Source organism: Nomascus leucogenys, chromosome 15 (genome assembly GCF_006542625.1).
Source record: "Nomascus leucogenys isolate Asia chromosome 15, Asia_NLE_v1, whole genome shotgun sequence".
In the NCBI taxonomy this organism is placed as follows: domain Eukaryota; kingdom Metazoa; phylum Chordata; class Mammalia; order Primates; family Hylobatidae; genus Nomascus; species Nomascus leucogenys.
In genome coordinates, this window is record NC_044395.1 from 32,215,285 (window position 1) to 32,287,373 (window position 72,089).

General features: G+C 39.2%; 1 protein-coding gene across 1 annotated transcript; it reads left to right on the top strand.

The window, feature by feature from the left end:
* Positions 1-5,335: 5,335 nt before the first annotated feature.
* Positions 5,336-51,133, top strand: MMP20 (matrix metallopeptidase 20). Its single transcript, XM_003253046.3, has 10 exons — positions 5,336-5,468; positions 11,286-11,533; positions 16,413-16,561; positions 18,433-18,558; positions 19,363-19,524; positions 21,798-21,939; positions 33,318-33,454; positions 34,480-34,636; positions 48,846-48,949; positions 50,539-51,133. Exons 1-10 carry the CDS (start codon positions 5,343-5,345, stop codon positions 50,637-50,639), a joined length of 1,452 nt encoding a protein of 483 aa, XP_003253094.1. The 5' UTR covers positions 5,336-5,342; the 3' UTR covers positions 50,640-51,133.
* The last annotated feature ends 20,956 nt before the right edge of the window (positions 51,134-72,089 follow it).

A 72,089-nucleotide genomic window follows, 5' to 3' on the forward strand; every position in this document is an offset into this window, starting at 1 on the left:
ACTGTGGGTGAGAGGCGTCCTCCAACAGACCGGTCTCTGCGTTTCTTTTCTGCCCACCTCCTGTTGGCTGCCCCCAAACTGCCTTGTACATAGAAATATCTTCAGTTTCTTAAGAACAGATGCTCTTCTTTAACATCTCCTTACCTCATCGCCTCGTCTACTTGGAATTTCCCCCTCCCCACTACCTGTCACTCTCCTTCCTTCTCACTGCACCCTTCTTGCAGGTGAGTTCTAATTCCATTAGCAATCAGCCCTCAACTAAAGCCCCATCCCCATGGAAAGTCCACCCTGGCCCCTACTTTCCTCCATTTTACTCTCATTCTCAACTGCCCAGGCAGAGATGGGCTTTCCCTCTTCTGCCCTCATTTGGACTTTTAAATACCTTTCTTTTTTTACTAATTACACTGTAAGATATTTTGAGTTTATATCTGAGTCTCTCCCTGGAGATTCTAAGACTCTGGTTAAGGAGAGGTTTTATTTGCGTTTTGTACCTCCAGGACTCAGCGTAGTGTCAGCAGGTAGAATAAATACAAGAGTTCTAGACTGAATAAATAGAAAGAAGAATCACAACCGAACAAATGAATGAGTTAAATATGCCACTGAGTTCATCATATATGTCTTCTGTTCACTCAAATACAAATGGATATAGTCTTTCACACTCTCACTTACTGTTTTGAAAAAATGCATGGTAGCATTAAAGGAAATTTTATAAGAATTGATAGGTGTAAGGCCCTACCCCCTCACACTACTGTTTTCTTTACCCCAGGTTTCCTTTTTTTTTTTGCGTATATTCTTCTCTTCGGCAGATACAGAATCAAATGTTGTGTAATTTTTATTTGCCTTTTTAGTTAAAATTGTCCTCTTAATATTTTACACATTGCTAAATCATTTATACTTTTTTAAAAGGATTCTATTCAATTTGCAATATAAAGAAACATTTTTTATCACTAAGAGTCAGTCGATCTTTATCTGATTTTACTCCAAGTTCAATTTTATTGCAGCAGTAACTTTTGAGCTCCTAGAATGTTAAAACAGTGTCTCCTATCTCTGTATTCCTGGTGCCTAACAAATAATTGATACTTAATAAATATTTATTGAAAATATGAAGGTATTTTACTTATTGTATATATAAAAATTATATCAATAAGTATTTATAAATTATATGTATTTGTGTGTATATATATATATATATAAAATTTGGCAGAGCAATCTAATCTAAGTTCTTTGCACATACCCAGAGCCTGAGCAGATAGGCACAACCCCACTGAACCAAATCTTTTCTAAAAGCATGATGCTGTATCCTATACTCAAAGACTGCCGAAGGCAACCTCACAATCTTCTTTAATAGCTCATTTTAATGCCAATAACTGCCAAATCAGAAGGCCGTTTGCTTCTTCCTCTCTAACCAAAGTTACCTACAGTACAAAGTAAGTGTATTTTTTTTTCTTCCTTTCCCTCCCCTTTTCTCTTTCTTTTTCTGTTCTTGGTGAAAACAAACCAGTTGGCTTCTGGATATAAACTTGCCAGGTCCTCTCTGAGCTTCTCATTCTCACAAATGAGGTAAGATCTTTCACTCATTTTCTATATGAGATTCTGGGGGTAGTATTTTGTTTTAAATACACTTTTTTCTTTCCTCTATTTTTATTCGTCTGATTCTGGAATATGTGTGCTCTAGAAATTCAGAATATGGTTCATGTTATTCTGTATTCTAATCATAAATTTCTAAACTTAAAAAAATACCATTACAAAATAGAATATGATATGATTTACAAGTTATATAAATAAACTTTTTTGGAGTCGGCCATTCAAAGTAACATATATTTACTGGAGTCATTTGAAAGAAGGGCCATGGTAAGGCTGGGTATGGAATAAAACGTAGCTGGTGACTGATCACTCAGAATCCTGCCTCAATGGGAAGCATCCCTTACTCTGAAAAATTTACCAGGTTGTAACTGAACTCTTTGGAAATCTAGAAATTTAATCATTTATGAAAGTTAAATTCACTGAAGTTTGAAAAACAGAAACCAGAGTAACAAACTAGTCATTTGCAATAAGAAACATCACCACCAGCCAGGGAGCTTGCGCATTCTGGTTGGCCCAACTTCTGCTCAGGCCAGACACACGGGAGTGCCAGGGAGCTGCGGGACAGCTAGAATAAGCCTAGGGATCTCCCTGCCAGCCAACTTGAAATACCATGCTCCCAAGGCACTGCTCCACAAAGGCACCAACGTATGCTTCCTATAACTGTTAAGAACACAGGCTTCGATGTCTAACAGAGGTGGGTGAAAATCTTGGAGCCATCGCCTTAATATCTATGTGAAATTAACAAATCATTTATCCTCCATGAGCCCATTTCTTCACTTGAAAAACAGCATGTCATAAAGTTGTGTGAAAAATGTACATAAGGTACTTGGCTACATGTCTGGCATATAATGTGGGTTTAATAAAGGTTCTGGTTTCTTAGGGTGATGCTACACACCTTCACTTGATCCATTATATGGGTTGACTTAAAATTTATCCCTCTAAGGACAATCTTGTTTTTCTTCTTTCTATCTTTAATCATTAATTAATCACTCATTCATACATTCGTTTATTCAGCAACTGTTTATTTTGTGCTAGGAACTGTTCTATGCACTAGAGATGCTGCTGCGAACAGAACATATAGAGTCCTTACCCTTATGGGACTTACATTCTACTGGTGAAAGACAATAAGCGTGAAACAACATACAGTATGTTGACATATACATTTAATGGTGTAATGATTTATTTTTCCCATAACTTATTTAATCGGTGGTATTTTCCCTTTCATATTTCTCTGATAGGATCTCTCATTTCATTTTCTTTTAGTCATTGACTTGCTTTTATATGATTTTTTAGATTTCAGTGATTTGGGTTTCAATTTAGAGTTGATACAAGAATGACAGAAAGAAAGCAGACCTTTGCTCCATTGTGAAGAAAGAAAAATCAGGAAAAGGAAATCATAGTGAGGAATTACCAGACATTTACTCTATTATTCTCTCTCTAGAAAGGTCAAAGATGTTGCCTAGTGCTGACTCTGAGGTGAAATTTAGTCACACTAATATATAAACTACTTATAAGAACATAAATTGCTATTCCTCTTCAAAATTTTTGCACTTGATGACTAAAATGTTGCACTTAGGAACATTGGGATTGATTGCATCTATGTGTTAGAAAAGTGGATACTGGAACCTTCTAGAAGTATCTAGATCACACCCTATAGGCAGTTATTAACTGCCATGTGCTTCCAAAAAAGGAACTTAGAATACTCTTTAGAGTCCTAGGGGTGAGAATATTTTCTCTCTATTGGTCCCAGAATTTCTTAGCATCATTCCCTCCACTCCAATGTTCACTTCCATGTCTGTCTTTGCACTGGGGCCATCATAAAGAATTGGAACAGTGTTTAAAGGAGGAAAAAAGGGAAGAGGATGACCAGTTGAAGGGAAGTTTCAAAGATTCTCTTTGTTCTTCAATTTTGGCAGCTGTTGAAGTTAGGGCTCTAGAAGACAGAAGACCATATAAATGCAAATTTTGAAAAATTATTGCAATATCCTATTCCTTTCCTGAAACCAAAAAGCAATGATTAGTATATGCTTGTACATTCATTCATTCTTTTTCTTTAACAAACTTGATTAAGTAACATTTTTTAGAATACAATCTTCAAAGAGCTTATAATTTAGTTAAATGAATCTAATCTGTGGTTTTCTTTCTTCTTCTTCTGAGACACATGTTTTGTGTATCTCACAGTACAAGCCAGAAATTCTGTTTGCACGTATGTATTAGTCCATTCTCACATTGCTATAAAGGAATACCCGAGACTGGGTAATTTATAAAGGAAAGAGGCTTAGTTGACTCACAGTTCCACATGGCTGGGGAGGACTCAGGAAACTTACAATCATGGTGGAAGGCAAAGGGGAAGCAGGCACCTTCTTGACAAGGCAGCAGGAAAGAGAAGATCAAAGAAGGAACTTTCAAACACCTATAAAACCACCATATCTTGTGAGAACTCACTCATTGTCACAAGAACAGCATGAGGGAACTACCCCCATGATCCAATCACCTCCCTCCCTCGACACATGGGGATTACAACTCGAGATGAGATTTGGTTAGGGACACAGAGCCAAACCATATCAATGTGTGACAAACTCTTGTTCAGTACCTGGGGTTGTACACTAGATACCACACATTGGCTGTAACTCCACCACTCTCTCTTCCATGCAAGAAAGTATATCAAAATGCAACAGAGTGAGAAAGACTATAGGAATTCACTGTATTCACCATAGGAATAACCTTGAATCTAGTCTAAAATAAAAATTAGGATTTGAATCCACATCTAATGGATGCCAAGTGGTGCTTGCAGATATCATGCTATATGCGTTACTCCATAACACTGAAAAGTTTATACATAGTAGTAGTATTGTCAATCTTTTGTAGATTAAAAAAAAAAACTGATGTTCAGAGATTAAATGACATGCCCAACATCACACAGCTAGGAAGTATCTTTTTAAAAATTTAATCTTGCTTTGTCTGACTCTAAGTGCTTTTCCCACCGTATGACACCATTTCGCCGTATCATCTCTGGATCCAAATCCATCTTAATCAGACCTAGGAAAAACAATATGACTCCAATTAACCAGAGTGCACAGAGATTGGGGAGTTCTGGCTAATGTTTTGGTTAACTGAGACAAGACATAACTCTTGCCTTAATTCATCCAAAAGCTTTCTAACAGTTATCAGTTCACTTTCCACCCTAAGTCAGCATAGTATAATGTAATCCTGCCTTGATGATTCAGGATCTTATGTGTCTCAGAGCCATCATTATGAACAGCAGTTGCTACTGAGAAATTTTTTAGTGAATGCAGGAGATACAGGCGATTGGGTTGAATGCATGGGGAGTTTGGGATTACTTGGAGGACAAATTCAATTATACTGTAATCATCTAACTTTTCTGTAATCAGAATGGAAAAAGGCCCCCAAATTAAGACTAATCAAATGTTTCAGTTGAGTTGGGTTCAAATCAATCAAGTTTACTTCAATTTTTGTAACTAGCTGACAAACTTCATTAAAAGTGACTGTTTTTCTCCTTCTGCCACTTGGCAAATAACAAAAAAAATATGAAGCTTTCCCTGATTCCTGTGTACAGTTGTGTTACCCCATCATCAGGGAGAGAAATGAGCTGTATAATTACTGTTTGAGACATGAATCATCCTTGCTCGGAGGGTCCAGACCTGTTTGACTCTATAAAAGGAGCTCAAGGTCGAAGTGCAAACGTGCACTGTCTGCCATCCCCCAGGCTGATATAATTACCAAGCTACTGTGAGGGGATGAAGGTGCTCCCTGCATCTGGCCTTGCTGTCCTCCTCATCATGGCTTTGAAGTTTTCCACTGCAGCCCCCTCCCTAGTTGCAGCCTCCCCCAGGACCTGGAGGAACAACTACCGCCTCGCACAGGTTTGTGAATTTTTGCCCAATTCCTTCTTGCTCCTCTGCCCTAGAAAACCTAAAAGGGCATAGTGAGAAAATAAGAAAAAAATTCTACTGTTCTTTTAAAATCATTTTATGTAAGTCCATTGAGGTCTAACTGATGCTATCTTCTGTCCATCTAGATTGGTGTCTGGTGCATATTAGGTGTACCATGTTACATGACTGAATAAATACATGAATATATATCTACCTAGCTATCTTGCTTCATAAAGAATTCCAGGTGGCTTGTGAAAACCATACAATATAAAAGGAGCAAACAAGTACTTCCCAGGAATGATGTAGGAGGAAAAATAGAAGCAGAAAAATAAAAACCGAGGCATAATCCGCACGCTAGAGGCAGGTTGTGAATTTAGTGCTAAGCTTTAGCAGTCACAACAAAGAGATTTCCTGTGTTTACACTTTTTAAATGGCTCTTATATTCAAGGTAGCCCTGATCAAAATTTAAAGTGGACTAAGTTCTTCCTGGGTGCCAACCCACTTCTCACTTGAGGGCCTTTTCTCCCTAAAGCATATTCCCCAAAGAAGTAAAAGTTTATGTACAAAGTACATAACAAAGTTATGTAGTAAGTACAAAGTACAATGTTTATGTACTGAAACTTTGTGTATTTTCCTCTTTTAAGATCTCTCCTCTATGACCGCTGGAAAGGGTCTGATAGAAATGATCCATATTCGAATTTCTCGCACAGACTACTTGACTCAAAATGATTTATATATATATATATGCTTCCAAGCATTTTTTGTTTTTAAAAGAAGGGTGGCATCCTTAACCTAAAGAAATGGATGTCTACGGATGGAATTTCCAACATTAGTGAAAGATATGTAGAGGAAATGTTTTTGCACACAAGCCTCTCTTTCAAGAGTCTGCCAACATTACAGCACATCTGTGATCACCAGCTCTGCCTCAGGGCAGCTTTCCTGACTGCCAAGCTGCACCTGTGTACCGCTTAGCTGTCTGCATCGTAGAGCTGATTTGCACCCATGTGCAATGGCATGTCCCTACCGATTGTTTCTGCCACTCATCCTTATTAACTGGTCAGTTCCCCGGCCATACCAGTCATTAAACACTTAAATATCAGCCCCGCAGATGAACAGCACAGCTGATGCCCAGCACAACCATGTTGAACTGAACTTCTTTTGACTTTAGCCCACTTTTAGATGAACTAAATTCGAAATAACTCAGGATACTGGGATCTTTATTCAATTGTATTTTGTCCGTGCCACCTACGTTTAGGTGCCTTCTTCCCAAATGTAATTTTCCCTACCCTGCCTCATGCCACTGTGATTCTGAAACTAAAGAGGTTTTGTGACCTCCAGAAGGAGAGCCATGCTGAGGCCAGAATGGATCTGAGGTGTTGGGAGACGCTCCTTCTAATCCACAGTTCAGGGAAACTATAGTTGGCCCTGCCCCTTAGTTTGCAGATTGTCTATGATTGCTTTTGTGCCACAATGGCAGAGGTTAGCCTAGAAGCAAAGAATATTAATTATTGGTCCTTTGCAGAAAAAAATTAGTCACCCCTGACCAGTCTATTAAGGAATTAGGCTAGACCAGCCAAGCACCAGTTTCATGGAAGACAGTTTTTCATGGACATGGGAAGTTGGGGGGCTGGAGGGATGATGGTTTTGGGAGGAAACTGTTCCACCTCAAATCATCAGGCATAAGATTCTCAAAAGGAGCATGCAACCTAGATCCCTCACATGAGCAGTTCACAATAGGGTTCCAGCTCCTTTGCGAATGTAATGCCTCTGCTGGTCTGACAGGACGCAGAGCTTAGGCAGTAATGCTGGCTCACCACTCACCTCCTGCTGTGGGGCCGGGTTCCTAACAGGCCACAGACTGGTTTCTGGGTACAGCCCAGGAGCAGGGGACCCCTGGGCTAGACACTCTTGGGTGGAGCCATTCGTGCTGTTCTAGCTGGTCAGGAGTCAGCTAGGCACGTTTCGAAACAGTAGCATGGCCTGGGAATATTGGGGACCTTTAATGATTCCTTACTTCTTCCTCTCCAAAATAAATCGACCCTTCTCTGTCTCCCTTACGACATACTCTCAGAAAGACCTTAGACCAAGGAGCAGGAAAACTTGCCCACATCTCCTCACCTGACACACAGCACCTTCTGCCTGCAATGGCCCTGGTCCTCAGCTCTGGGCAGGGAAACTCGTCACTCTTTAGGAGTTTGGAATGATCTGGCCGAATCTCTAACGAGGATCACAGTGACAAGAAAGAATTATTTAATAACATCCCACCTTATAATTTATAGAAACGTTATATAACAACCTCATCAGCCTCATAAAATCACAAACAAAAGCAGTAAAATAGGCAGCATAAGTTCATGTATTGAATGCTTACAGCGTGGCATGTGCTGGAGAAATATGAGGCAATCAAACAAATCAAGCCCCTGTTCTTATGCTCCTTCCATGAGGATGAGGGAGCTGGTGGGAAGGCACTGGGAGAAGATAAACAAGTCAACCAGTGAGTGCATAAGATTGTTTCAGAAAGTGATCAGTGAGACTGTAAACAAGCTAATCAGGATGACAGAGAGTTACTTTTACTTCAGTAAAAGGTACTATTTCAATCCCACCCGTATGACCAGCCAGAAACCTTTTGTGCTCTAAGACTAATATCTTGTGCATATTTTAAAGAAAATAAACAACTGATTATAAAAATTATGCAGGTTCATAGTAAAAAAAAAAAGTAAAAACCCTATCTTTAAAAATATATCATCTTAACTCCATTATAAAGGTTTAACCACTGTTAGTCCCTTAGACTATATCTTTCATAATACTTTTCTATGATTCAGGGCCAGGATTGGTGTGAGACAACCAAAGCAGGAATGCATCCTGTATTTAAAATTTTGAAATTTGGTTTATCATGGATTTTTTTGGCATTTATTTTGGTTTTTTTTAAATTCTGCATTAAATTATGATTTATCTTGATTACAGAGTTTTTGGTAACCCACCACTGGCCTCATCTCAGCCCTGGTGATATGACTGGGATGGTATGACTAGATATCACTTATGTTTATAAACATGGCTCATGCTGTAATGGCAGTGGTAAACACGGCAAACATGTTTTCCACTTTATTTATCATGAGCATCTTCCCTTATATAACCTAGTTTGTGAAACAAAAACTAGAATGTAGAGTGTAACACATAACCTAACAGGAGAACAAAATACTTGAAATCAATGATTTCAGAGACACAGAGGACCTGGTCTTATACATGGAACTTAACCCTGAGGAGTATAATTGAGACATTACCACAAGCATTGCATTATCACAGCGTCAACTTGCACAGACAGGAACAATTCATCCCATCAACCTCATCTTGCAAAAAAAAAGATGAGAAACATAAATACTTAAGATGGTCTAACTAGAGACGGAATGGAACCAAATAGCAGCAGCTTTGTTTCAGAACACCTGGGCTAGGTTTCAGAGCCTGGTCACTCCGTGTTCCCTCTCCCTTTTCCTCCTCTTGGCTTCTCATCTCACCTAAGGTTTTTACAAGGGACGACAATGGGGAAAGTGATCTTCTCTCACGAGGAGGGCAGGGAGTGAAGGATCGGCTGATCCTGCAGTGAAAATAGAGTGTACCCTCTCCAAACATATTAAGTAATACTTACTCCTTTTAATTTTTTCCCCAATAGTAACTGTTCATGATCATTGTAAAAAATTTTGGAATATAGGAAGGAATAAAGCATAAATTAAGTCATCCGTAATTTCATTACCCAGACATAATCAACATTAATATTCAGGCAGACTTCCTTTTATTATTGTATGTGTGTGTGTGTATGTGTATGTGTGTATATGTATGGTTTATTCAGAAAATTATTATTATAACCTTATAAAGATTTCTCTTCTTTTCTCAGTATATTGCCATTACATAAAGAGCATTCTTTCATACCATTAAATATTTATTTTTCAAAACTGATCTTATAGTACTGTCTCATATAAATATAAGATAATATATATAATAAATCCCCTGACATAAGACATTAAGGTTACTTCCAATTACTTATTATCTTTATATATATGTTAAAAATATGTGTTTATAATACGTAAGTAAACAATTTGCATAGTTTATATGTGGTAATATATGATTAATAGATAGGTGAATAATATGTAATTTATATCTAATAAATAAACATGTCTATACTATATAAATATAAAATTGTATGTAATTAAATACAATCAGTGCTCTGTATCCATGGGATCTGTACACATGGAATCAACCAATTGGGGATTGAAAATATTCGGGAAAAAATCGATAGTTGCATCTGTTTCAGGGAAGACATGTTCAAAACAGACATTTTTTTGTAGCTTTTCCCTAAACAATACAGTATAACAACTATTTACATAGCATTTATATTATAGTACATATTATAAGTAATTTAGAGATGATTTAAAGCATATAGGAGGCTGTACTTAAGTTGTATGCAAATATTATGCTATTTTATGTCAGAGACTTGAGCATCTGTGGATTTAGGTATCTGAGAGAGGTCCTGGGACCAATTCCCCCATGGACATGAAAGGATGACTGAACCCTTAGCTGCTCTTTGGTTATTTTCCTAAAATCAGCTGAGTAGGTGAAATTCCTGAGCCAAAGGCGGGCCTCAACCCTGTATTTGCACGCCCCTGCGTCACTCATTTTACCCTAATCCCAGCCCTGAGTCATAGAAAAGTGTTTTGAACAATATATACTGAGGGGCTTTATGTCTTTTTGTGCAAATGGAAGCCTTATAATTTATGGCTTATTTTATTTGCTTCAAGAGACAAAGAGCCTTGCCTAGGAAAGTTGTCTCATGGAAACAAACTCCAGCCCACATACTAAACACATCTGAACTCATTAAAATGCTCAGCTGAAAAACAGGTGGACCCTCTGCCTTTGTAAAGTATGAGAGGCTGGAATACAATGCCTCCAAGAGTTAAAAGCATACTGATCTTGCATTATGTACAATGGAAACATGATACCAACAACTGTTTACCAAAGAAACCAGATAGCCTTTGTTTTGCAAATTGGGTAAAGAACTTCAGTGACAAATAAGTGACCCACGAAAATAATGTTCACATCGGTTTCCTTCCCTGAATTTTTTTATTTAAAAAAAATTAAAGCAAAAATGCTTATTTGTTATATTCATCATAGAAAAACTATAAAATTCAGGTGGACAAAAGGAATAGTTTTAAGAAGGAATCGTTTCTAATTTTATTTTTACTTCATTAAAAGGTACTATTTCAGTCCTGCCCGTATGACCAGCCAGAAACCTTTTGTGCTCTAAGACTAATATCTTGTGCATATTTTAAAGAAACAAACAACTGGTTATAAAAATTATGCAGGTTCATAGTAAAAAAAAAAAGTAAAAACCCTAGCTTTAAAAATATATCATCTTAACTCCATTATTAAGGTTTAACCACTGTTAGTCCCTTAGACTGTATCTTTCGTAATACTTTTCTATGATTCAGGGCCAGGATTAATTATTAAATTAATTATTAATTATTTATTAATTACTTAATTTTAATTATAATTAATAATTAATTATTAATACATTATTAATTAATTATTAAAAGGAAATAATTAAATAATCTATAATCCCCACTACCCAAAACCAATCATCGTTAGTAATTTGGAGTATAGCTAAGCTTTATGTATACAGATATGCCTACTTTTTTCATAAATGGGAAAATACTCTACACACTGCTTTTAATACATCAGGAATGCTGTCTCCTGCCTTACCTGAGCATGAGTATTTCCCAGACTACGCTGTAGACGCGTCAGCCTGCCTCTCCATTTCAGGCGTATCTTGACACATATTACACAAATAAAGAAGGGCACCAGACTGGTGAGATGGTTGCAAGAGGAGGCAATTCCATGATAAGGAAGATTAAGGAGCTACAAGCGTTCTTTGGCCTCCAAGTCACCGGGAAGTTAGACCAGACCACAATGAACGTGATCAAGAAGCCTCGCTGTGGAGTTCCTGATGTGGCCAATTATCGCCTCTTCCCTGGTGAACCCAAATGGAAAAAAAATACTTTGACGTACAGGTAATGAGATCAAGTCTTTCCAAATTCAGAGAAAAACACCCCCTCTCTCTTTTTCCCTTTTCTTGAAAAAATATCTTCTTTCTCATCTGTATAAAAATCCTGACACCTCACAACCATAAGAAAGAATAAGAACTTTTTACACGCATCTGTCAGGCAATGACAATGGGCAATTCACCAGAAAATATGGTCTTAGGATTGTCATAATGACTGGCTATTTTAGGCATTCCAAACAATTTTACCAGTTAGAAACAACACAATTATCTTTAATCTAGTCTAGGATTAATGACCTGGCAGTACAAACCAGTTTTCTTAAAACAACCTGCTTAATGAGAAAGAAAAAAATAACCTACTAATAAAGTAATTTATTTCATTGATTCCAAAAATCTTTTATTGATGATTCAAGAAATGCATTCCATTTGAGGGATATAAAGGTAAAGGGGTCGACTTTCTTGACGTTAGGGAACTCACAGTCCTTTAAGGAGAGACAGACATGCAGACAGACAGCTGTAGCTTTGTGTGAAAAGCGTAAAAGCATAGCTCTAAGCAGTGAACTGTGGGATCACAGTTCACATTGACAGAGCTACCAAGTGGCCCAGGGACCAGCAGTAACATCTGAGCCTGATTCGAAGGCAAAGCAGAAGCAGTTCCACTCCTAGCCCGAAGCTCCCCTCACTCCCTCCCTGCCCTCTTTCTTCCCTCCCCTAATCCTCTGGCTTCATCCCTTGTAAACTAAGGGGACACACCCAACCAGAACCTCCGTCCCTCCCTGCTGTGCTCAGGGTACAGAGTCTGGAATTCCCTCTCCCAGAGCCAGACCTGATTCTGGGAGCCAGCGCAGACTTCCTCCCCAGGTTGGTCCAACCAAGGGCAAACTATGTATGGTACCTGCCCCTCAGCCTGAGGTAGGGGTGGATGGTGCCTGCCTGCGTGGGCCTCATGCATGACAGATGGGTGCAGGTCAGAAAAGAAGAGTGGCCTCCACTCTTTGTGGTCCTGCCCCAGGCCTTGCACATATAAGGAGTTTCCTAAGAAGAAAACCAGAGCAAGCATGTAGCAGCAGAGAGTGGACAGACTGGTATGTTGATGGGCAGCATTCCCACCACCAGTGCCTAGTGCATGCGGCTGCAGCAGAGGGTGCAGGAAGGGCAATGGCAAAGAAATGAGCTGGAGGGGCAGCCTGAAGGGCAACTAGAGCGTGATGTCAAGGAGTTTGGACTTTATCCCCAGGGTAGTGGAGAGCCAGGCCAGGACCAGGATCAGATTTCGCTTTTAGGATGAGCACATCTAGATGATAACTGGAGATGGGGAAAGGCTGGACTCCTGCAATAGTCCAAGCAGTGGTGTGCTAGAGCTGCCTCCTAATAGCTCACAGAAGCCAATCCTTAAAATGTCAGGAATTTTACAGCCACTTATTAAGCTCCCAAGAATTTTGTGAGCTGGTTGCTAAGACAGCCATTGTTAAATTATGTAAATTTACAATTAAATAAAACATATTAAATTATATTAAATAAATTATATTATATTAAATATATTATATTAAATAATTATATTATTTCATATTTATATTTATTTATTATTAAAATATATTATTTTGTAGTAATAAAATACTATTTATTAATAATATATTATTAAAATATATTATTTTATAATAATGAAATATATTATTTATTATTATATGTTATATTATTTAATATGTATAGTTAACAAATTTTATTAAATACACTATATTAAATAATTACATTAATATAATAAATTATATTAAAAACAAAGGTAATAAAAACATATTGCCTCCTATTTCACTACATTTTGTTATTTTCTCTGTTCATGAGGCTATGTACTCCTGTATAATCTGGGTGGTTCATTCATGCTCATCTCTTCACAACCTGGCATTCAGTGATGGTAAATTGGTAGCTTGAATTAGCCATAGTGAGAATATTTACAACACAGAAATCAGCAAGTCATACAAATCAAGTGGGTTTTTTTTTTTCTCCTTGTAGAGCCACTTGTTAAACTGTTCCAGCACACCAGTGAGTCCATTTGATCAAATGAGGGGCCAGAACACAGGGAACAGTCATGAATCCCCTAGGCCACTTGTTACCTGCCATCAGCCAATAAACCCATAAGGTGGCAGGCTCAACAAAAAAATCAAAGCAACTGGGGGAGAAAAACCTCATAGGGAGTTGAACACAAAAGTGATTCTGAAATAGCAGGAATAAGGCAAGAAAAATGTGTATGCATCAACAGAGTCTTTTCATAGTTTTCTTAAAGTAAACTGTGTTCTGGAATTTTAGTATGTACAACAAAGGCAAGAAGCATGGCTCAAGATAATGTGATGCTTAGGGAAGTATAACATTCTTGCAAGAAGCTGGACAGTCTTAAAAACCCCTCAAAACACACATTGCCTATCCAGTCTTGCTCTGCAACCACCCCACCATCCCCTCCCCATGAAAAAAGGACACTAAATGCTATCACAGTACTCTGCCTGTGTAGCTACCGACTTTCAGAATAACTTCTTACAACATAACCCAGAGAATTACAAAAGGAAAAAAGATACAGCATAGTGCTTATATGCATAAGCTTTGGAGTCAGACAGAACCGGGCTCAAACCTGACTAATCATAACATGTAGATGATGATGATGATCTTCGTCTTACGGATCGTAGTGAGGATTAGATAAATGCCACATTAAAAAGTGCATGCAGCAACAGCACATAGTATGACTTCAAAGAATATTAGCTAGTATTACTATTGCTTTATCAAGCTCCAGACCCTGAGTCGGGGATTTTTGCACGTTCTCTTCTTCTCTGGTGCTATCCCTCTCTCCTTCCTTGTCTTCTCCAGGCCAACACACACAGTCAGCTCAAAGATATGGCTGACTTACCAAAAATGCGAGGGCATGTCAAAGTACTAAGTCTACCTAGTTGTGATAAATTGCAGACTCATACTGTGCAGTGGGCTTGGCATATTTTGAAAGCATTAAATAATCCCTTTAAGGGTCTTTCTGGTTTCCCCCTTCAGATCTATAGGTCTCTTCTTTTGGCCCCAACTACTGGGGTTAAAGAGCTCCTTGTTCCTTCCCTCTCAAGTCCTGAATTGAGCTATTTGCTATCCTTTCTGTGGGCACAGTCCTTTCATTTGGGACCCTAGGATTACTGCTGTTGACTTCTCATTGAAATTGCACTATCTGCATTATAATAACCTAAGATGCCTTTCAAAACACAGATTTCTGGACCATACCTGTATTTTTAACAAGCTTCCTAGGTAATTATCACAGGTCCTAAACTTCGAGAGCCACTGAGTGGGCCCTAAAACAGCTAGATTTAATTCTTTAATTCATTCATTTATTTATCAAGCAATTGCTAAGCATCTGCTATGTGCCAGGCACTAGACTAGGAGCTATAGAGAGAGAGAGAAAGCAGGGCCGGTCCCTGCTCGTGGGGTTGGCTCTCACAGACACAGCTTCTCACTTTGCATCATATTCCAGCCCAGCCCAAGGTCTCAGGTAGAAGTGGCCCTCCCTGACTTTCCTTTGTGTGCTGCCAGAAATCCCCAGACCCTGGGCTTCAGAGCAGAAAGTTCTAACAATCACAAACTCTGACTCCACCCACAGTCCAAAAAGCACTACATTTTTCTGCCTTCAGGTGTCATTGTCACACCAGTAATTGCTGAAAGGCTCACCGTTTTTTCAGTTCCAGTGAGCCTCCGTTTTTAAAGCTAGCCCTTCCTCTTTAAGAGTGTATTATTTTGGGCTGGGGGTAGTGGCTCACGCCTGTAATCGGAGCACTTTGGGAGGCTGAGGAGGGTGGATCACCTGAGGTCAGCAGTTCAAGATCAGCCTGGCCAACATGATGAAACCCTGTCTCCACCAAAAATATGAAAATTAGCCCGGCGTGGTGGCAGGCGCCTATAATCCCAGCTACTCAGGAGGCTGAGGCAGGAGAATCAATTGAACCTGGGAGGCAGTGGTTGCAGTGAGCAGAGATCATGCCATTGCACTCCAGCCTGGGCGACAAGAGCAAAACTCCATCTCAAAAAAAAAAAAAAAAAAGAAAGAAAGAAAGAAAAGAAAAAGAAAAAAGAATAGAATGCATTATTCTGAGGGGAAAAAAAACCTTTCCCAACAGCCCTGGGGAAATCCTGATGAGCTTTGAATAAGAATTAGCAAAACCACAAAACTCCACATTTCTATTTTTTATAATTGAAAACATCCAGTCCCTTTGGGGAAAAAGAGGTCCTCTCTCAATGAAAACGACTTGAAGAAAAATTGACTACTTACTACCTGTGACATTTCACAAGTTTTATTTATCTTATTTATTTAATTATTTTTGAGTGAAGTCTCTGTTACCCAGGCTGGAGTGCAGTCACCCAGTCTCGGCTCACTGCAACCTCCACTTCCCAGGTTGAATTGATTCTTCTGCCTCAGCCTCCCAAGTAACTGGGACTACAGGTTTGCACCACTATGCCCAACTAATTTTTGTATTTTTAGTAGAGACAGGGTTTCACCATCTTGGCTAGGCTGATCTCGAACTCTTGACCTCAAGTGATCCTCCCACCTCGGCCTTCCAAAGCGCTGGGATTACAGACGTGAGCCACTGCGCCCGGCCACAAATTTTCTTTTAAGTCGGTGGTAGTACAATAACAATGAAAGCTAAATGGTTTCAGTACCGGATTATCCCAACTGTCTCTCATCTCTCCCTTTCATTTGTCTTGTTGTTTCATATGCAGAAATTTAACATATAATAAAGCAAAATAAGAATTATTATTTCAGAGAAAAATCTAAATTGTAGATTTATATTTAACATTTTTTGAATACAACATATAATTCTTGCCTCCTTCGGAGCAGTTACTGAAAAGAAAACATGTTCCTTCCATTTTCACAGAATATCTAAATACACACCTTCCATGAGTCCTGTCGAGGTGGACAAAGCAGTGGAGATGGCCTTGCAGGCCTGGAGTAGCGCCGCCCCTCTGAGCTTTGTCAGAATAAACTCAGGAGAAGCGGATATTATGATATCTTTTGAAAATGGAGGTATTGTGGTACTTGGATTCCATCTACTAATTCAAAGGAGAGTTGTCCCAGTACTGTTCCTTTTACATCTTTAATTCGAGTGATCACACACTCCTCCTTCACGCAGTGCTGTGATGGGCCAAGGCCAAGACCATGGCAAAGCCATGATCTTCATCTGGCCGGGAAATAGAACCAAAGGAGTTCTTAGCATGTCTTGTCATCATCAGACACAGCTGTAGATTCACTGTAACAAACTTTCATTATGACTTTGCCACACTAGGGGACAAATTCTTGCAGATTTTGCTTTCCCGTTAGCCACATGACCTCATCCATTCCCATGATAGTGTTTATCACTTATATACCCCCTTCTATATTAGCCAAGGATATCCCACCGTGAATCCTCACTGAAGGAAATACCTTCCACAGTGACCTTGATGCAGCTTTCCCCCTGCAGCAATGGTTAGGAAAGTGTCATTTCTGTCTTGCCCACACTTGCAGACCACCTTTTGGGAGATATGCAAGAGGTCTGCCTCCAGCTTTCCCACTTCTTCTCCATTCCATTGCTCACCCTGGTAAGGAGTAGAGGCGTAAGTTTGCGCAGGGAGTGGTGAGAGCTCTGAGCCCTTTTCAGGGAAGCAAGTCTAGGAAATAGATTAAAGGGAGGGCCAAACGGCTCATGGAATTTCTTTTCCTTCTCAGCTTCCTAATAGTCAGGGTGAAAGCTACTACCTATTCCCCTCCTCAGATAACATTTCTAAGTGTCCTTGTCATTTCAAGTCCAGATCTTAATTTTAATCTGATGTCACTGGAGGGAAAACATGCTTAGGAGCTAGGAGAGAGAAGATCAAGCAAGTCCTGAGAATGGAGCCTTTAGAAATGGCCCTGGGTGTGACCTGGCCCAGGGCAGGTCCTAGTCCTCCCAGAAGACAAAGGCCACCCCTGGTGAAGTGGCAGGGAGGGCAGTGTGACTCGGGTAGCTTTGAAGGCCAAGGAATGAATGTCTGGCTCTCTCTTGATCTTTCAAGCTTGCAGTCTGTCCCCTAATACACAAGCCAACCAGGGACTGTTCTGCCATTGCATGAAGTCCTCGGTGTGTGCACCTGAGTAGACTGCATTTCACTGAAACCTGAGAAATGGCATACCAGAACTTTGTTCTGTTGGCCTTAAAAAAAAAAAACAAACTAAAACTGCGTATCCTTACTAAGATTTTTTTAAGTGGTAAACTATATCCCTCATTTTGTTCTTCCTCCTCCTTTTCTATTAAATTTGTAATGAATTGTTAATTGAAATAGATAATTAAACAAAAACTTAAAAAAGCTTTAAAAGTTAGGATTTTATAAATACCTTTACGACTTTCATATGTTTTCCACATGAAAGTATGTCAAAATTACAGAGAGATTTTTGACACTTCCTTAAACTGTATTGTGCTATAGAAACAGAAAGCACACACTTGTTCAATTCACTATCACTGTCTCAGCTGAATCAAGTTTGAAAGGTCATTCCGCTAACAGGTTCACATTCCATCAGTGGAGTAGGTTTTGCTATTGAATGCCCCCCCCGCCCCGTTCATTCTCCTCTTGTAATCTATGGCGCATGCAAAGTTCCACAGTATCCTGTGTGTCAGTTAACAGATGTCGTGATAGCAACAATAACACAAAAATGGTGTTTTTTTATTGTTAATGCTTACTATCTTTGCGGTATGAATTAGCCTTTTTTATTTTTCAATGGGCAGTTACTCATTGACAAATGAACTTCCCATTATAACAAATAAATACTGAAAAGTAAATTTAAGTCTCAATGCTATTCAAAATGTCCCTTTTCTGTAATATGATGTGCCCCTCAAAATTGCTTGAAGGACTCAATCCTGTTGGCCTTTCTCCCCACTTGTTTAGATCACGGGGATTCCTATCCATTCGATGGGCCTCGGGGGACTCTAGCCCATGCATTTGCTCCTGGAGAAGGCCTGGGAGGAGATACACATTTCGACAATGCTGAGAAGTGGACTATGGGAACGAATGGTATATATGCACAATTCACCATAACCTGGAAAATATTGTACCTTCTTCTGGGCTCCATCAGGAAACCTTGAGGTTCAACGTCCCAAGCCACCCTTTAACTAGGGGGGCTGGCTAGGAAAAACAAGTAAGCCAAAAATCCAAAAGGGATCACATAAGGGAAAAAAATCCACCCCAAATTGTGTTGTAGACTTGTCTGATCTGTTTCATAGCGTATCATCTGAAGAACCGGTCATCCCCTTCTCAACGCACTGCTCTTGTTTCCTTCAGCAACCTAGTATTTGTGATTTCTTACTTGTTCTTGGAAATAGGCTACATTCAGAAATGACCCGAGAGAATCAGTACTGTTGAGAAGTGTGTTGGGGATGGGAATAAAGTTTCCAGAATATCATACAGGTCATCTGGAAATCTTCAGTGTGAAACGTGTGGATCAAAAGGTGTAGGCTGTAATAGCAGGGAACTATTAAGGCATTTGTGGTCTAAATTTATGAATTATTGTCAAATATCATTGCCACTATTTGCTCCAAGGCCCTCCTTTATCAGTCTACCAAACATCACTGATGATGAACAAAATGGATTGATATGCATTTCCATCCTCCCCCACCTCCAACCCCCTTCTAGCCAAGGGGGGAAGAATTAAAGCCACTAAAGATAAGTGCCAGAATAACCTACCAACCTTTGAATAATCCAGTTAGGAAAAGGAGATGGGTTAACTGTAATGTGGGCATAAATTATCCTATAAAGATGGAAGTTGGAGAAAACAAAAACCTGTGTTGATACTGTTTTTTTCTCTCTCATATTGTCTAGGTTTTAATTTGTTTACCGTTGCTGCTCATGAATTTGGCCATGCCCTGGGCCTGGCCCATTCCACAGACCCATCAGCACTGATGTACCCGACTTATAAGTACAAGAATCCCTATGGATTCCACCTCCCCAAAGATGATGTGAAAGGGATCCAGGCATTATATGGTACGATTATTACCTTCTTTCACCACTAACCCTGAAATTGGCAGGCATTCAGTCTCCAAACTACAGAAAGTGCATTTTATCTGCATTGGTAAAGATCAATCTGGAAACCACAGCCCCAACTATGCCTTCTTGTGAAGAGCTCATTTGCTAGTTATAAATATGTGTGTGATGTGTGAGTAAATTTTACATCTCTCCTTTAGAGCATATTAGACCTGGATAGCCTTAGAAAATATAGTCATTTGTCTGTTTGTGTTTTTCCTTTGAGTGCAGGTTAGAATTTACACATTGGGAGAGGTTTGATATAGTTTATAGTTCATATATGTGGTGCTTACCCATTTGCAGATAAGTGACCTTATCTCCCTAAAAACTGCAATCATGATTAAAATAACTCCACGCCCAGCCATGTAGCCAATCTGCAGTTTACAAAACAGGTTCATGTGTGTAGTCTTACACCAGCCTCACAACCAACCTGTGGGGTGTGAAGTGTTTTCCTCATTTGATAGCTGAGAAAGCTGAGGTTCAAAGACAGTAAGTATCCTAAGATATCCTAAGATAAGTTACCTCAAGTATTAACATTCTTCCAATTCTTCCAAAAGGTAATAAGGGATTATTAGAAACTCTGTATCCAATTTTCCTTAAGGGAAAAACAATCCAATTAATCCACCAGAAGGAATCTTGAAACATCCTTAGAACTTGACAATTTTTCTTTAATGGATAAAAGGCAAAAAGATCTAGGAAACTGCTTTTCCCTTGAGCCCTGGAGACCTGGTTATTAGGCTTCTGATTATCAGAGCCTCTCTCCATCTTCTCAGGGCCTAGAGACCCAGATCCCCCAGCAGCTTCCTGGGGTGCTAGGAATCTGGCCCCAGGGGATCTGGAGGGTGGGAAGCCCGGAAACGGGCACACCATTCAAAATTGGTCAGATTTCACCTGAGGCACAAAAGACAAATTTCATCCCAAGAAGCCTTCAGCCAGCTCTATCCATTTCCAGGAGGCAGAAAGCACCAGATCTGCCTGACCCTTGAGGGACAGGAAAAACGCTGTGAATGTCTGCATGTCACAAACTCAACTCCAGAGCCTTGGTGGCAGTGTTCCAATGGGAAACAATTCCTGTGGGCCACCGAGAAGGGCTGAGCTCAAACACTTGCCTTTAGAGGTCCTTGTGCCCTGGAAAGTCACTGCCTTTGGATGGCCACTGTCACTCAGCCAGGAGGCAAAGCACATATTTTGGCACAGCTATTATGGCACAGGTGAATGAAATGTGAAAACATGGGTTTATGTTACAAGGGAGCATTCATATCACCCGCCCGATCGCTTGCCGCTGCTGACCCTCTCCAATTTCCAGCTTCGATATTCTCCCAAAGCCTCACCCCACCTCTGATCTTTGCGTTGATGCTAACCCTACTCCATCCCTGATCTCAAACCTCATCTGACCCTTATCAGAGGCCTGAAACTTTCCCTTCCCTGTGCCTCATTCGTTCCCTGACTCTCACCTGTGGTTATGACAAGGCTTCATAGAAGAGCAGGAACCCGCCAGAGCCGACAGTCCAAGCTGTGCAGGCTCATTCTTCTGGAGCTGGGGCACAGTCCTGAGAGATGCAGAGCAGGAGAGGAGACTCACTGACAGCTCTCGCAAGATTTGGGTCCATGTTTTCCAAGACGATCCACCAGAAGATACCTTTAAATAGCAAACACCTTCAGTGTACTTCAGTTTCACAAGAATTCGCTCAGTTTTTCCTGGATGCCTAGTAAAAGACAAAAGCACAGGTCAGGATGCCAAGGAGTCTATGAAAATAATAGGAAAACACACAAGAAAGTTTTCTTATTGAGAAAAAAAGAACTTAATTACAAAGAAACAATCCATGCCAATTTTTAAATTACATTTCTAATTTGGAACACTTGTAGATATCAAAGAAGTTCTATAATGAAATAATAATCTTTAGAAGACTTAGTATGTGCCAAGCACTCGGCTACCTGCTTTACAGGAATTATTTAATTCTCACAACAGCCTTCTGAGGTGAGTACTATTATTATCCTTCCCTTTTAACAAGTGAGGAAGCTGAGGCTTAAAAAGTTAAATAATGTGCCTCAAATCACACAGCTCAGTAACCAGGAGAGCCAGGACTCCAACCCAGGTCTACCTGCCCTCAATAGCCATGGTCATGATCACATGTCCAGCGTGAAAGTGTGCAACCTCCCCTGGGGCTCTAGAACAGAAGTGTGTGAACTCCAAATTCCCGTTACCATTTTGACCAACTCATTTTGAATCCTAGGACCTCGGAAACCATTCCTGGGGAAGCCCACTGTGCCCCATGCCCCCCCTTACAAGCCATCCACCCCCGACCTCTGTGACTCCAGCTCATCCTTTGATGCTGTGACAATGCTGGGGAAGGAGCTCCTGCTCTTCAAGGACCGGTAAGCCTCAGACACGCCACTGACTCTCATTGGGCCGCTTCTCCACTCCCAGACAAACGTCGTCCCACAGGTCCTTGTCGCTGCCATGTATGAAGATCACGCAGAAGTGCTGTCCTATGCAGCTGAAGGGTAGGAGGCAGGGGTCTTTGGGGGAGATAGAGAACTGCCAAAACTACTGTTCGTAGTGCACCTACTGTGGTCTTGCTACTGTGCTAAGTTATTTCCATATATGGACAATATTTATTGTAACCCTTTTCACCGTAGAGATTAGAATCCCTAATGTGCAGATAAAGAAAGCAGCTCAAAGAGAGCAAGTAAGTTTCCCAAGGTAACAGTTAAATGGCTGAGCTAGGACACCAGCCTGAATTGATCTGATGTCCATTTTGTTTAACACTTTATCCCTAGTGAGTGTGCATAGCAAATGCTCAATAAATATTTGGTGAATGAGGGTTGGCTAGCTGGACGGATGGACAGATAGGAGATTGGATAAAAGGATGGATGGATGGATGGATGATCAGATGGATAGATAGGTGGGTAGATAATTCCAAGGCCAGCATTCTTCCGAAACTCCTCCTTTTCAATGCCTCCAGGCCTTTCACAGAGAAGGCAGATCCCTCTTCTCCGCCAACTCTGGTTTCTTGGGGAGTATGGCTGCTGTCTCCATGATGCTGGTTACTCTAATTACTTCTTTCCATAGAGGCAAAAAGAAACATAACAACATTCATCCCATTCCTCCCTTTGCTGGAGACAGAATTCAATCACACCAGAATAGGCAGAGGCATCTCAGGAGCATTCATGTGTGGCATTATTTTTTTCTTCTTCTTCACTATTGCAGAAGTGTTTATGGAGCCCATTGTGGTTTTCAAACAGTGTAGTCTCATGTATGAGAAGGTGTATGAGTAGGGGACTCCAAAAGCCCTGCAAGATAGTGAGACATGAGCTCTGAAAGTTAGGCCCATGAAACAAAACAAGAAGCAAGTACCTGGGAAGATCTAGAGAGAGTTCCCTGAAGAGGAGACGTTTGAGAAATGTGATGTTCCTTATCTTGTATGCTTTTGAGGATATATTGTTGAGCTACTGTTGTAAGAATACTTTTTGCTCCTTCAGCACAGAGAGAAAGTAACAAAGTATTTTTTAAAAAGCAAAATTTACCCAGAATCCCCCTATAACCGAGTACCATAGATCAGGTGGCTTAGACAACAGAAATTTATTTCTCACAGTTTTGGAGGGTAAGAAGTTCAAGATCAAGGTATCTGCAAGGTAAGTTTCACCCCAAGGCCTCTTTTCCTGGCTTGTAGGCAGCCGCCATCTTGCTGTGAGCTCGCATGACCTCTTCGTGTACAGAGAGATAGAGGGAGCGAGCTTTCCAGTTTCTCTTCTTATAAGTGCACTAGTCCCATCATGGGGCCCCCACCCTCATGACCTCATGAGTCAGGAATGCCCTCTTCCAGCACTAACCCTAATTACTTCTTGAAGGTAATACCATCCCATTGAGGGTTAAGGCTTCAACATAGGAATTTGGAGGGCACATAACACAGAGCATTCCCATTGTTAAGCATACTGTTGTATGTCTCTCCTGACATTTTCTCTGGATAGAGAGCTAGATATCGTACATATGGGAGTAGGGTGCAATGATTTCCACAAAAATAGGACTTTACTAGTGGTGTTGATTTATAAACTTTTTCACTCACAAAATTTTATTTTTTCCTGTCAATGAATTTTAATTCTCATCCTTTATATAGTATATGTTATTCCAATGAATGGATATATTATTACTTAATCAATCCCGTACTGGATTATTTCTAATTTTTAAAAATTAGAAACAGCTTGAACTAAATCTTTGACAATGGACACTCAGTTTTCAAAGGCAAATTAGAGCCGAGCCCAGGAACCCAGGCTTTCACAGCAGAGTCAGTGGGTGGCCTCACTGCTTACTGATGAGGTGATCCCCAGCAAGTAACGTGCCAGACACATAGTGTCAATAAATGGCAGTTACTATTCTTAAGAGTGGGAATCAAAAAATATTTACAATGGCTGGGAGACTTATAAACAACTTCAGGTGTTTAGAGAACCCAATTGATTCTTTTGTGTTATTAATTTTCTGATGATTTTTTATTTTTAAGACACTGACCATTGATATTTTTCTGGAATATTACCAAAAAGTACACCAAATGGAATTGGTAAGCAATGACCCAGGAGTGGCAGACCAGGCAGGGCAGGAGGAGCTTGGAGCACATCTCTAAGTAACCTTGGCTTCACCTAAGGGATATCATTGTCAGTCTCCACACTCCCAGACCCTGAAATAGCATGTAGCACTCATTCAGTGATAAAGCAGTGAGGTGCTAGCCATCATGCAGGGTGTAGCTTATTCTTGTGGTAAATATCAGAGGTTGCAGTGGGGGCAAAGGAGGCAGTGAAGTCAAAGATATGATACCATTTCATTCAATGATCATTGTTTTCTTAAAAAAAGCAAAAAAAAAAACAACCTCTATTTATCAAACTGTGAGCATTTAGTGATTACTAATGACTACTTAAAGTCAATACATCTTTTGACATAGTCTTGATTATAAATACTGAGGGTGATAACAGACTAATAAGTGAGAAATTGGTGCAAGAGACGTCTAGAAATGAAAAATCAGCAGAGGGACTACAGAAGGAGAGATGGCCTGCTACCATGTATGTATCTGCTTAGTCACCACCTTCTCATCTTCTTCCATTTCAGATTCAATGAGCTATTGGGGTAGGGCAGATGATTCCAAAGAACTATAAGCAGGATGGGGAGTCAGGAGTGGCACTGGACTTGCCACTAACTCACCATGGCACCTGGAGCTTCTCTTCCTTTTCTATAAAGTGAGGGAGTTGTCTGTAATAATAGTGACTTAAAAGTGTTCAGTACTTACTATGCAAAGCACTATATTATCACATCCTTACAATTCTCCTGTGAGGCCTGAAGTATTCTTCCTTTTACAAGTCATAAAAAGGATAAGCAACTTGTTCAAGAGTACATAGCTAGTAAGAGGTGGAGCTGGAATTCAAACCCAAACTAGCAAACTTCAGAGCCCATGCTCCGAACTACCCTGCTGTACTGCCGCCTAAAGTGCTGTCCAGAGCTGGAATCCCGTGACTCTATAGCTCTGATCCCCTACCAGCTGCCGCTAAAAGTCCCAGAGTGCTTGCTAAGCCTGGACAAAGAATAAAGAATTCTTTCAAGCCACAGTTATAATTGCAACCAGGGAGCCACTGATTATGAAAGAGCTCCCAGTCTCTTCTCTCCCACTCAACAGCCTGGAATTCCCCGTCACCAACAATGATCTGTTGATGGGACATTTCAAGCTGTGGGCATAATAACCACATGGTTTGTTTCCAAAGCAAGATGGAATGCAGTACCTTTTAAAGTCACCGTGAGATTGTCAGATATTCTCCATAGTGTATAAATGTACATTCAAATGTTCTGTGTGAAGAGAAATAAGTGTTAGCTATAATAAGTTGAGAGGCATATAGATAGATAGATATACTTAATGAACATACACTTACTTTTTATAATAGATGACAAAATTATTAAGGCTATATCAGATTTCCTCAGCCACTTAGGGAAAATAAGAGAGAAATGACTGGAATTGTAGCCATACCGAAATTATATTTACATCTATCATATTATGTTGGGTTTTGCCCAGTATAATTTTAAGGGTAAAATCAAGAATATCACACACAATCATCTATAAATCTTAGAAGTACAATAGATTTTACAAATAGAGTAAGCATAAAGGTTGATCATGTCCAAATCCTTCAGTGTAGAGATAAGGAAAATAGGCACAGGTTTTTTGGCCTCAGCAGACCCTCCCATGAGATCCAGGTCTTCTGACTCCAGTCCAGAATCTATCCTAGCACTAATATAGAAAGCTTTCTGCCTATGAAATGGAACTACCAAGAAAAGCACTGAAATTTAACCTGAATGAACATATGCCCATTGACTGTTATGCATTTGAGTTAGTAGGAAGAGCACTTCTGAGCTGTTCCTTTGCTTCCACGCCCTCTGCTTGCAGATGGGGTAACCAGCCACAAAGAGGGGGATGTTCATAGACTATCTAGGTTTCCCAAGGACGTCTAACATGTTTCTTCACAATTTTTTTTTCCAAAATAAGATTCTATATATTTTTTAATCTGCCACTAATTGTCACATTTTAAAAGATGTTATGTACCTTAAATTAGAAGGCAAAGAAAAGCATTTTTGGCCAGGCGCGGTGGCTCAAGCCTGTAATCCCAGCACTTTGGGAGGCCGAGGCGGGCAGATCACAAGGTCAGGAGATCGAGACCATCCTGGCTAACATGGTGAAACCCCGTCTCTACTAAAAATACAAAAAAAAAAAAAAAAATTAGCCGGGTGTGGTGGCAGGTGCCTGTAGTTCCAGCTACTCTGGAGGCTGAGGCAGGAGAATGGCGTGAACACAGGAGGCGGAGCTTGCAGTGAGCCAAGATCGCGCCACTGCACTCCAGCCTGGGCGACAGAGCAAGACTCTGTCTCAAAAAAAAAAAAAAAAAACATTTTTAAGGGTTGTGCAAGTAGGAATTGGAGAGAAGAATGGACGTATTAATAAAAGGCATTCTGAGGACTCACCAGCGGGATTAAGACACTAATTGGGTGAGAAGAACAATGGAAAAGGAAGAGTTAAAGCAGGTAGAAGCCTCATGGCTGAGACTATAATATACAGCATTGTTCACTTAGAAAAATTCAAAGGATTTGTTGGGAACACAATGTAAAACAGGGTTAGATGTATCGGATTTAAAGCAATGACAATTTTCACGGAGTTTCATAGAAATAAGCTAGTGCTCAGGAAAGAAGTCACAGTTGGAGGCTTCGTGGGTTTTGAATCTCCCACATAAAGGAGACAGTTAAAGATGTGGAGATGAAAAACAGTTCTGTAGAGAGAATGAGGAGAAAGAAAAAAAGTCTAAAGAATGAGCCTAGGAAATGGGAGAAAAGGATTCAATAACAACCAGAGAGATTCAGCACTCCGAAAATAATAACAGTAAGAATAGCCGACACTTCGTGGTCATTTGCAATGTGCAATGTGCTATGTGTTGTGCTAAGCATTTTACAGACATTCACTCATTTAATCCACACTGTCATCGTCCTCAGCTGGAATTATAACTTAGTTGTGTTTGACATCAGAGACAAAACCCCTATGATGGAATCCCAAATAAATCTGGGAAAAAAGGGTGTATTTTTTTTTAAGTGATCAACAGTGGAAAATGTTGCCAAGGTCACCAGACTGAGGACTGAAGAAAAGGGACTGAGTGTCCAGGATAGTTTGGAATATAGTCACAGCAGAGCAGTGAGGAAGAAAGCCAGATCATGGAAAGGGGTTAAATAGCAAATGGGGCCAGGTGCAGTGGCTCACACCTGTAATCCCAGCACTTTGGGAGGCGAGGGGAGTGGATCACTGGAGGTCAGGAGTTCAAGACCAGCCTGGGCAACATGATGAAACCCTGTCTCTACTAAAAATACAAAAAAAAAAATTAGCCAGGTGTGGTGGCAGGTGCCTTGTAATCCCAGCTTCTCAGGAGGCTAAAGTGGGAGAATCACTTGAACCCTGGAGGCAGAGGTTGCAGTGCGCCAAGATTGCGCCACTGCACTCCAGCCTAGGTGACAGCGAGACCCTGTCTTAAAATAAATAAATAAATAATAAAAAGCAAATGGGGGGAAACAAAAGAGTTGAGATAGATCATTCATTTGAGAAGCTTGTTAATAACAAAAGAAGTTAAGATAATAGTTGGCAGTGGCAGCAGGGCCAAGACAGGATTTCAAAGAGGGAATTGTTCGTGCTCGAAGACAGTGGAGAAAAAGATATACAAGATGTTACAGGAAGGAAAACAATAACAGTAACCACTATTTCTGGAGAGTAGATTTGAAATTGGGAATTCCCAGGATGCCATGGGCTTGAGGTAAGCCCACCATGGAATGGGAGGAAGACTTCCTCCTTCGCATTCTCCTTGGGGATGTGTCTTTTCTGGCTGTAAGATTGCTTCCCTGAAAGCCAATAAATGGCATTGTGTTTACTTAGAGCGGTTCTCTGTGATCTATTAAGAATTCAGATAAAGAAGCAGAGGTGAAGCAAGATCCCTGACTCATTGTCATTTCTTCTGAACCACCTCATTCTGACAGAGGAGGGGCCCTTTGCATGTTCACAGGTTATGGCTTATGAATATGGATTTTCATAGGCTCTTCAGATGGGTACAAACACTCTTAAGGGCACTATGCACAGCTTTGACTATCATTAATCCACACCGCTGGCTACACATGCGTTTTTAGTTGTATGAGCTATATTTTTCTTGGGTTCAGTGAGGTGGATGATGCATGGTTGATTTCTTGGCTTCTGACTCATCCTGAACTAAGCAGCCCTGGTTAATGAGTCCTATAGACTGAATGGCTTCTCAGCCAATGACATGACAGTTTGTACTTCAAAGTTTCCAGTGAAACAAACTAAGAAGGAAACTTGGCTATATTGATAAACTCTAAGTTTATATTCTGCATATCATCAGTTAATAAATTTGTAAAGTAAAAATGTGTCTTTTTAAAGTATCTACAAATAAGAGTAGTCCTGAGTTTATAAAACACTTTCATATGCATTTTCTCAATTGATCCTTTGAAGTGTTTGTGTAGATATTATTCTCACTCTTATTTGACAGTAGGAAATTGAGTCTCAGAAAAATTGAATGACTCACGCGAGGTCACACAGCCAGTTATAAAACAAGGCTTCAAGCATTCCTTGTTTTGTTCACTGCACCACATCGCCTAATCTCAGGGGAGTGAGCAGTAATTAAACAGAGAATCAAAAAGATAGAGGCCAGCGTGGTGGCTCATGCCTGTAATCCCAGCACTTTGGGAAGCCGAGGCAGGCAGATCACTTGAGGTCAGGAATTCAAGACCAGCCTGGCCAACATGGTCAAACCCCGTTTCTACTGAAAAAAATACAAAAATCAGCTGGGCAGGTGTGGTGACACGTGTGTGTAGTCCCTGCTACTCAGGAGGCTGAGGGAGGAGAATCGTTTGAACCCAGGAGGCAGAGGTTGCAGTGAGCCGAGATTGCACCACTGCATTCCAGCCTAGGCACCAAAGCAAGACTCTGTCTCAAAAAAAAAAAAAGAAGACACCCCTTCCCACAAATAGGAAAGAGGATGACAGAGATCAGAATCTAAGAGAGTGTGAGACTAAAGAGGATGAAAAGTGTGCCACTCATTCAGCTTGTGCTGAGTTGCCTTGATTGTCCAGCAAATAAAGGGTGAAGGCATCTCCTGAAAATAAAAGACTGATGGGATCAGCTTAGGTAGGTGGAGAATGATGGCTGGGTATAACAAAAGAAGACCTTTAAGGCTCGACAACATGCATCAAGTCCCTGGATGCACCAGGCAGCATGCTAAGCCCAAGGATAAAAAGATGAATAATACATGATGCTGGAGGAGGAGTTCATGGAACTAGCAAAGAGCTGCAAGAGGCCAGGTGAAAGTTATCAGAGACCGAATCTCAAATTTGATGAGTTAGTTACTGTTCTTTGGTAAAAGTGAATGAAAATTTTAAAGAATATGAAATTCGTTGATCAAGTAAGTTCCAATCATCTCTCTGGCGCCCGTTCATTTAGCCAACAAATATGTATTGAACCCTGACTATGTGCCAGCACAGCATTAGACAGTGGGTACATGAAGATAAATAGTGCAGCTAAATATCTAATCAGCAGATCTAAAATATCAATAAACTGCATTGTTTTGCCTTCCTTATCAAAGATCAAATTGTAGACTAGTGATATAATCTGTTTATTTTCATTCCAATACATCCTGCAGCTGTTCTTTTCCAAGAGGCTTATAGATTTTTTTGTTTATATTTTAAATCCATTCACAGATGTATAAGGAAGTTACTTGCTATAATTGTTTTTGTGAGTTTTACTTCACTTATTACTACAGTCTATAGCTCTAAGGATGCAAATTGTCTGAGTATGTTGCTGTTTTATTGCCACAAGATATCATTTTTTTCATTAGTTTACTGAAATTTTTCATGACTACAGATTCTTTTTGAAATTTGTGATAATTCGGCCAGGCACAGTGGCTCACGCCTGTAATCCCAGCACTTTGGGAGGTGGAGGCAGGAGGATTACCTGAGGTCGGGAGTTCAAGACCAGCCTGACCAACATGGAGAAACCCCATCTCTACTAAAAATACAAAATTAGCCAGGCGTGGTGTCACATGCCTGTAATCCCAGCTACTCAGGAGGCTAAGGCAGGAGAATTGCTTGAACCCGGGAGGCAGTGGTTGCCGTGAGCTTAGATCACGCCATTGCACTCCAACCTGGGCAACAAGAGTGAAACTCCGTCTTAAAAAAAAAAGAAAAGAAATTTGTGATAATTTATGTAAGTGATGGATAGCATTTATTTCTATCCTATGTGCACACTATATACATTATACTACATCATAGTGGTGTTTAAAGCAGAGTTTCTTAACATTGACACTACTGGTATTTCGAGCCAGATAAGTCTTTGTTGTGTTGAGCTGTCCTTTGCATTAGGATGTTTAGTGGCATCCCTGGCTCTACTCATTAGACTCCAATAGCACTGCTCATCCCCAGCTGTGACAACCAAAATTGTCACCCGATATTACCTAATGTCCCCCAGGGTGCAAAATCACACTTGATTTAGAATGACTACTTCAATTTAGTCCTCACAATATCCTACATCAAAGTTTCTTTAGTAAGGAATTTAAGAGTCTACCACTTGTGAAAAGTTTCAAGAGTACGATTTTCCTTTGCCTGAGCTCGTTACTATCCTTTACTACCTCTCATGTTGAGGCATTCAAGATATCACTGTCCCATAACTTCAAATAAAAAGTAGGACTTAGCTTTGCCTAGAGTTGCTTGTTGATTTTTAAGTGAGAAATGAAAGAAAATGCATCTGGCTTTAGAGTGATCAAAGAGAAAGTAGCTGGAAGTCAACTACACCTCATCAGAGACATCATTCAGACAGAGCCTAGTTTTGGGAAGACATATCTGCTCCTCTCCCTCCCCACTTTCCCCACGTGGCCTCATCATTATAATATTCTGAAATGCACACTTCGTGTCTTAGCACAGCAACTTATAAGAGACAACATTTCAGAGCTATCTATTGAATTGCATTAATTGGAACACACTTGCTATTCAGGTTTCATCCCAGCTTCCCAATTAATCCAAGAAGTAGTTGCAGTATTCCGGATACCCAAAACTGTGTTCATTACGAGGTGGTGGAGAGAAAAGAGAAAAGGGAAGCAGTCCCTCTGGCCTTCAGAAAAGCCCAGGTCTGATTGGACAAAGGGTCAAAGTACCGACAAAGAAAAACCAGAGATCACAAAACTGAGCATGAGCAAGTAGGTGAGATCGGGCATGTGACTAACATCAAGGCAGCTAGAGCCTGAGCTGGGCCCTCTCTGCCCCTCACCACCCAGTGTCCTTTGGGCCAGCAGCCTTTCTGGATCTCAGTTTTTCATCAGTTAATGCATACGCTTTAGATAAGCCTGTGATGTTTGGGGCTTGTGTATTGTCTTTGGTGGGTGCCCAATTAGTGGGTAATTAAGGCCTAACAAATAATACCTTTTCAAACTAACAGTATCTATCCATACGGCAGCTTACGGTTTATCATACACTTTCATATTCATTATCTCATTTTATCCTGATAATGATCTCATGATATTGGCCAGGAAATTATTTTTCCCATGTAAAATGATTAAACTGAGGCTTGGAGAGGCTGGTCAGCAGTAGAGTTAAAACTCTAGCCCACATCTTCTGAAACACAATGTGCTTTTCCTTCTGCACCATGATGCCTCTTATGAAACACGAGGAAATATTTATCTTTTCTCAATATATTCCTTTTTTGGATTTTATCATCAGCTTAAGTTGCCTCATCAGGGATACCTTTATTAAGCCCCCAAATGCAATGGGATATACTTCTTGTGTGTTCTCAGAGTACCCTGAACTTAACTCTTTGTAGCACCAATCACTCTGATCGTTACTAATCAGTACTACTAGATTGTAAACATATTGAGGGCAGGGCCAACATCTTCTTCAGTGTTTCATCCTTGATGTCCACCACAGTGCCTGATGATAGGTGCTCCATAAATATTTGTTAGATTAACTGAATAGGAAAACTCTACATAAAATTTGGAGAATTCCTAAATTAGCCACTAGGAAAGTTCAATGTCAAAATTTTATTACAGTTTCCCAGTCCCCAAATAATCCTGTGCAGTAATTCTGGGCTCCTAAGAAGCCAAGTAAATTATTTGTGTTTTATAAAAATGATTTTCATCTTCAAACTATAAAATAGAGCACATTACATTGTCAGTTTCAATCCAGTACTCTCATGGGTATACTGCCACAATTTTATGACTATAATATTGGGTAAATGGATAGATGAATTGCTAAAACTTAAATCAATATGTGTGTCTAGATTTTCTGTTAACTAGCCATCAGGCTCAAAGATGTAAACGCTTCCAGCACACAATTATGTAAGCAACACCATAACTTATGATTATTAATGTTTTCACTATTTTTACAGGGTCTAATCAGCATGACTCGACCACAGACTTCTGGTTCATTTACATACTATTCACAATGTCCACCTTCTGGATCATAGTTACCTTTGTAAGGTTTTAACTTTTAAAAGATCAGAAACGGAAAGAGAAATTTGTATCAAGTGATATTTGGAATGGGGGGTGCATAGCTTAAATGTGTAAACAATTGATACTATTACTTTGCTATATTCTTTCATTATTTTGAATATCCTTAAATAAACGAAGGAGAGGGAATCACAGAAATGTTAAGACAATGAAAAGGGAGTAGAAACTGTTTACTAAGGTCCAAAGAGTTGTGTTTTTCCTTAAAAACAAGGCAAGAGTGGGATGGACACGGTCGTTCATGTCTGTGATCCCAGCACTTCGGGAGGCCGAGGCAGGTGGGTCACTTGAGGTCAGGAGTTCGAGACCAGCCTGGCCAATGTGGTGAAGTGAAACCCTGTCTCTACTAAAAGTACAAAAATTAGCGAGGCATGGTGGCATACAGCTGTAGCCCCAGTTATTCGGGAAGCTGAGGCAGGAGAATCGCTTGAACTGGAGAGGTGGAGGTTGCAGTGAGCCGAGGTTGCAGTGAGCCGAGATCATGCCACTGCACTCCAGCCTGGGCCAGACAGCGAGACTCCATCTCAAAGAAAAAAAAGAAAAGAGAAAGAAAAAAAAACAAGGCAAGGCAAGGCAAGAGCAAAGGGCATTTAGTGAGTGGCCTCTGAGTACATTTCAGTCAAAGTGTAATTTTATATGTAAATCAATCACTGATCTTGATTTTTTTTTTTTTTTTTTGGAATGTCCCATAGGATATTCTGGAGACGGCAGGTTCACTTGCGGACAGGAATTCGGCCCAGCACTATTACCAGCTCCTTCCCCCAACTCATGTCCAATGTGGATGCAGCTTATGAAGTGGCTGAGAGGGGCACTGCTTACTTCTTCAAAGGTACCCTACAGATCCCTCAATGAAAGAAATGGCAGGGCTGCAGTGCCCCATTCATTTGGCATATCTAGCCCTGCCAGCATTTTTCCAGTCTTCATGGAGCACATTTCAGTTGCTCTTTGTCCTCAGGTTGGGTATGAAATGCCACTCTACATTTGTTATACTCGACATTGTGTAACAATGGAAATGATGGCGGTGGCCCTCAGAACCAAGCCTGTTAGGCTAGTAAGGCACTGTGTTAGGTGATAGTGCCTAGGGAGCTAGAAACCTGGTCCCTGCCACACAGGACCTCTGCTCAGAGTGACACTGTATAGTCTACTGAGACCCTTTAATAAATAAAAGCCAGTGTGGAACTCGGTGGGAGGTAAACAATGCCCTTACTTCTATGCTGTGGTCAGAAGCAGCCAGGAGAGGAGGACGCCTTTGACTTCAGGAGGTGGACACACATACCAGTCTCTGGCTCTAGCCCTTTACTATTTGAGTGACTTTGGAAAGTTATCTAATGGCTCTGAGCTTCATTTCTTCCTCTGCAAAGTGATTATAGCAATATAAACCTTGAAGATGTGTTGTGACAATGGCGAGCCAATGGAAGTTATCCAGTAGGTGATAACTATCAGTTTTAGCTTGTATGTTCTTGATACTGAGGGATAAGGTTAGAAAGCAAGTGCCAATTTAAGTAAAAATCATGACATTTGCGTGTCACTTGCCCATTCTCTCTCGTACATCTATGAAGGTGAAATGAGATTATAAATGAAGGGTATCTTGAAAGACATAATATGTTAAATGTAAAACACAATTTTATCAATGTTACTGCTTTCTTAAGGCATAACTAGGAACTTTTGCCTCCAGGGAAGTTTGAAGTCTTTTACTGAACTGAATAGTTAGAAGCTTATATCTCCTGTTGGGTTATAGCCATGGCAAGTATCCCATAAACTAACCCCATTTAAGAGCCTTCATAGAAATCTTTATAAGAGAAGTGCATCACCAAGTGGTGCAGAGTTTTCGTAAACTTTAATTTCTGTTTTCAGGTCCCCACTACTGGATAACAAGAGGATTCCAAATGCAAGGTCCTCCTCGGACTATTTATGACTTTGGATTCCCAAGGCATGTGCAGCGAATAGATGCTGCTGTCTACCTCTGGGAGCCACAGAAGACCCTCTTCTTTGTGGGAGATGAATACTACAGGTATGGCTTTTTTCCTTTTTACTGTCTATCTGTATTTAATGAGAATGATTTTAAAAAGAAAAAATCTCTTCCATGAAAGAATGCAAGGCAAGTTTGCAATAGGCCCGTTGACTCTTCTCAGCCACTGGGGTGCGATTTACAGATGGTTGACTGTCTTCAAGATATGGAACCATCCAAATAATGAGTGAAACCTTCATTCAATAATCCCATTGTTTGGTCTGTAGGACATGACACATCCTGATATTTCAATGCACTCATTAACTGGATGCCTAGTGGCCTAAAAGAGTAGATGCAGCATCACCAAATCCCTAACTACCCACTGAGAATGCCTGACTTGGCTGTTATGTGAGCATCAAATGCATCCCACAATACTCCATGATTTGGGGCAAAATGGAGATGGTCCTGACCGTGGGTCTCTTTGAAGGATAGTTCTGCTGGAAGGAAAAGGCCTTATTGCTTAGTCCTTTTATCCAGCCTAGAATATGAAGATCCTTCTTATCCAAAGGAAACCATATAATTTCAATTCCTGTCCTCAGGGGCTTCGTATGAGTAAATCTGAATCAGGTGTCATCTGTTATCCAATCACTGAACATAGGGTCACACCTTATCTTAGCTACTGAGTTTCTATCCTTAGTTGACTCATGTTGAGGAACGAGTGGAGCTCCTTCAAAGCTCACCTCTGCCTCTGCACACCTTTCCTCTGTTCCCAGTTTTCTCTTTTTTGCCTGTTTACCTAAACATCCGAAGAGAAAAGCAAAAGCAGATTCTAAGCAGGTGACAAAGCTAGACACCTTAGGCTCATGAAAGGGTCTTGAAGAAAACAGGAGAGCACCCAACTTTGTTCCAAGAGCTTTCATTTTATTTCCTATCACGTATTTTAAATAACCATTTTTGTGCTATAAAAGAAATTTAAAAACAAATATTTGTCATCTTATTCTATCTGATTCATATTTTCTTCCCCAATTTGGAGTTGAGAAAATAATATAAGTGAGGCACATAAATATATTTCATAAAAAAGCAAATTTCTTTTATAAAGAAGGAATTGCAAACAAATATGGACTCTGCTGACTCTTCTGGGCCACTGAGAGCCCTGGAAGCATTGCTCAGTGTCATGTGGTATCATGAGCTGTCACTTCCAGACCAGTGTTTAAACCACTAGGCCAGTGGGTTTTTTTTCTCTCAGACCTTCCTTTTTAAAACATGATCACAGGAATTCACTTATTAAGGCCCTAATATCTGCAAGACAGAGTATGGTTCTCCAAAGTCTTTCTTTAAGATAAGGTGGCTGTAGTCACAGAGCAGATATATAGGAAGATAGGTATTGAGAAATCCAATTCCCCTGGTGAATTTTCAGAGAATAAAATCAAGAGAAGCATGTGTAAGCATGTGTGTTGGAGTATGAGGGTGTTTATGTTAGGATTATTCAGTTAAATGTTTTAAAGTGTGTTCGCAGTGTGATTCTCAATGGGAGAATTATCCACTCTCCCATTGTCTCTCTTGCCCATTTATCACCTGATCTTTGGTCTAATCTACCACCCACCAGCACCTTAAGTAAAGCATATACCTTCAGCCAGGCTGGATTGAAGCTTAAGAGCTAAATTAAGAGATGTGGGCAGAGGTTCAAAATTCTCTGTAAGTTTTAGGATGGGGAGGTCAAGGCTCTCTGATTTTAGTGACGCTCATTGCCCCCAGAGAAAATCATGCTGTGACTTTCCAACTGGGCCTCTGTGAGTATCTACTAAGAAGAAGTCTTTCATAATCTAGATAAATAGATTCACCAAAAAGTTGGTCTAGGGCATTAACTAAAATGTTAACAAGCTCATTTTTCTGGTTAAGAAGGGAAATCATGGTAGGCACTTCTAAACTTCCCAGGTTACAGAGGGTGTTAAGTGAGGTAATGCATGCAGATACAGACACCTAGCAGTGTCTGCACAGAGTAGGTGCTCAAAAACAGTTATTCTTCAGCAACAGAACTTATATGGTAGCTAACAAATAATTTCTTAACAACTTGTGATGCTTAACAAATTGCTTAAACCTCAATATTTCTCTGAGCGGCGATTCAGTCAAAAATCTGGTCAAAGAGCATTTCCTTTTTAAATACTGAAGGCCCCAAACATTGGACTGAAATTGCTGCTTTTGGCAAAACATAGACAATCTCTTCAGCAATGGCAGTCTTCTACTTTACACACTCCAACACACACACTGGTGTATGCAACAAGGAGTAAGACAACCCTGACCTATAGCTCAAAAGTTTAGAGAAAGCTATTGTACTGGCCCTATTCATAAACACCCCTGAATTCTGCACAGTGTGCTTTACAGGGCCTCATATGTGTGACATCTTATTGTCATGTGAAGCCCTCTATTGGTTTGAAATTTAATTTATCCACTAGTATCAGGGACCCCAAAATAATTGTGGCTTAAACACATGAGGGTTTGTTTTTCTCATATATGTAAAAAGTCTGACAGTTTAGAGCCAGTATGGCAGGCTGGTGATCACCAGGGACCCAAGTTCCCTTAAACATTTTGCTCTGCTATTTTTAACACATACTTCCATTCTCGTGGTTGCCTCATGACTCGAGGTGGCCAGGGGAGCTTTAGTTATTATGTCCCTACTGTAGAAGGATGGAACTGAGAAGAAAGGACAAAGGAGATAAATGAAGTTTTGTAGGTAAGCACATGGCCACACTCAAAAATGTGGAAGGTCCCAAGCCTCAAGTTATGGAATAAGAATTTCACATTGACATCCACTGAAAGTGTGTTAGGTCTTATTTTTCTTAGACATTTCTCAGGTTCTTCCTTGCTCCTCATACTAGTTCAGTCTGTGACATAAGTAATGTGCCAAGGGAAGAAAAGTCTCTGGAAACTTCCTCCACAGAGGACTGAAGGTTGGCTTGGGGCCAGGTTGGATTAGGCTCTAAAAGGGAGAACCCATGTCTCTGTGTGGTAGTTACTTACAGGGGAGCAGCACACAGACGACCACAATGTCAAATCCAAATAGGAGGCTCTACTATGTTGATGCCGTTACATGCTACATCAGCAAACGACATATTGGTTAAACTTTGCCAACTAGAACCACTTCCCCTTACTTTTATTCCTTCCTTTTCTCTTTCTAGCAGGCCCTAATGGTTCCATCAGTTTTTCGTTTTTTACATTATTTCCACTACCTATGGCTAATTTCTCCTTTTAGATGTTCTCCCTCACCTACCAGTAGCAGAGCAGTGGCTACTTCAAGGGATTTCTGGGAGCAGGGGGTGTCACCACCTCCATAATTCTTCAAGATAGTCAATGATTTCTGAATTTTATGTAAAGTGACTTGCAAATCTGCAGGTGCTACCCCTTTTCAATCATATTGCCCCTCTACCCCGAATCACTATTTCTATACAGTCAGACTCGGGGCATCATTGCTGCAAAGTAGAATACGTCTTCCACATTCTCTCCTTCCTGAATGCCTCAGAAATACTAGAAATAGATGTTTTTATCTGAGGATTTTATAGTCACCATAAATAAATAAATAATAAGTAATAAAAACAAGATGAAATAGGGTTCAAAAATCTTGTTTTTTCATGTTTTAAATTTTAAAAAATTTATGACTAAACTACCACATTCAACCTACATTTATTAGATATATTATGTGTCAGCCTGTGTTCTAGTGACATTCAAGAGAAGATGTAGAGTTTGCTGGTTAAGAATGGGCAGAAGTAAAAGAGTCCTAGTGTTAATCTTAACTCTACCATCAATTATCTGGCAATTTGGATAAGCTTTCTGTCTCAGTTTCATCAACTGCAAAATGGGGGTAGAAATAGTTCACACTTCCTAGAATTACGGCATTGAAAGAGAAAAATGTGAAATGCCTGTCACATAATAAGCATTCAGCTCATGTTGGGTGTTATTAATGCCCTCAACAGGTCTTACAGTTGAGGGTAAATATATAGATAAATAACAGAAATCCAAGTGCCAAAAGTGCTCTGATACAAGATTTCATGGAGATCAGTGGGTCAAAACAAAGAGGAAATGGCCAACTTAGCAAAATTATCGGGAAATAATTCTTAGAGGAAGTGATGGCTGAGCTCCATTTTGAGAGTTGTGTAGGAGTTTCCCAGACAGAGGGTGAGGTGCGGGTGGGTGGCTTCCAGGCAGAGAAAGCAGGTGAAGCAAAATCACTGATGCACAAAATAGCATGTGAGCATGGGGAAAACCTCAAGCAGTTCAGTATGACTAGAATATAGACTAAAATCAGAACGGTGGCCCAAGGAAAGCAGGTTACAGATCATGTAGGGTCAATGCCTTTCTACAGAGATCAATGTTTATTCTGCAGAGAAGAGGGACACTTTAAATATCTTCGATAAGGGAGAAACTCAATAAAATTAATGTTATAAAAATAAGACTCCCCCAGCAATGTGACTGAATTAGAGGGAAACGGGACTTGAAGCCAGATAAACTAGTTAGGCCAAAAGGCAGTGGAAAGCATACTCAAAGTTCTCAAAGAAAAATCTCAACCAAGAATCTTATATCCACCAGAGTTATCTTTCAAAAATGAAGGAGAAATAAAGACATTCCCAGAGAAACAAAAACTGAGAGAATTTGTTACTTGCAGATTGCCTGACCAGAGATACTAAAGAAAGTTCTTTACGCTGAAAGCAAGTGAGCCTAGATAGCAATTCAAGCCCCCACAAAAATCCAGAGAGCATCAGTAAGTGTAATTATGTAAAAGACAGTATAAATGCATATTTCTTCTTCTTTATTCCCTTAATTTAAAAATGAAAAATCAATTATATTAAACAATGTGCACATAATTGTATAATTGTATTGTTAAGGCTATAACATGTAGAAATAAATTTGTCAATAACAATATGAAGGAAGTAGGTGGGAGCAAAACTGTATTTGGCTAAAAAAAATGACACTAGATATTAACTAAAATTCACAGGAACAAAAGAACAGAACCAAAAATGGCAACTAAGAAAATTAATATAATAAAATCTGCAACTATATACATCTTCTCTTTTCTCTTCTCAGCCTCTTTAGAAGACATTAAATTATATAAAATAATAATTATAACAATTAATCTGGGGCTTCAGATGTATATAGATATAATATGTATAACAATAATAACACAGAAGGAAGGGGAAAGAAATAGAGTTATATAGGAGCAAGGTTTCTATATCTCACTGGAATTAATTTAGTGTAAGTCTGAAGCAGATTTTTGTTAAGTTAAGATATATATGGCAAGCCCTACATCAACCACTAAGGAAATCACTTAGAAAAATATAGTTAAACAATTATAAAAGAAATTAAAATGTTACATTAGAAAATTTTTACTAATGCAAAAGAAAACAGTGAGGATGAATAGAGAAACCAAAAACACATGAGTTATATAGAAACCAAAAAGTAAAATGGTAAGCATAAGTTCAACTTTATCAATAACATTAAATGTGAATAGATTAAACAGTCTAATCAAATGGCAAAGACTGCCAGATTGGATTGTAAAAAACAAGACCCAACTATATGCTGTCTACAGGAGATACATTTTAGGATCAAAGATACAAATAGATTGAAAGTAAAAGAATGGAAAAAATATATCATAAAAATAGCAACCATAAGAAAGCTTGAATGGCTATACTATTATCAGGCAAAACAGACTTTGAAATAAAAAATGCTACTAGCAATAAAGAAGGACATTTTATAATGACAAAAAGTCAATATACCATGAAGACATAATTATAAACATATGTGAATCTAACACAGGGCCCCAAAAATGTATGAAGCAGTAATTGACAGAAATGAAGGGATAAGTCAATAATGAAACAATAATAGTTAAAGATTTCAATACCCCACTTTCAATAATGGATAGGACAACCAGAGAGATCAACAAAGAATAAAAGACTTGAACAATACTATAAACCAACTAGACCTAATGTCTATCTATAGAATGCTATACCCAAAAAGAGCAGAATACACATTCTTTTCAAGTGAATATGAAACATTCCCCAGAATAGACTATATGTTAGGCCACCACACAAGTTACAACAAATTTAAAACAACTTAAGTCATACAAGTATCTCTTCTGATCACAATAGAATAAAGCCAGAAATCAATCCCAGAAAGAAAACTAGAAAATTTACAAATATGTGGAAATTAAACAACATACTATTAAACGACCAATGGGTCAAAGAAGAAATCACGAGGGAAATTAGAAAGTACTTAGAAATAAATGAAAATTAAAATACAACATACCAGAACTTATGGGATGCAGTGAAAGCAGTACTCAGAGAAAAATTTATAGCTACAAATGCCTATATTTAAAAAGGAGAAAAATCTCAAATCAATAACTTCACCTTCCACTTTGAGAAAATGGAAAATCAAGAACATATTAAACCTAAAGCAAGAAGAAAGAAGGAAATATAAACATTATAATGGAAATAAATAAAATAGATGATAAATAAACAATTCGAGAAAACTAACAAAACTAAAGGTTGATTCTTTGAGAAAATAAACAAAAGTGACAAACTTTCTACTAGATTGATCAAATAAAAAAGAAAAAAACTTTTTTTCTTTTTTGAGGCAGAGTCTTGCTCTGTGCCCCAGGCTGGAGTGCAATGGCATGATCTCGGCTCACTGCAAGCTCCGCCCCCTAGGTTCACACCATTCTCCTGCTTCAGCCTCCTGAGTAGCTGAGACTACAGGCACCCGCCACCATGCCCAGCTAATGTTTTTTTGTATTTTTTAGTAGAGATGGGGTTTCACTGTGTTAGCCAGGATGGTTTGATCTCCTGACCTCATGATCCACCCACCTCAGCCTCCCGAAGTGCTGGGATTACAGGCATGAGCCACTGTGCCCAGCCAAAAGAAAAAATTTAAATTACTAAAATCAGAAATAAAAGAGGAGACATTACTACCCACCTTACAGAAATAAAAAAGGTCATAAAGGAATACTATGAACAATTGGATACCAATAAATTAGATAACTTAAATGAAATGAACAAATTCCTAAGAAGACACAATCTAGTAAAACCAAGTCAAGAAGAAATACACTGTCTGAATATAACTACAATAAGAAAAGAGATTAAAGTAGTAATCAAAAACTATCCACAAAGAAAAGCCCAGGCCCAGAAGGGTTCACTGGTAAATTCCACCAATACATTGAAAGAAGAATTAATGTCAATTTTTTACAAACTCCTCCAAACCTTAGAAGAGAACAGAATTAATACCAGTTTTTCACAGACTTTTCCAAAACATAGAAAAGCAGAAAGCACTACCTAACTCACTGAAGTCAGCATTAACCTTATACCAAAACCACACAGAAACATCACAAGAAAATAAAGCTTCAGACAAATACCTATTGTGAATATGGCTACAAAAATCCTCCAAAAGCACTAACAAACTAAATCCAGCAACATATAAAAAGAATTGTACACCAAGACCAAGTGGGATTTGTCCCAGGAATTCAAGGTTGGCTTAACATCCAAAAATCAATTAATGTAATGTTCCATATCAATAGAATAAAAACAAAAATCATATGATCATCTCAGTAGATGGAGTAAAAGCATTTGGCAAAATTCAGCATTATTTCATAATAAAAAAACATTCGACAACCTAGGAATAAAAAGAAACCCTTCTCAAATCAATAAAGAGCATCTATGGAAACCCACAACTGATGGCATAGTCAGTGGTGAAAGACTGGATGCATTCCTCCTAACATCAAAAACAAGACAAAAATTTCTGCTCTCATCTCTCCATTCACATTGTACTGGAGATCCTAACCAAGAGAATTAAGCAAGAATAAATGAAATAAAAATTATCCAGACAGGAAAGAAAGTAAAACTATTTCTTTTTGCATATGGTATTATCTTTTATATAGAAAAACCCTAGAGAATACTCTAAAAAAACTTTTAGAACTAATAAATGAGTTCAGAAAGGTTGCAAGGAATGAATTCAATGTGTTAATCAATTGTGTTTTTATACACCTCAACAAACAATTTGAAAATGAAATTAAGAAAGCAATTCCACCTGGGATAGCATCAAAAAGAGTCAAACACTTAAAAATAAATTTAACAAAAGAAATGGAAAATTCTGTTTTGTAGTCTGAAAACTACAAAACATTGTTGAAAGAAATTAAGCAAGATCTAAATGGAGTGATATCTCATGTTCACGGATGAGGATATTTTTAAGATGATAGTAGTCCCCAAATTGATCTGTAGTTTCAACACAATCTCTATCAGAATACCATGGTTTCTTTGTAGAAATTGACAAGTTTTTCTTGAAACTCGAAACTCACTGGCCTAGAATAGCCAAAATATCTTTAAAAAGAACAAAGTTGGAGGATTCATACTTCCCAGTTTCAAAAGTTACTACAAAGAAGCAGTAACTAAGACTGTGATATTTGCATAAGGATAGCCATATATGTTAATAGAATAAAATTTAGAGTAAGGAAATAAGGCCATGTATCTATGGGCAACTGATTTTTGACAAGGATATAAAGTCATTCAATGGAGAAAAATGGTATCTTCAACAAACGATGCTGGAAGGAGTGGATAGCCACATGCAAAAGAATGGACTTAGACCCTTACCTCACAACATATACAAAAATTAACTCAAAATTGATCAAATTCCTTAAATACAAGAGCTAATCTGACAAAACTCTTAAAGGAAAATATAAAGATAATCTTCATGATCTTGGATTTAGCAATGAATGCTCAGATACAACACCAAAAGCATAAGCCGAAAAGAAAAAATGGACAAGTTGGACTTACTCAAAATTAGAAATTTTTCTGCTTCACAGTACACTATCAACAAAGTAAAAAGACAACCCAGGGATGGGAAGAAATGTTTGTAAGTCATATATCTGATAAAGTACTTGTGTCTAGAATATATAAAGGACTATTCAATTAATAACAAGAAAAATAACTCAGTTGAAATATGGGCAAAGGATCTGAATAGACATTTCTCCAACAAAGTTATACAAATGGCCAATAAGCACATGAAAAGATGCTCAACATCAATAGTCATGAGGAAAATGCAAATGAAACCCACAGTGAAACACTTCTTCACACCTACTAGAATGCCATAGTCAAAAAGCCACATAATAATAAGTGTTGATGAGAATATGGAGAAATCAGAACCCTCATACATTGGTAGTAAAAATGCAAATTAGTATAGCCACTTTGGAAAGCAGTCTCCTGCTCCTCAAAATGTTGAACATAGAATTACCATTTAACCCAGAATTCCACTTTCTCTTGAGAATATACCCAAGAGAAGTAAAAACATAAGTCCACATAATAGCTGTATACAAATATTCATAGCAGCATTATTCATAGTAGAGAAATGCTGGAAACAACCCAAATCTCCATCAAGTGTTGAATGGATATATAAAATGTGATAAATTCATACAATGGAATATTATTTGGCCACAAAAATGAATGAAGTGCTGGTACATGGCACAACATGGATGAATCTTGAGAGCATTATACTAAATGAAAGATGTCAGTCATGAAAATCTGCATATTATATAAAATGTCCATAATAGGCAAGTTTAAACAGAAGAAAGTAGATAGTGATTGTCTAGGTCTGGTTGAGATGGAGGGATGAGGATGTGGGATATGGGGACTTACAGTGAAAAGGCATAAGGTTTTTGTGGGGGCGGATGATGGCAACATTCTAAAATTGATTGTGTTGATGGTAGCACAATTCTGTGACTATAGTCATGCATCGCTTGCTTAACAACAGGGCTGTGTTCTGAGGAATGTGTCATTAGGTGATTTGGTCAATCAGTGAACATCATAGAGTGTACTTACACAAACCTAGAGGGTATTGCTTACTACCCACTCAGGCTATATGGTATACCCTATCGCTCCTATAGCTCCTACAGACCTATACTACATGATACTGTACTGAATACTGTAGGTAATTGTAATACAATGGTAAGTATTTTTGTATCTAAACTTAGAAATGGTACAGTAAAAATACAGTGTTATAATCTTATGGGACCACTATCATGTACATGTTTGTCATTTCCTGAAATGTCGATATATGGCAAATGACTGTGCACTAAAAAACCACTGAATTGTGTAAATAAGAGAGAACTATTGCAAGAATTCTGCCAGAGATGATGAGTTTGGGAGTTGGGGTAGATTTGATTGTTCTTCAAACAGTAGAAAACATAGGTCTGGGTGACTGACTAGTTGGGGGTCATTTCCTTAATAAATGGGTTTTCAATTTTGGAATTTATCAAGACAGTAAACATAAGAAATGAAGCAGATTTAGGGGAACAAGAAGCAGCTTCAATTTGTACATATGGAGTTTGACATGCTGGTGAGAACTGAGAAGAAAAATATCAAGAAGAGGTTTGGACATACAGGTCTTGAACTCAAGAGCAGTCAGGCTGGAAAGATAAGTTTGGAATTCATCATGTAATCAGATGGTGATTGAGGCCATGTGAGGACATAAGACTGCCCAGGAAGATGAGGTCCAAGGACAGCACGTGATGTTTGTTATAGAAAACACAGAATATATGAAAGGGAAAGAAATTCTTCAATGGCCAACACTTGCAACATCTTTTGATACTCATTTAATATTTTTCTTCTATTTTTTTCCTGGCAGTTTTCCCCATTTTTAAGTAATTATGTATGCAATTTTGTGTCCTGACGTTCTTCTACTTAATACTATAGGACACATATTTTTCTATGTTGTTACAAATTATTTGTCCCAGAATCTCCTCAATCATTTTCCTCATGGGGTCCTGTTTCCTGACCCTCAGCTGGGATTGTACATGGCAGCTTCCTCCTCTCCTGCCTTCTCTTCATTCCCAATCATTCTCCTAGCTGCCCTTCTCTATAGATCACAAAGGCCACTTCATTCATGACAGTCATGTGATTTCTGGCTGAAATCATTAACTTCAAAATGGAATTTCAGATTTCTATTTCATTGTCCCTCCTGACCCACACTGGAAAGGTCACCTTGAGAAAACTTCCTGAAACCATCTTAGAAACCTTATCAGTAAATTCCCCTTTATGCCACCCTTTCTTGCATTCTCTTTAAGCATCCTTTAGCAGACTCAGTTCCCCATTTAGTGCTTCTAAGAGGGTAGAATGGAGTCAGTTATGCCCTTGACATATGACTGAAATCAGCACAATCAAAACACCAAAAATACCTAACAAATCTAAGTTCTAAGCATGCAGATTAGGTTAAACAAAAATGCAGGCACTTTATCAAAACAGTCCCTGAGTCCTTAGAATACAAATGTGGAGAGTAAGATAACATATCTGAAAAACTACATCAGATATCTCTTGCAGGCAATGATTTATTTAATATATATTAAATGTAAATACCTTGAATTAATATTAAATGATGTAACAAATGCCCACAAAGGAAATAAACATAATTCAGATCACTATTTCTAGTTTAGTATTTAGGTTTCACAAACAAGACCTCAGTGATGAGAGGATATATGCAATGATTTTAGCAGATACTCAAGATACAGTTGATTCTTAATAAAAATTGTATTTATTTCCTTAATTTTGAAATTCAGTTACTATTTCTTGATAGCTGGCTCACTATGTGCCAGGAATCATGCTGAGCATTTTCTCGTATTCTCTCATTGTCCCATCTACCTTTTCAACAATCTTGAGAAGTAGATATTTCTTTTATTTTCATTGAACATTGTATCTCTGAGAGGTTTCATGATTCACTCAAGATCACACAGCTACAGTGGTCCATCTGAAGCTGTATTTCATGTGCTCTGAATCCAAATTCAGGGGCCTTCCCAACCACCACATATGTTCATTCTTCAATTCTCTCCATCATTTATTTATTGTTAGTCAAAATGCCCGTGATCTTCATCCCATCATATAATCTCCTTTTCTGTTACTCTTTCAGCAAAATCCTCACCACACCAGCAGACCTACTTCATCTTAATCCCCACTCTGACTTGGTTCTCTGGACTGCCTCCAACATTTTTTAGCCCTCCTTTTTCACCCCTTCTCAACCTTGCCTACCACCGCAAATATTATCTTGTAAAGTAAGTTTAAAGATTAAACTCCTTAATGACTTAGAATCCCAGATCAAACCACGAAGTTCACTCAACCTTATACTGACAAGCCAGAGTTAATTGTTCTTGGGGCCAAAATAAATGACAAAGTCTGCTGGCTTGGGCCTGCTCTTGGTGCTACATGTGCCAGGTGTGTGTGTGTGTGTGGTGTGTGTGTGCGTGTGGTGTGTGTGTGTGTGTGTGTGTAAATTGTCTCTTACCCACATGACCAATGTTTTCCAGATGAGAAAAACCAGGGCTCAGAGCTCAAAGTACGTTCTCCTGATCACGGAGTCAGCAGGTAACAGAGTCAGAAATTCAAACCCAGCAGACTGTATATGTTGAGCTCTTTGGACTATAACAGAAATCCTTAAATATCTGTCCACAAACAAACAAAGTTCTCACCAGTTCACAGCTAAATAAGAGCAGCACAATATTATAAATCAGGGAGCTTCAGTCTGTGTCAGCATAAAAACAGATTATTGGCGAGAACCATCTTTTATTCTGAGTTTATGTCCTTTCTTCCTTTTTGGTGTTAACGTTTCTTTGTCTTTGTGAAATGACTATGAAAACAGGTGGTAGTAGTTCTTTTGACGGTTAAATAGTAATGTTCTTACTTAGTAAAATGAAAAGTAGGTAACCTTGTGTTTGTTATGCAGGCCCCTGCATAATGTCTACACATAAGGTCCACGTGAAATATTAATGGTTATAGTTAATATGGATAATATGCTGGGACAGTTAGCTTCCACCCCTAGCTCCAAACATTCTGTAAAGCAGCTCAGACTTGCACTTAGTTTCAGCCTGAGTACATCTTTTTCAATGTTTGCCTCCGGCTCAACATCGCTAGAGAGTTGTCCCTGGCCTGTGTAGTCATAGCCACACAAGAGGCACATTTCAAGAGATGGTGGGAGGGATCTGCTGCCACAGGAAATTTTTCAGTAGCCCAAGCACTGGGAGAAATTGTCTGACATTTTGGTGAGAAAGGAGTGGGGTGTCCACCTGGGAGTGTCCCCATTTGGAACTCTCTGCTAAGGAAGAAGGGACTTTCTCAAACTTTAAATGAAGTCTGATTCTCATACAAGTCATGCTGACTCACACGGTCACAGCCTTTTTTAACAATGAGTAATTTAGATCACAAAGAGATGTATTAATCAATCTTCAGAGTTATCACTGAATGCTGGTTGCTGATCCAGAAAAAGAAATCAGGTCTACTATTCAGTCAGTCGTACAAGCTTTCCAGGAAACAAAAGCAAAGGAATTCAAGTAAATTGGTTTAAAATGCAGAAGTTCAATTATTACATATTTACTTGCTTCTTATTTACTTATTGTTCACACATTTGTTTATTCGTTCAATGTGCATTATCTGTTCAACCGTTTCTCCATGGATACATAGCACTAAGTTCATAAATAAAAACCCCTATGAAAGGCTTTCAATGGTTTGATGAACCAAGGAATTGATAGAGAGAGAAATAATTACAGCAATAAATAAGGCAATAAAAAATAGAGTTCCTTTCAAATGGCAAGGTGTTTTTGAGTTAACAGAACATGTTGCTATAATATGTAGAGTGAATAATTCTAAACAATGTATGTGGAAATTTTTTGGAGACTGCTTTAAGCAAGTGACTTCCAACCTTGTGGTACCAGAATCTCAGGAACATGGGAGCATAGTGATAAAGGTCTATAATCTCTTTTAGGTATTTTAAGAGCCCGATTTAAACAACAAGGGCCAGGCCCAGTGGCTTATTCCTGTAATCCCAGCACTGTGGGAGGCTGAGGTGGGAGGATTGCTTGAGACCAGGAGTTTGAGACCAGCCTGGGCAACATGGCAAGATCCTGTCTTTATAAAAAATAAAAATTAGCCAGGGTGTGGTGGTACACGCCTGTAGTCCCAGCTACTCAGGAGGCTGAGACAGGAGGATCACTTGAGCCTGGAAGGTGAAGGCAGTGGTGAGCCATGATGGCACCACTGAACTTCAGCCTGGGCAACAGAGTGAGACCCCATCTCAAAAAAAAACAAAAACACAACAAAGAAAAAGTAAATAAACAACAACATGAATGCATGTGTATGTGCATATGACAGAGAGAGAGAAACACCTAAATAAGTTATGTGTCCGTATGCCTGACCAGGATAGTGTCATCTACAACCAGTAAAAACCTCTTAGTAATATTATTTATGAATACTTTTTCTAGCTACGATGAACGGAAAAGGAAAATGGAAAAAGACTATCCAAAGAGTACTGAAGAAGAATTTTCAGGAGTAAATGGCCAAGTCGATGCTGCTGTAGAATTAAATGGTGAGTGTTTCCACTGAAAACTTTCTTCATGAAAACTATCATAAGAAATCTGGGCTTTGCTTTAACACAACAGAAAGTGGATTTCCAAGTGGGAGCCCTTGGTTTTTATATTTGGTCTTAGGTCCTTTCATAAGTTTATCTAAACAGATTATCCTCTAGAAAGAGTAACTATAAAAGTTCTGCTATTGTAGTTCTCTCTTTTCTAATGGAAAGTTTTTCTTTGTTTTTGTTTTTGTGTGTGTATTTTTTTGGTGGTTTTTTTTTTTTTTTTTTTTTGAGACGGAGTGTCACTCTGTGGCCAGGCTGGAGTGCAGTGTCATGATCTCCGCTCACTGCAACCTCCGCCTCCCAGGTTCAAGCGATTCTCCTGCCTCAGCCCCCCAAGCAGCTGGGACTACAGGTACCCGACACCAGGCCCAGCTAATTTTTGTATTTTTAGTAGAGATGGAGTTTCACCATGTTGGCCATCTAATGGAAAGTTTTTAAAGTATAGCTTCAATCGATTAGTCAGCTAGATCATAAAGTCTACCTGGGTCAAGATTACCTTTTCTATCTTCAAAATACACATAGTCTTGGTCGGGCACAGTGGCACACACCTGTAATCCCAGCACTTGGGAGGATGAGGTGGTAGGATCGCTTCAGCCCGGGAATTCAAGACCAGCCTAGGCAATATGGCAAAACTCTGTCTCTACAAAAAAGTTAGCTGAGAATGATGGCACACACCTGTAGTCCCAGCTACTCAGGATGCTGAGATGGGAGGATCACTTGAGCTCAGGAGGTCGAGGCTGCAGTGAACTGTGATTGCACCACTGCACTCTAGCCTGGGCAACAGAGTGATACCCTGTCTCAAAAAAAAAAAAAAAAAAAAAACAGTCTCAAGCTTCTCAGTGCTTTTTCCCACTCCATCATCCAACCCCTGCAATTTAACACATAGCTAGGAAAGTTGAATAGAACTTTGTTGAATAAATTTAATTGAATCTTCTGAAGTAGTCAGTCAGCACACTCTTCTTGAAAAAATAGCACAAGGCTGGACACTGTTCGGAAGTGCAAAGACCATTCCAGATGTGGCCTCTGCTCTCACAGAATCATTCACCCAACACAGATGAAATGACTGGAAAACAGACAATCTATAATTTAGTATTGAGTCATGTGGTAGACTTCACAATCATTGCAAGAACTGATCTGAGAATTAAAATATCAGAATAGGCAGCAGTCATTGGAAATTTTATAGTGGGACTTCAGATGGGTTTTGAAGATTGGCCAGAGGCTTAACTAGGGAAAGAAAAGGGGAGTGGCTTCCTGGAGGAGAACAGCCTGAGCAAAAGCACAGCACATAACTGAGCATGGCACATTGGATGACCCCAACGAGAAGGCCTTACCCTGGCTGGAACAAGGAGAAAGCTCAGAAATGACTGAGAAGTTGAGGAGTCGGGTTCTAGGGCATAAAGACAGAAGACAAGCTAACTGCCGCCTGACAAATTCACAATTCTCCTTTGGTGACACCTTAAGAAAGTGACAATGACAAATCCTTCCATTTACGTATGTGCTGGTCATCTTCAGTAACCCAATTTCAACTTTGTCTCTTTCAGGCTACATTTACTTCTTTTCAGGACCAAAAACATACAAGTATGACACAGAGAAGGAAGATGTGGTTAGTGTGGTGAAATCTAGTTCCTGGATTGGTTGCTAAATAGAAAAGCCTAGTCTTCCCAAGCAACGAGGATGACTGCAAGCAGCTTCTAACTGGATCTTAAGGACTAAAGCAGAATGTAGGAGAGGGATTCTTCCCATGGCCTTCAAATCAAATTAGAATTCACTGAGGATAATAATACTTCCAATTTTTTTCATAGTTGTATAATCAGAATTTTAATCCACATTAGAAAGTTTTTATATGGGCAACTTTATACGAAATCCGAATCAACACAATGCACTCTGCAGTTAGACACCATTATTTTTTTCTTACCTAATATGCTGAAGCAAATTGATCAGTTTGATTTTTATTTCCAGGAGGAAGACTAGTGGTGGATTCCATCACATATATTGTAATTCTTTTCATAGGAAATGTCATTACCATATGAATTATAATTATTTGCAAGCAATGGCTTTTTTGGCCATCATTTGGCCATCATTTGTTATAATAAATATGAATTTCCCAATTTTTACTTAAAAGACATCACAACAAAATACTGCATAAGAGTCGTTTCTTGTGTGTTTAACTTTGTGTCTACTCACTGGTCTCTGATGTAGGCTTAGGTGGATAAACCTATTCAAACAAATTTTCATAGTAGGCAGGAGATGGGCACTTTGCAACAGAAAAATTTTTTAACAATAGCTAATAAAATGTTTTAATAGAACAGTTCCTCATTTCTTTTTTCCGTTAATATTTACTAGCTTCTATAATACTTTATTTGGCTACCCACACATCCTGTGTACCTATAGCAAAATTAAACCATAAGATAGCATCGTAAGTACACAGACCCAGAAAAAAAATAACAGTAACTCATTCTACTTCCTGCTTCCTGAAAACAGCCTCAGTGAAACTATCTTTGACCCAGCTAAGTGAGTGTCTTTTGAATAGTTTTCTATTCAGGGGAGTTCATCTTTTTGTTTTAGTTTTTCTTACTTCAAGCTAAACCTTTTTCCCCTACCTAGTCATCAGTATAGATAAAACTATGGCTCTGTCATTCTTATAATTCTTATAATCTTACTCTCTAGAATGTAAAGATTCTAAAATATTTTAGTGGTTCTAAAATTGAATGATAAAATACTCGTAATACTTCATAGACCTCCTGATACATCTACAGTGTTTAACAGATGCTACTATTGTTACCATCATTTATTAAATTTGTTTCACTTAAAAGACCTAATATTAAGAAAGGATGGGGTAGTTACTCAAGATTACTCTACACTTTCCATTTGGTTTCTGTTAACTGAAGGTGGCCATTTAGAGTCCACCAGATGATGGATAATTGTTGAAGACAAGGTCTGGCATCCTTGCCTTCTAATGTCAAGGTGCTTCTATAGAGGAGAAAAGTCACTTTTGCAAAAACTGCTAAGAAGGACTTCTTACTATCAATAAGCAAGGAGAAAAACACGCTGGCCATTTCTTAAAATATTTAACATAGACTTACCCTATGACACAGCAATTTCACTCCTAAGTATATACCTATGAGAAATTAAAACATGTCTACACAAAAAAACTTGGACATAAACATTCATAGCATCATTATTTATAACAGCCAAAGAGTGGAAAAATGTCCAGTGAGTAATGAATGGATACATAAAATGTGGCAAATTCAGACAATAGAATGTTATTTGACAATAAGCAGAAATGAAGTCCTAACACATGCTACAACATGGAAGAAGCTTGAAAACATCATGCTAAATGAAAGAAGCCAGACAGGAAAGGTCACATATTGTATGATTCTATTTATATGAAATGTTCATAATAAAAAAATCCATGGAGACATAAAGCAGACCAGTGCTTGTCAGTAGTTGTGGGAGGGGGTTATAACGAGTGACTACTAATGGGTATGAGGTTCTTTTTTGGGAATAATGAAAATGTTCTAAAACTGATGATGGTGATGGTTGTACAACTCTGTGAATATATTAAAAGCCATTAAATTGTACACTTTACATGAGTGAATTATATGTTATGTTAACTATATCTCAATAAGGCTGTTACATTAAAAAAAAAAGGAGATCAAAGTGGTGTGATGATCCATGGAGGTCATGCATTCTGGCAACTGTGTCAGGAACCACATGACAATGAAGCACCAGCCTGAGGACATCCAGTGCTGCACAAAACCAGCCAGATGTCCTCCTCATGTCCCGCACTAGCCCAGAATTGTGCATACAGAAGACACTTCGCTAGCCATTGAATTCACTGAAAGCAATAAAGCATATGCTCTCAGGTCTGACTAATGGATTCAAACTCCAGATCATCTATTTTCAACTGTGTAATGTTGACCAAATTCCCTCATCCTCATTCTCTGTCTCAGTGTCTTCCTTTATAAAATTGAAATAATGGCAGTTTTTATCTCCTAAGGATATTTAGAGCCTTAAATATATGAGTCAAAATATGCAAAGTAGTCCCTGGCACTCTGCAGAGGCTCTATAATTGTTGTTTTTGAAGCCATTAGAGTTCATTTTGTTTTGTGATATTTTGGAGAATTTGTATATATCCCTTGAGATAGCTAAACATCTGATGAGCTATAATATCACAAGAATTGATAATCAATGACCTGAAATTTTTCTCTTCCAAATGTCAAATTAAATCAAATAATTAAAAAATACTATGTTTATCCCCCATCTCCAAAAAATAATTCCTATAAATCATCATTTTTTGTTAAGTTAAAGAATTCTTGGCTTTTAGGCCAGGCATAGTGGCTCACACCTGTAGTCCTAACACTTTGGGAGGCCAAAGTGGATGGATCACTTGAGCTCAGGAGTTTGAGACCAGCCTGGGCAAGATGGTGAGACCCCGTCTCTACTAAAAATACAAAAAATGCATGCCTGTGGTCCCAGCTACTTGGGAGGCTGAGGTGGGAGGACCACTTGAGCCCAGGGGTCAGAGGTTGCAGTGAGCTGAGATTGTGCCACTGCACCAGCCTGGGTGACAGAGCAAGACCCTGTCTCAAAAAGAAAGCTCTTGGCTCTCAGATATAAAATTATTACGTATTTTGGAAAGATACAGTCTCTTTAAAGCACAAGAAGGGGTGATTGTGTCATAACCCAGAGCACTTATCTTCATATGATACAAGAACGTTGTGCAGAAATAATTTATAACGTATACTACTCATTTGACTTCAGAGTAACTGAGTGCAAACATGACTCATTAAATAACAGTTTTGGACAAAGTGTGGTTGAAGTACTCCCTTGAGGATCACGAGGTAGCAAAACAGAGTTCATTTCCTGATGAATTCTGTGCATTATCCTATTAATCTCAGTGATGACTCTTTGTGGGCAGAACCTTTGAAAGCACTACACAGGCTACTAAGGATGAATGGATTCACCTCAGTGGGGAGCTTTCCTAACAGCTCCACATTAAATTTTCTCTGGTATAAACCAAGCCCTCTTCCATTTAGCCTAGTCCTAAATGAAAGACCTAAATTTGTCTTTTGGGTCTTCTGTTTCTTTTCAAATGTTTATTGGGAAACACCTTAGATGTCCATTTCACAAAGCAAATGGAAAACAAACTATGCAGTTTTCCATTCAGAATTCTGTGTGTAATATTTTTAAATGGTCACAGGGTCTTCAGGGTGCTTTTATTTATATATTATCCAGATGTTTTTCTTTATTCCTGTTAGTTATTTTTCTTTTACAGACAATGATATTGAAGGTTCTTTGTGAATATTCATAGCTAAAATTACCCAATGAAGTGCCATTTGTGAGGAAATGCATACTGCTGGCCAATAGGTTGGTGTTTTAGACTACCGTAATGGAGCTTAGAAGAGTCCAGGCCAAAAGATAGTCGGCATTTCTCCCCAGTAGGTCTGGGTAAAAAGTAGAAACAGCATCTTCTGATCATCTGTCATCTGCCAAGCCTCCTGCCCTTGGTCTCATTCCAATCCCTAAGTGGCTTGTCTACACGATCAGTTTAAAAGGTATCCTGTTATACTCAAAATGTCATAATTTCAGGTTTGCTCCCAACACCTAGACCCTTGGAACTGAACTAGAAGCAGAATTGGGAAGCTTGCTGGTAAATAAATTACAATGGGAAATTAGCGAACGCCTTCGGGATCCAAAATAGGACTCTTTTTTTTTTATGCAACATCTCTTCATTTTAATGTCTTCTCCATTAGTCTTAACATTCTTTCCTTTAATCTAATGTATCATTTAGCATGTTTGGAGATGAAAGTAAACTTTTGTTGCACAATGCAGCATGTTGTTCTGACAAGAGTTTGAGGAGAGATGAGAAGAGAAAAGCATGGGAGGGAGTAAATGAGAAACCAATTGCAAAACATCAGTTAAGAAATGTAACACTTAAGTCCATCTCAGATCATTTGCAGTGAATGTCTGTAAAAAAAAGAATGTCTGTATAAATAGTTAGCAATTTGTTTATTCTTGGAAAGTCCCAGGCCTGTAATGCAGTGATAAACAATGTGAGTTTTTGAGTTGGGTATAAAATGTGTTTACAGCTGCCTCTATAGAGAATGGATGTCCAAAGTCCCATTACAGCACATTCCAGTTGAATTGCAGACTGCTGAATGATTGTAGCATGTCACTTTGTCAGATTTTAAATGTATTTCTATATATGAATCACCAATTTCTGTGAGTAATTTTATCAGTGGTTTCTTTTGAAATGTTTAATTTCTAAAATTAGTTCATATTTACAAACAATCAATTCAGCCTTTTTGAAGGATCTAGCTACCCCACCATCTCTACCCTTAATATTCACTCTCAATTCACTAGAAAATACTTATTAAGCACCTACTTTGTGCTGGCACCAACCTATGCTCAGCTGCTTTCTTGCATAAACTCCTGCCCTCAAGAAGCTTACATTCTGTTAAAGAGACACACAATATTCAAATGAATAGAGCTCTATAATGAAAGATAGTGGAAGTGCTTTGAAAAAATAAATAAAGCAGTGCAAGTAATAAAGAATGTTGGAGTGCCATTTTATAAAAACATGTTTAGGAAAAGGACATACTGGGTCCAGGGTATTCATGCAGAATAACTAAAGGGAGGGAGGAAGCTGTGGAAGTCTCTAGAGGTTTCAGGTAGAAGAAGCAATAAGCGCAAGACCTTGAGGTAGGTAGGAAGGATTTGCACCTGTTTTAGGCACACCAGGAAGGCCAGTGTGGCTGGAGACAGTGAGGGAGAAGGAAAGTACAAACAGATCGGATCAGAGAAGCAGCTAACCAAGCTATGGAAGCCTTGTGGGTCCCTGTGATAAGAAGGGTTTTCAGCAGGTTCATAACATGTTCTGACTGCTTTTATAACAGATTATAAAAGCACATGATGCATTCAAGGACACTAGACAGTGCCATTTTCCAGGATAGAAATGATGCTGGCACTGACCAAAGAAGTGGCAATGAAAATGCTAAGATTGTCAGATTGAGGAATATTTTCCAGGTAAAGCCAACAGTATTTGTATCTAAAGTGCATGCAGAATTTAATAAAAAGAGAAGGATCCACAATGACTCCAACGTTTTTGGCCTAAACAAGTGAAAGAGTAGTGGTGAAATGAGAAAGACCAAAGGAAGAGCAGGTGTACGGGGGCTGGAGATCAAGAGTGCAATTTTGAATTCATTGAGTTTAAGATACCTATTAGACATCCAAGGGGAAATGTCCATATATAAACAGCTTAAGTAGGTAGATATAGATATAAAAAGCTTGGGTTCAAGGAAGAGTTTGAGACCCAAGATAGAAATTTAGGAGTTAAGCCTTAATTTGTTATCTCCATTCCTTTTGATTTCCTCCACATTCTATGTGGAATTTAGGGCAACATAAATTATTAAAATATAGGAAGGCAGATGAAAAATGATCTCAAGTTTTTTTAATTATCATCCAGTGTTAGTAAGCACATTCTTTCCCACCTCAAGAACATAGTTTAGTTTTCAATAAAAATTGCACACTTTTTTTGAAGTTTTTGTTTTTTGGTCTTCGTTTTTCTATTTCTTGTTTCCAAAATCAAAGAAGAAATCAGAAAAAAAAACATAAAATCTTAAAGATTGTTCTGAATGAAAGTTGTTGAGCCGGGCACGGTGGCTCACGCTTGTAATCCCAGCACTTTGGGAGGCCGAGGCGGGAGGATCCCGAGGTCAGGAGATCGAGACCATGGTGAAACCCTGGCTCTACTAAAAATACAAAAAAATTAGCCGGGAGTAGTGGCGGGTGCCTGTAGTCCCAGGTACTCGGAGAGGCTGAAGCAGGAGAATGGCGTGAACCTGGGAGGTGGAGCTTGCAGTGAGCGGAGATTGCGCCACTGCACTCCAGCCTGGGCGTCAGAGCGAGACTCCGTCTCAAAAAAAAAAAAAAGGAAAGTTGTTGAAAATTTTAAGGATTGTTCTTCAGGAACTAACAAGATCCTATGCTAATAAGTATTACTTATTAATACAGTAATAAGTAGCCTAAAAACTTATTAATACTTTAATAAGTAGCCTAGGAACTTACTAAGAAGGATAAAAGAATTTTTGAGATTTAAAAACATCTGTTTTATTCTTACAGTAAAAACAGTTCTGTTTGTAATCTCATCACGTCTTATAGAGAAAGTGAGCAGCAAGTTCGCTTAATAAAGTTTTCAAATAAGACAGTTTCTTCAATTAATTTTTTAGTTAACTTCTAATTTAATTGCATTGTAGTTTGAGAATGTGGTCTGAATGATACAAGCTTTTTTAAATTTGTTGAGACTTACCGAAATTTGTCTTTTGACTTACCATATGATCAAATTTTTGTAAATGCTGTGTGTTCAGATATAGGTTTTCAGTAAGTGAACTTTCTTTTGCACATCTTATTCTCATCGGATGTCTCACTGATTTCCCCTGTGAGCTCACATTTTCATGGGATCATCAGTGTCCCCAGCTAGGAGAGGCATGAAGGCCTGTATCTTTTTTGTTCCCTGCTTGATGAGCGTAGAGGCTGGGATGGGATTGAAGCACCTCTGGGCAGCATTCTTGGTAATGAGGTCTGGACTCAACCCCTGTCATTCTCATTCACTCTTATCAATGAATCCTCCTCTCAGGGACCCCTCAGAAATTCAGTCTTAGGCTTTGAGTATTTCTGGGGGCTGCTACTATGTCTATAATGGCCTCCCCAGCCATGAGGAACTGTGAGTCAATTAAACTTCTTTCCTTTATAAGTTACCCAGTCTCTAGCCTGGGGAGGAGTGAAGGAAGGGATCTCTCAGGAGCTGGTGAGGCTGACTACACACCTTGTTATAGACATCCCATCTCTGCTGACATCCTACATCAATTCCACATTAATTTATTCAAAAAATATTCATTGAATCCCTATTTGACCCTTGGGTTATATCAGGAAACAAAACAAAATCCCTTGCCTTTGTACAACTTCCAATGTACAAGGAGAAGACAGGCAATAAGCAGTAGACGTAATAAGTGATCAAATTATACAGTATGTTAGAAAATAAGGCCTATAGAAAACATAGTAACTGTAGGGCAGTGCCCAGACATTTGAGAATCATGAGCTGGGGAGGTAGTTTGTAATTTTAAGTAGATCAACCAGGAAAGACCTCACTAAGAAGGTATAAAATAGCTTCTTAATGAGAAAGAAAATCCATTTTCTTTTCTGGATAACTCTGTGTTCCCATCCAAATCTCATCTCAAAATGTAATCCCCTGGTGTTGAGGGAGGTACCTGCTGGGAGATGACTGAATCATGGGGGCAGTTACCTCCATGCTGTTCTCATGATAGTGAGTGAGTTCTCATGAAATCTGATGGTTTTATAAGTGTTTGGCAGTTCCTCCTTCTATTGCTTTTTCTCTCTTTTTCCTGCCACCTTGCAAAGAGGTGCCTGCTTCCCCATCACCTTCCGCCGTAATTGTAAGTTTCCTGAGGCCTCCCCAGCCATGAGGAAATGTGAGTCAATTAAACTTCTTTCCTTTATAAGTTACCCAGTCTCTGGTATTTCTTTATAGCAGTGTAAAAAAGGACTAATACAGCAAATTGTTACCGGTAGAGTGGGGTACTGCTATGAAGATACCCAAAAATTTGCAAGTGACTTTGGAACTGGATAACAAGCAGAGAATGGAACAGTTCGGAGGGCTCAGAAGGAGAAAGGGAGATGTGGGAAAGTTTGGAACTTCCTAGAGACTTGCTGAATGGTTTTGACCAAAATATTGATAGTGATATGGACAATGAAGTCCAGGCTGAGATGGTCTCAGATGGAGATGAGGAACTTATCAGGAACTGGAGTAAAGGTTACTCTTGCAATGCTTTAGCAAAAAGACTGGTAGCATTTTGTCCCTGCCCTAGAGATCAGTGAACTTTGAACTTCAGACAAATTATCTGAAACTAGAACTTATATTTAAAGGAGGAGCAGAGGATAAAAGTTTGGAAAATTTGCAGCCTGATCATGCAGTAGAAAAAAAAAACCCACTCAAGCTGGCTGCAGAAATTTGCATAAGTAACAAGGAGCTGAATATTAGCAGTCAAGATAATGGGGAAAATGTCTCCAGGGCGCGTCAGAGATCATCACAGCAGCCCCTCCCATCACAGGCCTGGAGGCCTAGGAAGGGAAAATGGTTTCATAAGCCAGGCCTAGGGTCCCCACTGCTGCTCTGTGCAGCCTCAGGACTTGGTGCCCTGCATCCCAGCCACTTCAGCTCCAGCTGTGGATGGAGGGGCCTAGGTACAGTTCAGGTTGTTTCTTCAGAGGGTGCAAGCCCCAAGCCTTGGTGGCTTCCATGTGGTGTTGGGCTTGCAGGTGCACAGAAGTCAAGAAATGAGGTTTGGGAACCTCCGCCTAGATTTCAGAGGATGTATGGAAATGTCTGGTTGTCCAGGCAGAAGTTTGCTGCAGGGGTGGAGGCCTCATGGAGAACCTTTGTTAGGGCAATGTGGGAGGAAAATTTGAGGTTGGAGCCCCAACACAGAGTCCTTACTGGGGTACCGCCTAGTGGAGCTGTGAGTATAGGGCCACTGTCCTCCAGACCCCAGAAAGGCAGATCCAACAGCTTGCACCGTGCACCTGGTAAAGCTGCAGGCACTCAATGCCAGCCCGTGAAAGCAGCTTCAGAAGCTGTTCCCTGCAAAGCCACAGAGGCAGAGCTATCCAAGGCCTTGGGAGCCCAGCCTTTGCATCAGCATGCCCTGGATATGAGACACAGAGTCAAAGCAGATCACTTTGGAGCTTTAAGATTTAATGGTTACCCTGCTGGATTTTGGACTGGCATGTGGCCTGTAGCCCCTTTGTTTTGGCTAATTTCTCCCATTTGGAATGGGAGCATGCTATCCGATACCTGTATCTTGGAAGTAAATAACTTGCTTTTGACTTTAGAGGCTCATAGATAGAAGGGACTCGCCTTGTCTCAGATGAGACTTTAGACTTGGATTTTTGAGTTAATGCTGGAATAAATTAAGACTTTGGGAGACTGTCAGAAAGGCATGATTAGTTTTGAAATGTGAAAAGACATGAGATTTGGGAGGGTCCAGGGGCAGAATGATATGGTTATGCTTTGTGTCCCCACCAAAATCTCATCTTGAATTATGTTCCCCAGGTGGGAGGAGCCTGGTGAGAGGTGATTCAATCATGGGGGTGACTTCTTCCATGCTGTTCTCATGATAATTAGTGAGTTATCAGGAGATCTGATGGTTTTATAAGTGTTTGGCACTTCCTCCTTCTTTTGCTCTTTCTCAATTTTTCCTGCCGTCTTGTGAAGAGGTGCCTGAATCCCCTTGACCTTCTGCCATGATTGTAAGTTTCCTGAGGCCTCCCCAACCATGAGGAACTGTGAGTCAATTAAACCTCTTTCCTTATAAATTACTCAGTCTCAGGTATTTCTTTATAGCAGTGTGAAAATGGACTAATGCATATATTGTACCTAATATTGATAAAGCAAATAAAAGGTTCAGCCATTAAAAAAAATTACTAAATCAGTCAGATCTGCCAAAGATTTCACGTTACTATGTAAACTTAAAGTCTTATCATTTTTTTGAGCTAACAGCCTTTGTAAAAAGAATTTTTTAAAAAATCAAGTACATTTAACATATTAAAAATTCAATTTTCTTATTTTCTGTGAATTGGGGAAATATTAGAATTATATGAGGGCTTACTTATCTCTATAAAAACAAGATGAGAGCTTCTTTAAGAGACATGAAAATCTAATTTATAAATACTTTCTAGTATTAATACTTTCTGAAAGCTGAAAAACTTTTCCAACTCTTACAATTAAAGGGCAGTATCTTTCCCAATGACAAATACTAATACATATAGACACATTGATATGTAGAGAGCTTGTGGCTTCAGTCTTTCAATTCTGCCATGAGTCAAGAATAAACACAGAAATACAAACACTAACTAGGCTCGATACAAAAAATCTAGGCTTCTTCCCAGCAGGCACAACATTCTGAATTGATTTGAGTTCACAAATAGATGAACATACAGAAAAACAAACAAAAACTTACCAGATTCTCTGTTGTTTTTTACCCAACAAAAAAATCTTCTCCATCATGTAGAGCGATCACCAAATGGTTACATCATAAAAACCACATTCCCAATCATTGCAACAACCAATTGAGAATAAGTTGTGGACTATGGGCAAACCAGAAACAAGAACTAAACACAAAATTACCAGAGAGACAGGGATAAAACTAGATAAGCAGAGAGTGAGTTAGCGAAGCCAAAGTTCTACTATTACTTGGAATTTACTCTGGCAATCAAGAAAAGATGTGCCCAGGTTAAGCAACCATTGGTAAACTTTTCCTGCAACACAGTGTAAGATGAGAAAACCATCTTTTCTGTACCCATCCTAGGTTCACAGCTGAGACCCCTTAACAAAAGACAGATTCTCAAGGCAAAAATATACAATTCATTTAATATAAGTTTCACATGACACAGAAGCTTTCATTAAAAAAATGAAGTCCAGAAAAAAATGGTAAAATCTGCATATTTTTATATTAGGTTTGATGACAAGTGAACTGCCATGGAGAAATATGATTGGACAAAATATATGATCTAATAGTAATAAAATGTGGAAAACAGCAAATCTTTGTAATCTCCTGATGAGTTCTTCCTGCCTGCTGCACAGACAAAACTGATTCATGGAGACCATGGCACTGCAGTAAAGAAAGAGTTTCATTGACACGAGGCTGCCCCTGCCATGCAGGAAACAGAATTGTAATATTACTCAAATCAATAGCCCCAAAGGCTCAGAGTTTAGGGTTTCTGTGGAGTTTGGTGGGCAGAGGGCTAGGGAATGGGTGCTGCTGATTGGTGGGGGATGAAATCATAGGAGTGTGGAAAACAGTCCTCAAGCGCTGAGTCCACATCTGAGTGGGGCCACAGATTCAGTTGAGTCATGAGTCCATGTTGGGTCTGTCAGAAAGTGTCTCAAAAAAAAAAATCTTAGGTTTTACAATCGTGATGTTATCTATAGGAGCAATTAAGGAAGTCACAAATCTTGTGACCTGTGGCCACATGACTCCTGAGCGGTAAAGGATTACAGAAAGGTGCCTACATCTTAGCAGAGTTCAGCCCACCACTCCACATAATCCTATTCTTGTGGCCTTTCATTAGTCTTACAAAGATGGTCTTTGGTCCCTAAACAAGGAGGGGATTTGTTTTAGTGAGGGATTATTCTCATCCTTGCTTGCAAGTTACATTATAAACAGGTCAGGTGCGGTGGCTCACACCTGTAATCCCAGCACTTTGGGAGGCCAAGGCAGGCAGATTAGCTGAGGTCAGGAGTTCAAGATCAGCCTGGCCAACAAGGTGAAACGCCATCTTTACTAAAACTACAAAAATTAGCCAGGCGAAGTGGCGGGCGCCTATAGTCCCAGCTACTTGGGAGGCTGAGGCAGGAGAATGGCGAGAACCCGGGAGGCAGAGCTTGCAGTGAGCCGAGATCGCACCACTGCACTCCAGCCTGGGCAACAGAGCGAGACTCCATCTCAAAAAAAAAAAAAATTAGCCTGGCATGGTGGCAGGCACCTGTAATCCCAGCTACTCAGGAGGCTGAGGCAGGAGAATTGCTTGAACACAGGAGGCAGAGGTTGCAGTGAACCAAGACTGTCATTGCACTCCAGCCTGGGTGACAAGAGTGAAACTCCATCACAAAAAAAAAATAAAAATAAAAATAAAAAGCTTCTCCCAAAGTTAAGCTGGCGTATGCCCAGGAATGACCAAGGACATCTTGGAGGTCAGAAACAAGATGGAGTCAATTATGTCAGATTTCCCTTATTGTCATAATTTTGCAAAGGCAGTTTCAACTTGTTTGTACAGATTCTTCTTGGCGTCATTTTATCTTCAAAGACAAGGACATTCCTTTCCTCCAGGTATTGGGAGGGCACCCAGCCTCTTTCTTCAGGGAAAGATCATAAAATCCTTCCTAGGTTTTGTGGTCTGCTTCAGGGGAGAAAGACTGGGGGGAAGGTGGAGTGAAACTCCTGCTTCTCAAATGTCTTCAGCTTAAAATATTTAATATGCCAAGGTGCTATATTTTGGAATAGTGCATCCTAAACCCCATCAGAAGTTTACTTTGTCATGAAAGCCAACTTGGGCTTTTCAGTGGAACCTTCAAAATTGCTAAACTATAATTTTTTACAGAGTAAAATCATGACTCTCAAACAAATGTAAAATGAACCTGTGTCAAATAATTTGTTGATTTAATTAATTAATGAGGAGACTAGTAGAAGAATTTGGAGAATGTATACATGCAATTAGGAATGCTAAAATGATTTTGCTAATAAATGCAAAACTGGTTGATATCCCATAGGTCAGTAAACATTTTCAAGTTTTATCTCTATAATGTTTTATAAAACATAATAAAGTTTTATCTCTAAATGCAATATGCCTTTGCATTTCTGTGAACAAGAATCATTTGCGGCTGGGCGTGGTGGCTCACGCCTGTAATCCCAGCACTTTGGGAGGCCGAGGCGGGCAGATCACGAGATCAGGAGATTGAGACTATCCTGGCTAACACGGTGAAACCCCCTCTCTACTAAAAGTACAAAAAAAAATAGCCTGGCGTGGTGGTGGGCGCCTGTAGTCCCAGCTACTCAGGAGGCTGAGGCAGGAGAATGGAGTGAACCCAGGAGGTGGAGCTTGCAGTGAGCCGAGATCACACCACTGCACTCCAGCCTGGGCGACAGAGTGAGATTCTGGTCTCAAAAAAATAATAATAATAAAAATTAAAATTAAAAAAGAATCATTTGCATTACTGTGGACAGGAAAAACCTGCATTATTATCAGCTTTCTACAACTTCCTTTCTATTTCTAGAGAGCTATAAAATAGCCTAGTCATCAGAGAAAGTCATAGGTGCACACCCTGTAGAATCAGGTACTCTCTGGAAGAGACATACTTTCATGTATGTGTCAGGGTGATGAAAAACCAACACAGGTACCTTGTAAGCATTCCACTAGAGTTAGCCATTATTTGAAAGTAAGTTCTGATATTAGTTCCTAATATTATGCTGGGACTTGGGGTTTCAATTCTTTAATTTCCTTTTGAAGTAATTTCTACAATTAAAAACAGCATATTGAAAGTTAAAATTAAACAGAAGAGCGTCCTCTAAGTCAAAGAACTGCTTTCTCTTCCCATTTTGAAAAACACTATTCTTCATAAAACTGGTTACTGGGTGAACCTACTGAGGGAGGGGACATCTGAGAGAAGGGACACTTCCTGGGTCAGGACAGGTGATATGGCTCAGAAGTTCATCTGAGCACCCAAAGGCAGTGCTTGGCATCTGGTACCTGCTGCTCCTTCAGGTCTGGGAAAGTGCGGGTGGGTCCAGAGCCTCTAGGCAAGAACTAGAAGATATTCCTCTGTCTGTTTTCACCCCGGAACCACCCTTCAAACCCACACCTGATAGGTAATTGGAGATGAGTACTGAGGCAGTACAATGCCAGAATAATGAGCTAAATAAAAAATTTTCATCAAGTACTTTTGGGTACAACCACAATTTCATCCAAAACATAAGAAACTCTTGGCATTTGAGGTTTGACAGTTGAGGTTCCAGCTTTTTGCAAGCACAAGATGTCCAAGGACATGAGTTTGCCATTTTGCTAAAGCCCAAATTTGGTGCACTTGCATCATGAGGATGGTATAGATGGGAGAATTACATCAGCAGTAAATCCCCCTGGCCAGTGGGCATCCACATTATAGCATGGCTTACCCATATCCCTCACCAGTGTCAAGGTTCTGCTGTATTTTTAACTATCTTTCATATGCTCTACACTCTAGGGAACAGAAAAACACAAATACCATATAATTGGACAGGAGGTTGTTATTTAAAAAAAAAAAAGAAAGCAAAGAAAGAAAGGGAAAAAAGATAAATTCCTTACCATCAAAGAACATTCATTTTCATTGGGAAGACAAGATGAAATTAATAAAATGGTCAACACCAGAGATAACATAGCCAAGAGCTGAAGTAGTTCTATAAGAAAATTCCAGAAAAGTCAAGGGGCCCATGAGTGATTTTGGAGGAGTGAGGTTTTGAATCTCATCCTGAAGGAAGTACACAATTTGGGCAGGTGGAAAAGGAAGAGTGGGCATTGCAGAAATAAAAAGGGGAGTTGGAACAGGAAGATAGTACCAGGAAATGGAACTAGTTTAGAATGTGCATGGTGTAGAACAGGAAAAGGACAGTCTTCGGTGTCAGAATTAAAGTAAATAGAAAATAAAATTTTTTCATAGGCGACAAGAAGAAAATAGCATTGAATAAATTCTACATTGTGCCAGGTTCTTTCACCTTATTATTTAACATAATCTTTTTTAAAAAATCCTTTATGAAGGAAAGATCAGCATCATCCCCACTTTACAGATGAGTACACAAAGAAGACCCAAGAAGTTAGGGGTCGTGACCAGCTAAGATTTATATCCCAGTCCCCAATCCCTGTGACTCTCAACTCTTCTGACAACCCTTAGTGCTTTTTTTTTTTTTTTTTTTTTTTTTTTTCTGAGACGGAGGCTCACTCTGTCTCCCAGGCTGGAGTGCAGTGGCGTGATCTCAGCTCACTGCAACCTCTGTCTCCTGGGTTCAAGCAATTCTCCTGCTCAGCCTCCTGAGTAGCTGGGACTACAGGCATGTGCCATCACACCCAGATAATTTTTTTGTATTTTTAATAGAGACGGGGCTTCACCATGTTGGTCAGGCTTGTCTCAAATTCTTGACTTCAAATGATCTGCCCACCTCGGCCTCCCAAAGTGCTGGGATTACAGGCGTGAGCCACTGCACCTGGCCGTGCTTTTTCTAATTATACCTCATGGAGACGCCCCCAAAGAAGAGGTAAGTATTTGACTACGTTCTAGATGTTAACCTCCTGAGTGGCAGGAACTCATTGCCCAGCATTTAGTTGATGCTAAATACTCATTAGATGAGTGAATCAAATAATAAGTCAGCAGAGAATCCATTCTTGGAAGATAAATGGTATAAATACACAATAAAGCGGAAATCATCATAATTTTTAAGGGAATTATGTAGAGTTAGGGCTGTTATATTGGGCTTACATTGGAAGGATCCTGAAAATCCAGCTGAAAAACTGGAATTTATTCCATTAAAAAAAATATAGGTTACAAAATGCAGTTTTTCACTGGAGCTATAAGATAAAGGTGGTGTTTAAAATAATATTTTAAATTAATAAGTACTCATCAAGGTAACTGAAAGGAACAATTACTTACATATCTTATGTGAATATAGTGGACTTTCATATCTAGAGGAGGAGGAGGACAAGGGAGAAGAATCAGAAGGAGCAGGAAAAGGGGGGAAAGGAAGGCAAAAAGAAGAATAAGAAGACAAAGAATAAAATCAGGAAAGAGGAGATGAGCAGCAGGGGCAGTAACAATAACAGGAGAAAGAGAAAGAGGAGTGGAAGAAAGTAAGAAGGAGGAGAAGAAACAGCAAGTGACAAACCACATCCTTCTCTTAGGAAAACATTATAGGTTTATTCAACAGACATAAAATTACTCTGAGAAATTGCTTACAAAAGTTTACAAATGCTTTCAAGTTCTGTAGAAATCTCATTACAGACGGGTAGTAAACAGTTTGCAGGCAGGCCTTGGCCCATGGGCCACATTTTCAGTAACCCTGGGCCATAGGACACAGCCATTCAAAATAATGTGCCTTCATTTCAATCTTGTCATCATATGAACAATATTATTCAGCAAGTTTCCAAACTGAGCATGCTGTGACTAAAAGTTATCATCTATAAAGTGTGTTACTATTCTATATACTAGTTTTGTGAAACATTTTAAAATACCACAGAGAAGGAAAAGAAGGGAGGAAAAAATAAAATTGGCTATCAATTTCATAACTGCACCAAAAATTATTTCAATAAGGGCTTTTTCATAAAATATCACAACCAAGTGTCAAAATTCCACTGAGGAGAGAATAACAGAACACTAGCTTAAATTTACCAGGTGAGAATTTAATGAGGTACAGCAGTCCCCCTTTATTCATAAGGGATGCATTTCAAGACCCCCAGTATGTCTCATAGTGGGGGGATAGTACCAAACCCTATATATACTATTTTTTTCCAATATATACATACCTAGGATAAAGTTGAATTTATAAATTAGACACAGTAAGTGATAATAAACAATAATTAATATTAAAATAGAACAATTAGAGCAATTTACTGTAATAAAAGTTATTTGAATGTGGTCTCTCTATCTCTGTCTCTCTCTTTCAAAATATCTTATGTTCATAAAAATAACCTACTGCGGTTGACCGTGAGTAACTGAAACTGCAGAAAGTGAAACCACAAATATGAGAGACTACTTTATAAATAAGAATGTTGTTTACAATGAAAACTGCCAAGTACTTCAATGTAATAGCTGTCATGCCAAGAAAACCTGCCTAGTAGCCTAGCATCATGAGACTTAACCTTGCCTATTAGGAAGTCAGCCAATTTCTGCCGAAGATTTAATTATTCTTCTAACAGAACCCAAACTTCTAACACAACCCAAACTCCAAAACATGACCACGTGGCTAATCTGCCTATGGTGTGCCAAGAACTTCAAGGCAGTAAAGCTTAGGAATTTAAGTACCAGAGAACACGAAACCACAGACTATTAATAAAATATAGTACAGACAGTCCCCAAGTTAAAATCGGGTGTGTTTCAAAACTTTCTTCATTGGCTCTTCAGAACTCAGAATACTTTTCCCATAATGATGATATTATAAACTAACAAAAGGCTAATACATGCATATGTAAGAGAAGTACTGTGTACTAGGAATGAAAAAGTATAGAAAATTGCCAAAGTATAAACTTTTTAATGTTCAAAAATATATTTATGAGAATACATAGTGAGCACATTTCAAATATTTAAACTTAATGAGGGAACCATTAGGATGGTAAAGGCTGTTTAAAGAAGTACATGCAAGACTGGTATATAGAATTAGTAAAAGAAAAGATGCTAAAATAAGATTGCTAAATTAGATACTGGGTAGATTAACAGCTCACCAAAGTGGTATAAAATTATTTTAAACTGAGAACATCTTAATCTACAATCACCAAAAAAATAAAAATAAAACATTATCTACACTTATGCAGGTACTCCCAAAAATACACCTGCCATTGACACTACCCACAACCCTTCACCCAGAGAGTTTCCTGTTTCAGAAAATACTGACCCTTAGCACCAGGAAGTATGAATTTAGCTGCATATTAGCATCAAAAAGCCAAATAGAGCCTTTCATACTTTCCTATTGATGCCATAAGCCTCCCCTCCATTTTTGCTAAATTGGAATACAAACCTTTATCTCTGGCTACTAAACAAGTTACTCATTACTGAGTACTTCTGTAGGCACAAAAACTTTTGTTCTGTTAATCTATTCTTAGTTAATCCAAAGGCCTAGACCATTCAAACCTAATAGGGTTAGGGGAAAGTTTTCCTCCCAACAGAGCAAAACTAGCTAATGTTGTAAAGAGCTATAAAATCATAATCTCTGGATTATCTTTTCTACTGAAGGGTTCAAAACATGCTACCCTCAAAATATGCCACTTGGCATATTGCTTATTTCAAGCTAAAGTAAATTGAGAACCAGCCAATGCAGAAAAAGCTCTTCACTTCCCCCTCACCTGCTTAAAATAGTGTATAAACTTCCCCTTCTGTAAAGAAAATTGACATTTACAAAGAAAATTTCTATTAGTAGAGGTATCTATACCAGGAAGAGAACAACTCCAAGACAATTTTTATTGCCTGAGAGACTCTTATCCACATAAGAAGGTAAACTGTATTCGCCCTACATTTCCTCCTCTCACCTTCCCATCATTTGCCTCCACCACTCCTGAGAAGTTCCAAAGCCCTATTTTTTCCTATAGCTTATGCTGACATATGTCTCAGTTATCTGGGTACTTCCTTAAGTCTCATTTTTAGTGGCATTCCCATGTGTCTGTCCATAAATTAAAGTTATTTTTCTCCTGCTAATGTGTTTTATGTCCTTTTAATTCTTAGACCAGCCACAGAATATAGAGGGGTAGAAGGAAGCATTTTTTCCTCCCCTATACAATCAACAGAAATCAATTTCATCTCTACCAAATGAAAATTATTTTCAACTCTGTAGTGATAGATGTTAATTCCTAGAATCTAGTCCTAATCAATAGTACATAGTAATTTTAACAAAAGAAATGACAGGATTTTTAGGTGCTGCTTTCCAGTTGGAAATTTCTGCGGCTGGCAGCACTCCTGCCCCAGCTTCACTCCACTCGGGGCTCACTGCTGGACTTGCCCCACATACTCTGCCCAGCAGGCTGTGCTGTGCTCATGCTGCCGACCTGCATCTCACACCCACCAAGGGCAAGCCAGGAGCACCAGCTGCTACAGCAGTGGGGGGCAACTCCAGGCGCCAGCTCTGTACAAGGCTGCAGCTGGACCAGGAATACTGCAAGTGGCCTCCACCTTGGGCACCAGCATCTGGATGAGAGGAACTTGATGGTGCCTGAAAAACTCAGAGACATCAGCAACCATGGAACCCAAAGGGGGTGTTACAGCTCCAGCTTGGGGAGTCCTGAGGTCTGAGCTCCAGAAGGGTTGCAGCTCTTCTCTCCCATGGTCCAGAGAATGGGAATGTGTCAATGCCCACAGCTCAATGAGCAAACCAGGAACATGTTACAGTCCTTTTTGCACCCATCATTCAGCAGGTCCCAGGTTCTTGCCCTACATTCAAGAAGAATGAGTTATGCAGCCAACCAGAGGGTGACCAAGGCAGAGAAGAGTTTTATCGAATGGCAGAACAGCCCTCCACAGAGAGGGGACCCAAAGTGAGTAGCCCCTACCCAAAGTTGGGTAGTCCCTCCATGTGGCTGAGTCTGGGGTTTTTATAGGCTCAGAATGGGGGAGATGTGGGCTGTAGGTACCCTTGGAAAAGGCAATATTTGATTGATTAAAAGGAAGTTTTCAGAAATAACCAATCAGAAAAGAGCAGGCACACAGAAATAGTTCTCACTTGGGTCGTGGACTCTGGCCTGGAACCCGCAGCCAGGTTTTCAGGCTTCAGGTCGTTTTTGGCTTGAGGGTCAGGTTTCACTGTGGACCCACCCCTGTCTGCCTAGGAATATGTCTGCCTCCTGCTATTATCAGTAACATCATTCTAAAGCATCAGATGTCCCTCAGGTCAGCTTGTTAGACAATGCTTTTATATGAGTTTGAAAGGACACAACTATCTCTACGTTTTCTAAGTCTGGAATAGTTTTCCTTAATGATAAATTTCTAAACAGTAAAATTCATTGAAAAATTTTAAAATTTATCCTAAATTAGCATCTTTTAAAATGTAGATTATTTAAATAAGACGGTTGGGGCATCATTATTTTCATTGTTTTCCTAAGTTGGGCTTATTGAGGTACATATGGTAAAATTCACCCATTTTAAGTGTACAGTTATGAGTTTTGGTCAGGTAACCAACACCACTGTCAAGATGTAGATTGTTTCCATCACCCAGAAAAGTTCCTTTGTGCCCCTTTGTAGTCAATTCCCTTAGCTTTCTCTAGTCCGTGGTAACTACTGATCTGTTTTCTGTTCATATATTTTCTCTTTTCCAGAATGTCACGTAAGTAGAATCAGTTCTCATCAATGCCAATTTTTGCATTTGTGCTTTAGCTTTGATTAGTCTATTCATTCTGCAAACATAAACATATCAGAAATATGCATATGCATTATTACAAATAGGCAGAAAACTAGAGGCAGCATTTTGGTTGTTGGGTTTTTGTTCTTGTTTTTTTTTTTTTTTTTTTTTTGCTTGAGACAAGTCTCATTCTGTCACTCAGGCTGCAGTGCAGTGGTGCGATCATAGCTCACTGCAACCTCTGCCTCCTTGGCTCACGTGATGCTCCCAGCTTAGTCTCCTGAGCAGCTATTACCACAGGTGGATGCCCCTACACCTGGCTAATTTTAAAATTTTTTTTGTAGAAACAAGAGTCTCACATGTTTCCCAGGCTGATCTCTTACTCCTGGGCTCAAGTGATCCTCCTGTGTCAGCCTCCCAAAGTGCTAGGATTATAGGCATGAGCCACTATGCCCAGCCTAGAGGTAGCATTTTGAACTAACTAGTCAGGATGCAAATACAACTCTGTGAAATAGCTGAAGTATTGTCACCAAATTTTTATCAATAAAATATAAACAGGATCATCCCTAAGAAAAAATCTAATTTAATAGTTGCATATAGAAGGAATACAATTCAAGTAATACCTGCAATGTTAACTTAGTAAACTAAATCCTGTTAGGAAGATTCCCTTCCATGACACTATTATGGTCACTGTCCTCTGTACATACTGCCATGGCCACAGACATCGCATAAACCTGCCTGATGCCCTTAACATCTTAGGTGGCAACCATACAACCTTTAGGAATGAGCCCCAGGAAGAGGGCTTCCAACATGGAATTTCCCACCCTTGCTTTATTACATGGCTACTGCAGAGCCCAATATGAGAGAAGTCAATCAAGTGGTACCTGAAGGCAGAAAGTACACTACATTTTCTGAACTCTCTTGTCATGAATTCTTCATTGCCTAGGTCTAAGCTAGTCCCTGTACTGGAAAATAGGCTGCCTGGGAGACTTCCCAGAGCACTGACTATGCCCGGAGCACTGACATAATGACCCACAAGAGTGCATTTGTATTGACTGCCTTCCTACAGCAGGCAAAATCATTGTCGCAAAGTCACATCTTTCCTTTTTCTCAGAGTTGGCAATCTCTGAAAAGTGGTTTGTAAAGCTCGCTCCACCTAGAAGCAGGGTGATATATAGGATGAATATAAAGTTGACGGTCACTCTTCTATGTTCAAAACCTGTCCGACTTTATAAACTTGCTCAAATTACTCCTTGAGCTTGTTTTCCTGAATGAAAAATGGGGATGCTAAATACGGTAAACTATTTGCAGAAATGGCCACAGTAATTCTTACCAGCCCTGTACATGTGCCCGCTTAAATGTGAATTTGCCACTCCTTCTATATTGAAGTGGAATGTATTTTTTTATTCCTTAAATCTAAACTTCAATTTGGGCTTGAATAGGGCATTATCAAACGT

What these genes read in the sequence shown, in the direction of transcription:
- MMP20 (XM_003253046.3), top strand. Translation starts at nt 5,343, where the DNA reads ATGAAGGTGCTCCCTGCATCTGGCCTTGCTGTCCTCCTCATCATGGCT. An exon ending in AGGGATCCAGGCATTATATG is followed by an intron (nt 19,525 to 21,797) that starts GTACGATTATTA and finishes TTTGAATCCTAG; the next exon opens with GACCTCGGAAACCATTCCTG. An exon ending in TGCTGCTGTAGAATTAAATG is followed by an intron (nt 48,950 to 50,538) that starts GTGAGTGTTTCC and finishes TGTCTCTTTCAG; the next exon opens with GCTACATTTACTTCTTTTCA.